The sequence below is a fragment of the Labeo rohita genome, chromosome 24 (assembly GCF_022985175.1).
Source record: "Labeo rohita strain BAU-BD-2019 chromosome 24, IGBB_LRoh.1.0, whole genome shotgun sequence".
In the NCBI taxonomy this organism is placed as follows: domain Eukaryota; kingdom Metazoa; phylum Chordata; class Actinopteri; order Cypriniformes; family Cyprinidae; genus Labeo; species Labeo rohita.
In genome coordinates this window covers 3552010-3602475 of record NC_066892.1, presented here as the reverse complement: position 1 = coordinate 3602475, position 50466 = coordinate 3552010, and the positions used below count along the sequence as shown (strand labels likewise).

General features: G+C 32.3%; 6 protein-coding genes across 12 annotated transcripts in view; all 6 read right to left on the bottom strand.

Annotated features, from left to right (window-relative positions):
* Positions 1 to 16666: 16666 nt before the first annotated feature.
* LOC127155551 (pentraxin fusion protein-like) lies at positions 16667 to 20305 on the bottom strand. Its single transcript, XM_051097840.1, has 3 exons — positions 19852 to 20305; positions 17621 to 17693; positions 16667 to 17548 (listed from the first exon to the last, which is right to left on the bottom strand). Exons 2-3 carry the CDS (start codon positions 17679 to 17681, stop codon positions 16932 to 16934), a joined length of 678 nt encoding a protein of 225 aa, XP_050953797.1. The 5' UTR covers positions 17682 to 17693; positions 19852 to 20305; the 3' UTR covers positions 16667 to 16931.
* A 1092-nt stretch (positions 20306 to 21397) lies between these two features.
* LOC127155549 (pentraxin fusion protein-like) lies at positions 21398 to 31652 on the bottom strand. 2 transcript variants are annotated; one of them, XM_051097836.1, is made up of 3 exons: positions 31510 to 31652; positions 22167 to 22239; positions 21398 to 22086 (listed from the first exon to the last, which is right to left on the bottom strand). In XM_051097836.1, exons 1-3 carry the CDS (start codon positions 31516 to 31518, stop codon positions 21488 to 21490), a joined length of 681 nt encoding a protein of 226 aa, XP_050953793.1. In that variant the 5' UTR covers positions 31519 to 31652; the 3' UTR covers positions 21398 to 21487. The 2 variants fall into 2 exon arrangements, with proteins under 2 accessions (XP_050953793.1, XP_050953794.1); XM_051097837.1 differs by lacking the exon at positions 31510 to 31652 and adding an exon at positions 27355 to 27631.
* A 190-nt stretch (positions 31653 to 31842) lies between these two features.
* On the bottom strand, positions 31843 to 35151 carry LOC127155550 (pentraxin fusion protein-like). Its single transcript, XM_051097839.1, has 3 exons — positions 35072 to 35151; positions 33540 to 33612; positions 31843 to 33445 (listed from the first exon to the last, which is right to left on the bottom strand). The coding sequence occupies exons 2-3, from the start codon at positions 33598 to 33600 to the stop codon at positions 32826 to 32828; spliced, it is 681 nt and encodes a 226-aa protein (XP_050953796.1). The 5' UTR covers positions 33601 to 33612; positions 35072 to 35151; the 3' UTR covers positions 31843 to 32825.
* A 1464-nt stretch (positions 35152 to 36615) lies between these two features.
* LOC127155553 (pentraxin fusion protein-like) lies at positions 36616 to 37913 on the bottom strand. Of its 2 annotated transcripts, XM_051097842.1 has the most exons (3): positions 37701 to 37913; positions 37461 to 37524; positions 36638 to 37382 (listed from the first exon to the last, which is right to left on the bottom strand). In XM_051097842.1, the coding sequence occupies exons 2-3, from the start codon at positions 37510 to 37512 to the stop codon at positions 36772 to 36774; spliced, it is 663 nt and encodes a 220-aa protein (XP_050953799.1). In that variant the 5' UTR covers positions 37513 to 37524; positions 37701 to 37913; the 3' UTR covers positions 36638 to 36771. The 2 variants fall into 2 exon arrangements, with proteins under 2 accessions (XP_050953800.1, XP_050953799.1); XM_051097843.1 differs by lacking the exon at positions 37701 to 37913 and having other exon boundaries at positions 36616 to 37382.
* Positions 37914 to 39674: 1761 nt separating this feature from the next.
* Positions 39675 to 42835, bottom strand: LOC127155552 (pentraxin fusion protein-like). Its single transcript, XM_051097841.1, is given in 5 exon segments — positions 39675 to 40280; positions 40282 to 40505; positions 40622 to 40688; positions 42129 to 42176; positions 42755 to 42835. Coding segments are annotated over 3 exon segments (672 nt in total). The 5' UTR covers positions 40677 to 40688; positions 42129 to 42176; positions 42755 to 42835; the 3' UTR covers positions 39675 to 39887.
* Positions 42836 to 44365: 1530 nt separating this feature from the next.
* The window catches only part of LOC127155547 (pentraxin fusion protein-like), a 21186-nt gene continuing 15085 nt past the window's right edge, over positions 44366 to 50466 (bottom strand). The window contains exons 1-3 of one of the 5 annotated variants that reach the window (XM_051097833.1): positions 50041 to 50225; positions 48569 to 48632; positions 44366 to 45079 (exon numbers count right to left, since the gene is read on the bottom strand). In XM_051097833.1, the coding sequence (XP_050953790.1) occupies positions 44427 to 45079; positions 48569 to 48620 (705 nt within the window). In that variant the 5' untranslated portion in view covers positions 48621 to 48632; positions 50041 to 50225 and the 3' untranslated portion in view covers positions 44366 to 44426. Of the gene's footprint in view, positions 45100 to 45169; positions 45240 to 45349; positions 46156 to 46738; positions 48092 to 48568; positions 48633 to 50040; positions 50226 to 50466 lie in introns of those variants that run through there. The other 4 variants (XM_051097832.1, XM_051097831.1, XM_051097830.1 and 1 more) reach the window with 4 other exon arrangements.

Sequence of the window (50466 nt, the reverse complement as noted above, 5' to 3'; positions counted from 1 at the left end):
ATTGTTCATTTGTTAGTTTGTTCCATCCATCCATCCGTTCGTTCGTTTGTTCCATCCATCCATCCATCCATCCATCCATCCATCCATCTATCCATCATTTGTTCATTCCATCTATCATCCATCCATCCATTGTTTGTTTATTCGTTCATTCCATCCGTCCATTGCTCGTTCATTCGTTCATTCTATCCATCCATCCTTTGTTCATTCCATCCATCATCCATCGTTCGTTAGTTTGTTTGTTCCATCCATCCATTGTTCATTCGTTCATTCATTCCATCCATCCATTGTTCATTTGTTTGTTCGTTTCATCCCTCCATCATCCATCCATCCATCCATCCATCCATCCATCCATCATCCATGCATCCATCTATCCATCCATCATTCATTCATTCCATCCATCCATCGTTTGTTTGTTTGTTCGTTCATTCCATCCATTGTTCATTTGTTCGTTCGTTCATTCCATCATCCATTGTTCGTACGTTTGTACGTTCATTCCATCCGTCCATTCATCCATCCAACGATCGTTCATGTGTTCCTATCCATCCATCATTCATTCGTTTGTTTCATCCATCCATCCATCCATCCAACATTCGTTCGTTTGTTCCATCCATCCATCCATCCATCCATCCATCCATCCATCCATCCATCCAGCGTTTGTTCGTTCCATCCATCGTTCGTTCCATCTATCTGTCTATCTGTCTATCTATCTATCTATCTATCTAGCTATCTAGCCATCTATCCATCTATCTATCTATCGTTCTATCATTTGTTCTATCATTCTATCTATCGTTCTATCGTTTGTTCTATCATTCTATTGTTTGTCCTGTCGTTCGTTCTGTCCGTACACCCATCCGTCGTTCTATCATTCTATCATTCTATCATTCTATCGTTCTATCATTTGTTCTGTCATTCGTTCTGTCCGTTCGTCCATCCATCCATCCATCCTTCTATCTATCTGTCTATCTATTTACCTGCCTACCTATTTATCTTTTTTATGGTCTTTATTTCTTGTCTTTGTCTCATCATAAGCCCGTGCATATGTGCTCTCAGAAAGCGTCACTTGCAGCTCCACACATGCTGGCGCGTGCGGCCCGTGACCGTCTGTGTGTGTGACTGGTCTGCTGGCGTGTCACAGGGTTTGACTGCTATAGGATGTGCCAGGCCAATTGACCAAATCACTGATCTTTAAGACTAGCTCTGGGGGTTGTGTTTGGGGGGGTGAGGGTGAGTTTCGGGTGGGGGTAGAAGAGCACCATCACTAACACCCCCCTTCACACACACACACACACACACACTCACACACACACACTAGCTCTAATCAAGGAACATGGTCACCGCAAAGATGTTAACAAGAAACGACAGCTTCTCGTCGCTCGCGGCAACGACCAGCTCGGCTGTGGAGATAGACCGGCAGGCGCGAAGCCAAGCGAGAGAAATAGAGAGAGAGAGAGAGAGATACAGCTAAAAGACCAGAAAGAAAAGCAGAGAGAAACTCAGAAACTCTAGAAGAATCTGTACCTCCACACACACGCTACAACTTCATCCACCAGGTGGACACCAGCATGACCTTTGCCGTTTGTGTTTGAGAGCACGTGAGGGATGGAATAGATGTGACCGGTTGTTAATGGATGGGGCAAAGAGACATTTTAGGACATATTAGTAATCCTTAATAATTCACCAGCCCAAGAGCACATCTCTCTGCCTCTCTCTCTCCATACAGCAGCCCCAGAAGTATTTGGATGCTTAAGACATGCTTAAAAATGTATGAATGTCATTGCATTAGATATCAAACACAGAAAAAGCTGTTCAGGTGAAATGTTTGACAAGTTTGTAGAATGCTAAATCAAAATATGTAGTGTTAAAAATGAAGCCAGTATTGTGTGAATGTGTTTGTTTGAGGACAGTGAATCATGCTGATAGTTAATGTGATTTTGTACGCATGTTGGTTTTTCTGCTGAACACCTGTGTGAACTTGAGGCAAAGTAACTTTTTATATACACTAAAAATCACCGAAATAGCAGCTCAAACTCACTGAGGCTTCATAAGAAATGAGGAAAAGTGACTTATGTAGCTTTTGATCAAACAGAAAAGTAATACTTTCTGTATATATTCTGTATATTCCGCTTGGTAAGGTTTTTGTAATGTTTTTCGAAAGAAAAATTAAATGGTCACCAAGGCTGCCATCGTTACTCCAGTCATGCGTGGCACATGATCCTTCAGAAATCATCCTAATATGCTGATTTGCTTATTATCTAATATGCTTATGATTATCAGTGTTGAAAACAGTTGTGCTGCTTAGTATCTTGATGGAAATTGTGATTACATTTAATTTTTCAGGATTTTTTAATAAATAGAAGGTTCAAAAGCATTCATTTGAAATAGAAATCTTTTGACATTAAATGTCTTTACTGTCACTTTTAATAAATTGAATGCATCCTTGCTAAATAAAAGTATTAATTTATTTAAATAATACTATATACACTACCAGTCAAACGTTTTTGAACAGTAAGATTTTTAATGTTTTTCAAAGAAGTCTCTTCTGCTTACCAAGCCTGCATTTATTTGATCCAATGTTACATTTTAAAATATTTTTACTTTTTAAAATAACTGTTTTCTATTTGAATATATTTTAAAATGTAATTTATTTCTAGGATTTCCAAGCTGAATTGTTAGCATCATTACTCCAGTCACATGATCCTTCAGAAATCATTCCAATATTTTGATTTGCTGCTCAAAAAACATTTATTATTATTATTTTGTTGAAAACGGCTAAGTATAATTTTTTCAGGTTTCTTTGATGAATAGAAAGTTCAGCAGAACAGCATTTATCAGAAACAGAAATATTTTGTATCATTATAAATGTCTTTATTTTCTAAAAAACAAAATAAAATAAAAAAGGAAAAAATTATACTGACTCTAAGCTTTTGAATGGTATAATATATAATGTTACAAAAGCTTTTTATTTCACATAAATGCAAATCTTTGGATATTTCTATTAATCAAAGAATCCTGAAAAAATTTACTCAACTGTTTTAAATATTGATAATAATAATAATAATAATAATACATGTTTCTTGAACAGCAAATCAGTATATTAAAATGATTTCTGAAGGATCATGTGACACTGAAGACTGGAGTAATGATGCTGAAAAACTAGCTTTGATCACAGGAATAAATAACATTTAAACATACATTCAAATAGAAAAAGTTATTTTAAATAGTAAAAATATTTCAACATTTTACCGTTTTTGTTGTACTTTGGATCAGAAGAGACTACTTTAAAAAACATTAAAAATCTTACTGTTCAAAAACTTTTGACTGGTAGTGTTTATCATATCTTAACCTTTAAAAAGTAGCGTATACGTGTGTTTGCATGTGTGTGTATTAATTTTCCACAAATTCATATTACTATAGCATGCCTACATGTTTTAGGTATTGCATAAATTTAAATCATGTATGATGCAATATATTTGGGGAGGATGTGTACTTACTGAAATATTAATTTTATTTAAGTTCTTTTGATTTTGGCGTAAAAGAGCATGTCGCTAGCAACCCCAATGGGATGGAATGCATTGGATGCATGGGATGCATGAAGTGATTATAATGCATATTTTGAATGCACTGTTAAATGCATACATTTAAATATAAATCAAATTCAAATTGGACATGGATTCACTTGTTTATGGAGCATAAAAAGCTTTCACATGGCATCAAGTTGCAAAAATGTTCCGTTTTTGTTTTTTGAAAGAGTCAGATCTTGTCCTTTGTGTTGATCCAAATGGACTGTCATTATCTAAAGCACCCAAAGACTGCGTGTGTGTCCTATCTGACCCCTGGATGCCAGTGTAGATGTAGACAGTGATGTGGCGTGGCACTGTGGGACCCTTCCTGACTGGCACTGCGCTGTAATGTATACGTGTCTGTGTTTCCGTGAGTCGTGATGGTTTATGACACTCGTATGTGCCGGTGTGTGTGTGTGTGTGTGTGGACCTAGTACAGGGGCTCGTGTTCCTGTCTCGGGCCCGGTGGCTGCAGGATACGGGGACAGCGATGTGGCTCGGCACCGCAGGGTCCTCTGTGTGTGTGTGTTTAGTACAGTGATGGGTTCTGGCACCCGAGGGCTGGGTCGACTGGTCCTGGGCTGGTGGCACGGACAGCGATTAGGACTCTGATATCAACCTGTCACTCTGAACAACTCTGACTGTCACAAAGAGGGAAGGAGAGAGAGAGACAGCGAGGAATCAGCAGAGATAATGTAGACGCTGAGTTAGTGTGACAGCTGTGAGGACAGAAGAAAAGAACAAGGAGAGCAAGATGAAGAAACCATTAGAATTAGAATTAAAACTAGAGTTAGATTTAGAATCAGAAGCAGAATCCAGATTAGAATATGAATAAAAAGGCACATGACTGTTGCCCTGTGTACGTTAGGGCTGTATGGTTCCAGTTTGGTTCCATGTTCAATCATCTCAAGCTTTTTATTTTATTTTATTTTATTTTATTTTATTTTATTTTATTTTTTTTATTTTTTTTAAATGTATTTTTAAATTGTATTTAAATAATTTGTCATTATTATTATTATTATTATATTGTAATTTGTTACATTTTATTATTTGTATTTTATTATTTTGTTTTAATTAATATTTTTGTATCTATTGTATTTGTATTTGTATTTATTTTATTGTGTTTTATTTCACTGTTTTTTTATTTGTTTATTTTTTATCTAATTTAATAATTTAATTCCATTTTTTTTATTTATTATCATTATTTTATTTCATTTTTGTATTGCATAATTAACTTCATTTTATTTCATTTTATTTTTAATTTTCATTTTTTACATTATTTTCTATTTTATTGTTTTATTTTATTTTAGATATTTTTAGTTATTTAGTTATTTTTTTTAGTATTTCATTAATTGTATTATTTTTTAAATTGTATTTTATTATTATTATTATATTGTAGTTTGTTACATTTTATTATTTGTATTGTATTATTTTGTTTGTTTTTAATTTATATTTTTGTACTTTTTGTATTTGTATTTTATTTTCTATTTTATTGTATTTTATTTTACTGTTTTTATTATTTTTTAAAACTAATTTAATAAATTTATTCTATTTTTTATTTAATTTTTATCACTATTTTATTTTATTTTTTTATTATTTCATTAATCATTTCATTATTGTATTGTATTTTATTATTTTATTTTATTTTTATTATTTGGTAGTATTATTATTATTATTATTATTATTATTATTATTGGTATTATTATATTCTTGTTGCATTTATTATTTGTATAGTTTTATTTTATTTTAATTAATATTTTTACATTTTTTACTTTTGTTGTATTTTATTTCACTACTTTTATTTTATTTTTTTATTTAATGTAATAATTTTATTACATTTTTTATTTTGTTTACTCATCAGTATATTGTATTGTGTTGTATTTTGTTTTATTTTATTTATTTAATTTTACATTTTACTTTCACATTTTTTAGTAGAAGAACATTACATTATCAGTATCTAAATTAGAATCGTATAATTAAAATTCCACTGTAAAACTGTAAATTAGCCGTAGTTGTACTTCTGTTGAGGCGTTACTAGAAGTAGTAAACTTATTTCATCCAAATAGCAAATGGGCAAACAGGAGTTAGAAGTACAGTTAGTGGGAACTTGAGTTTGTAGATAAATCAGTTAAATTTAATTACATTTGTTTGCTTAGAATTGGTCATTAGATTCAGAATAACATGAAGCATGAAGCTTTGTATTGTAAATGTAAGTGTCATAAATAGGGTTAAATGTCAAAATAACGGTGAAGACATAATAAACAAGAAAACAGTACAGAAATGAGTAGCTAAGCTCATGTTAAGTTCCAGTGAGACAGGATTTAATCTGAATAACCAGTAATTCAGATTAAAGCAGTTGGTAAATAATTCAGTCCTGGATCTATTAATGACTCCATTTTTCAGATAGACAGTAACTCAGATGTAAATATAAATGTAGTTTGTGTCTCAAACAGCCTGCTGCTGTGCTGCATCTGTCTAGTGTTGGTGGCCATCTAGTGTTAAGATAGAAATCTCCTCCTCCACATCTCTCTCTCTCTCTCTCTCTCTCTCTCCACAGCTATTGTCTCTCTCTCTCGCTCTCTCTGAGAGTCTGATGGAGTTTGGCAGCTCTTGCTTGCAGCCACAGGCCAGCCTAAAGCCATTGCAGATGATAGTTTTAATTGCTTTCAATCTTTCAGGCAAGTCCCTGCCTACTGGCACCAAGTACTGCTCTGTGTGTGTGTGTGTGTGTGTGTGTGTGTGTGTCGCTGTGACTTTAGCTGAGGACCTCTTAGTGATGATGGCTTCTGGTAAAAAGACTATAGAAGTAAAAATGAAAGATTTTTAGTTTGTTTGTGTAGATTGTATTCCCACACTGTTCGAAAAATCATGAAACTGATGAATTAGCATATTAGAAATATTATTACATATGCTGTCGGCAGATGTGATGCATACACAGACTTTGGTCAGTAAGAGTTATTATAATTATATCATCTGTATGTTTTAATGTGTGTAATGTATTTATTAATCTCCAGAAGTGGTTTTGTATGTTAGTTTCAAACGTAGTTCACAACTCAGAATTAATATTAATAATTTAATGTTATTGTTAATCTAATCTAATCTAATCTAATCTAATCTAATAGAATAGAATATATTTTTTGTTTATTCATTCCTAATAAGTAAACATCCAATAAAAGTCTGAAAATTCTTTATTTCTTTACATTTCTTTAATATATTATTCAAAGTAAATATGTATGATATGTAAATATGTATATGCTTACAATATAATTTAATATTTAAAGTAATGTAATATAAAGTAAACTTCTAATAAAAATTTGAAAATTCTTAATAAACATTAATAATTATTAAAATTAATTTTAATAAAAAAATCAATTCCTAATTAGTATTTGTAATATTTTAATATTATTATTTATAATATAATATAATATAATATAATATAATATAATATAATATAATATAATAATATAATATACATTTTATAATACATTTTTATTCAGTCTCCAAAGTAAACATCTAATAAAAGAAAATTCTTAATGGACATTCATAATTATTAAAATTAATTTTAATATTCCTAATTAATATTTGTAATATTTAAATATTATTGTTTACAATATAATATAATATAATATAATATAAATATAATATAATATAATATAATATAATATAATATAATATAATATAATATAATATAATATAATATAATATAATTTAACTGATTATTGTTAATAATTAATAATGAATTTGTATTTAGTCCTCCAAAGTAAACATCTAATAAAAAGTCTTAAAACCCTAATTAACCTTAATAGTTTTATTAATATTACTAATAAATAAATTCTTAATATTTGTAATATTATTTATATTTATATAAATTAATTTAATTTAATTTAATTTAATTTAATTTAATTTAATTTAATTTAATTTAATTTAATTTAATTTAATACATTTTTTATTCAGTCCTCCTAGGTAAACATCTGGGCAACTTGTCATGTTTATATTTGTGTTGTGTTTTCAAGTTTTTAAAAATCCCAAAAACTATAATATAGTTTAAATATGTTGTGAAATATGGATTTTTCCAATATAAATTGGTTCATGCTATAATATGTAAACTGATTTATTGACAACATAGATATATGAAAGTTGTATTGACCATTGTATTGGCTTATTGTATTAATTATCCATTCCCAATACTCTGATTATGAGCATTAATATGAGGGTCTGTTGTTTGTTTTGATGTTGTGACTGACAGATTAACCTTTGACCTCATCTTCAAAGGTCTGTCTTTGTGCAGCTTTTGCTGTGTTCATTACTTATGCATTTCCTTTAGCACTTAAGTGTGTTTTTGTGTGGCTGTATTCATATGAGTCGTACCCATATTTGCATATGCGTGCGTGTTTGTGTGCGCGTCTCTTAGCCATGAGGCATATTAAGCCATAACATTCCCACTGTGAATAATCTCTCTACATGTGATTTTTAATCATCTCATTCTTGCTCTGCCCGTCTCTCTCTCTCTCTCTCTCTCTCTCTCTCTCTCTCTCTCTCTCTCTCTCTCTCTCTCTCTCTCTCTCTCTCTCTCTGCATGGCCCCCAGTCTGAGCCTCTCTCTTTCGTTCACTGGCAGCTTGCATATGTTCATTTGGGTGAGTGACGACACCTCTGAAATCATCTAGGGGCGACGGCAGGGGAATTCTGCGCTCAAAGGCACGCGGCTGTTGCCCTCTGTCTTCTGTGTTTGGCTGGATGCTTTCAGTTCGGTTTAGTGTTCAATGCTGCATCTTGTTTTATTTCATATTGTTTTGTTTTTTATTATATTTTGTTTACTTATTATTTAATTGTATTAGATTGTGTATATTTTCTATTTTATTTGATTGTTTTATTGTCATTTTAGCATATATATATATATATATATATTATATATATATACATATATATATATATATATATATATATATGTATGTATGTATGTATATATATATATATAAAATTTTAGTGTTTTGTTGTAATTTTAGTATATTTCATTTATTTGTATAATATATTTTTCTATTTTGTTTTATTATTGTTAATTTAGTTATTTTTGTTTTTTTTGTAGTATATTTACTTATTGCTATTTAATTATATATATATATATATATATTTTTTTTTTTTTTTATTTTGTTGTAATTTTATAATTTTTTTTTTATTTTATTGTTTTGTTGTATTTTTAGTATATTCAATTCATTTATTTATTTTTTATTATTTTATTTATTTATTATATATTGGTATATATTATTATATACTGGTTTACTTTTTTTTTGTATATTTTATTCATTTATTATTTTTATTTAATTGTGTATATTTTTATTTTATTTTGTTCCTTGTTTTATTTTTAATATATTTCATTCATTTATTTCTTAATTGTACATATTTTTAATTCAGTTTTTTTTGGTATTTTTAAAATTATTTTATTTTTTGTTCTTTGTTTTATTTTTATTGTATTTTATTCATTTATTATTTTTATTTAAGAATATATTTTTATTTTTTAAACAGAATTCATTCATTATTTTTAGTTATATATTTTTGTATTTGTATTAATTATAGATTTTTATTTTATTTAGTATAGTATATTTCATTTATTTTTTATTTATACATATTTTTATATAAATGTTTTTAATTATTTCATTTTTTTAATATATTTTATTCATTTATTATTTTTATTTAATAATATATTTTGTATTATATTTTGTTTGCTTTATTTTATTTTTAATATATTTCATTCATTATTTTCAATTATATATTCTTTATTTTATTTTTAATAGATCTCTTTCATTTATTATTTTTAATTATATTAATCTATTTTTATTTAATACTTTATATTTTTTATTATTTTTAATTATATTCATATATATTTTTTATATATATATATATATATATATATATATTATTAGCTTTGCTTTATTTTAAATGTTTCATTCATTTATTATTATAATTATATATTTTTTGTTCTATATTTAGTTTTTATATTGTATTTTTATTCTATAATTTACATTTTTTTCATATTGTATTTTATTATTAGAAGGCATATTATAAAATGTACAGTTCTTTGAACATTAAAATATTGACAAGACAGTTTTTTATTATTATCAGTAAAAAAAAATTGACCACCTAACCAAATCTTTTTTGCTTTTGTTTAATTTTCAGGGGTCGCACAGTCATGATGAACCTGTTAAATATGAGTCAATTTTCAAACTCTGAAACTTCCCGTAAATCTTAGAAATGTTTACGCTTTCAGTATAAATGATTTCAGTAGATAATGATTTTTGATTTTATAATTATAATTTTGATTATTCAAATTCCAGTGTTTTCTAGCACTTTCACTCTAATTGTAATTCTCCTTGTTTATGTGTTGCTCTGATTGCAAAATAGCTTCCAGATGCTGGTCATGATTGTTGTGTCCAGCAGGTCATATGTCTCTGAAAGGTCACGTATGACACTGTAGGTGTGAGGAGAGATGGGAAGAGAGTTCTAGTGCACGAGGAGTGTGACACGCGGCGCTCAGACAGAGTTCGTACAGTTTTAAATGCTACATTTGCGTTGCTAAGTGTGTGTGTTTTCTCTCTGTATGTGTGTGTGTGTTAGTGCTGCTCCTTTTGTCCTGATCCGGTTTGACTCTAATGGGGCCCAGTGGTGAATTTTTCATTTTGCCCAGAGGGAAGCAACATTGTACTGCACAGAGAGAGACAGACAGAGAGACAGAGAAATGTCTTTTTTTAAACATACTTGGTCCCTTCATTGCAATTAATGCATGTACAGTGAAGTACAACATCAGACACCGCAAACTGCTCTGATATGTCGAGTCATGGTGATCATGCAAGTGATGCAAGTTTGAATCTGGATTGCGTCCTTTCCAAAAACAAAATTCTGGACTTTATAGATATAAGACACTGTTGGTTCTTGTTTGTTTTTCATTGCAAATCAATAGGTCTGAATATGAACAAGCGCAGATGAGATGTGAGAGTTAAGGGAGCAAGGAGTTCCTTACAAAAGTGGACAAGTCAAATTAACTACTTTTATTATGCTTTTTTTTTGTCCACTTTATACTCCTTGATGACTCCTTTTTATGTAATTTTTAATTATTTTTTATTTATTTACTCGTTTTATTTTAAATATATAATATAAATTTATTTCCTATATTTTTGTTTTATTTTTAGTATGTTTAATTTATTTTTTATATTTAGATTTTTAAACTTTATATATATAATTAATATATAATTTATATTTATATATATATAAAACTTTATATATATATATATATATATTTAGTTTGTTTGTTTGTTTGTTTGTTTAGATATTTTGATTTATGTATTTTTAGGTTGCTTTTATTATTTTATTTCATTATTAGCTGATACATTATAAAATGTACACTTCTGTGAATATTAATATATTGAAAGGATGTTTTTATGTCAACATTATTACATAAATCATAACTGGAGTCCTAGCCAAACTATTATGATTTGTGTAATGATGTGTACATATTATAATATGTCCACTTTATACTCCTTGATGACTAATTTCTATGTAATTTTTAATTATTTTTATTTATTTACTTATAATTTTATTTTAAATATATAATATAAATATATTTTCTATATTTTTGTTTTCTCTTTAGTATATTTCATTTATTTTTTATATTTAGATTTATAAACTTTATATTTATTTTTAATTAATATTTTTAGGTTATTTTTATTATTTTATTTCATTATTAGCTGACATATTATAATATGTGCACTTCTCTGAATATTAACATATTGAAACAATATTTTTATGTCAACATCTTAACATAAATCATAACTGGTGTCCCAGCCAAACTATTATGATTTATGTATTGATGTTGACAAAAATGTTAGATTCACAGAAGTGTACATTTTATGTCAGCTAATAATGAAATAAAATTATAAAAACAACCTAAAAATAAATAATAAAACATAAATCTAAAAATAAATATAAAGTTTATAAATCTAAATATAAACAAATAAAATAAATAAATAAATAAATAAATAAAACAAAAAATATAGAACAAAGAAAAAAAAATCAATATATGTAATTTTCCTAAAGTAATGGAAAACCTGAAAATATCAATAAATTTCAAAACTGTGACATTCAGACCCGGAAATTTTATAAAATCATGTAAATATTATGTTCTATATACATAATTATTAAGAAGCACATCTGTCTTAAGTGTTGATAATAATAAAGATCAGATCTCTGAGTGAGACTGAAGACTGAAGTAATGATGCTGAAAATTCAGCTTTGCATCACAGAAATAAATTACACTTAAAAACATATTCAAATAGAAATAAGTTATTTTAAATTGTAATAATATTTCACAATATTACTGTTTTTACTGGATTTTTTATAAGATAAATGCCGCCTTGGTGAGCAAAAAAGCCATCTTTCAGTAAAAAAAAAAAAACTTACTAACGTCAAACTTTTGAACAGTAGTGTATGTCATACAGTCATGCATTTATATTTGCTACTAAAACAAATCGACGGTTTTACAGTATTTATTAATACTTTTGTAAAATCAAAAATATTTGATGTAAACATTAGTTAATGCACTATGAACTAACATTCACAATGAATGATTGTATGTTTATTAATTAACATTAACACAGACTAATAAATGCGCATTGTTAGTTCATGTTAGCTAATGTTAACTTATTGTCAAACTCCACCGCGGCTCTTGTGTGGTCGGGTTTTTCAGGACACACACACACACACAGACACACACACTGATGTTCTAATAAGTTGTAATTTCTGCAGGAGAGCCCAGAGAGATCTCCATCTGTTCAGTGAACACGAGCCGCGCTCCACCATGGCTTTTAGCCCTGTCTTACTTATGCAAATATCTTTTGCCTTGAAATCTATTTGGAGTTGCTTGAAGGGGTCCAGAATGTTGTCCTGCTGTCTCACACACATACACACTCACACACACACACACGCTCCTGCTGTCTGCCCCAGCGGCCTGCCCTGCGCCGCCTCTCGTCCGTCATGTGGAAAACTTTCTACCAGCACATACACGCAGACACATGCCCAGAATAACCCCCTCTCCCACTGTCTGTCTCTCATCCTCAGAAGACACATATGTTTACTTCATAAAGCATATTAAATAGTATATATACTGTATATTTCATGGTAACAATTGTGAATTTTGCATGCTTTTTAAATTTAAATAATGAAAAACTTTTGACATCTATCCTGAGATTTTAAGTTAATATTTAAAAACTTTAACTCATTCTGAAGTTCATATTCAGTAATGTTGGTTAACATCCAGATAAACAAATAAAATATTAATAGATGTCACATTTTGCATGTTTTTATGCATTTTTACATGTTGGGTAATATGAATTTTAGGTCAAAGCAAATGAAGACTTTGGAATAGGACTGTGCATTAATATATGGTGTTTTTTCTCCACATTCACATTATTATTTTCATTTAAAATCTCTAACATTTACATATTTACCGGTGGTTCAACTTGTGTCATGATATCCACCTTATTTTGCAATGCAGGAGTGAGCGTTTTTTCTGTGAAAATGGGAGACATCTGATTCAGATGGCAAAAAACCCTATATTTTCAAATATATTTGTATATATATTTCAAAATACAAAAAAAGGGCTAAAAAATATGTTTGCTAAAATATGTTTCAAAATATATTTATATAAATATATTTCCACCAATATGTTTTTGACCTTGTTTGAATATATATATATATATATCCAAATATTTCAGTCCGAGAAAATGTTCACATATATACAAAAAATATGTTTGCTAAAATGTTTCAAAATATATTTATATAAATGTTTCCACCAAAAAAAAAAAAAAAAAAAAAATATATATATATATATATATATATTTTTTTTTTACTCCAAATATTTTAGTCCAAAAAAATTTTCCACATATGTCCCATTTTAAGAACAATGTATTATTTGAACAATTAAAAAAAAATGATAATGAATAGAGCCTAAATGTGGCTATGTAAGGTTGAAAATGTATTTTCTTGTCCATAAAAAAAATACATATTTTTATATTGTCCCTGAAAAAACATTTTGGTATATGAAGTTTGAAATCACTTCAAGTTTGCTTCACTGTTTACAGCATATATTTAGCATATATTTACAACATATATTTGGCAGAAAAAGCAAAGCGTATGACAACGGAAGTCTCACATATATTCAATTTATGTTAAAAATAAAGCGAGTAGCAGATATTACCATTAACATGGCACAGATTGTCTCTTTTTATTTATTTATTTTTTATTTTTTGTGGCCCTCTTATAAACGCATTATTTTAATTTTAATTGAAATAAGTGCTCACTATTAATTATATTAGCGTTTACATTTTGAACAGTAAGATTTTTTATTTTTTTTTTTTTTTTTTAAGAAGTCCCTTCTGCTCACCATGCTAAAAATTAACTTTGAAATCACAGGGATAAATATTTAAAAATATCTTAAAATAGAAAACAGTTCTTTTAAATAGTAAAAATATTTCAGAATTGTACTGTTTTTGCTGTACTTAGGATAAAATAAATGCAGGCTTGGTGAGCTTGTTTTTTCTTAAAAAAAAAAAGAAATCTTACATTTAAAAACTTTTGACTGGCAGTGTATGAGAAGGCCAGACGTAAACTTTTTCTTAAAGTGCATCTCTATGACGCCACCTAGTGTGCAGCAAAAAGCTCCTCACATTTACAGGCCTGTTTAACTCCACTGAACAAAACTATGGACAAAACCCTAAGAAAAGGCTGACGTGTTAAAAATGGTTAACAAACTGGATTCCAGTCATTGGAATAACTGTCAAACAGTGGCTCTGTTAATCTAAATTCATCCAATTCTGCAGCTTATGTGTCATGAATGGAAATAACATCTCGGTATATAATCAATCATGTTTCAACACATCATTATTTAAACCCTGGCGACAGACATACAAAATAATGCACATCTTATCGATGCCTCAGAGTCACGCAGCTGTTTTTAAAGTTCATGATATGATTCTCAATGAGCAAATGCTGTTATTTAGTTTTAGTGCCCTAAAGTTTTGCCCCTTTGTGTCCTGCATATTAAATACCGACATTATTAATTACAAATTACTAAACAAGTCATGGTATTTTAATTAAGGATTAATAATAGAAACCTAAAGCAATATGTTATTGCATTTTGAGTGTTTGTTTACATACTTTCTACACAGTGTAAAGATTTGGTTGTATATCATACTTTATACTTATATATATATACGTATAAGTTTTATGTTGTTTTTAGCTATAGGCTAAGTCTGAAATCAGAAAAACCCAAATATATGTTACTTTGAAGTACTTTGAATGTGCGAGGCTTCCGGTGTCACTGCTTTACCTTATTTTACATGTGCAAAAATATCCCGTTATGCTGCATGATAATGTTAACAACATATTTATCTTTTGTGATATATTTGTTACTATATCATTTTAATTTAGTAACAATCATAAACCCACTTGTTGCGCAAATAGTAAGTAAGCCTATGGGCGAGACTTCCGGTTCATTAGCCGCTATAGCGTGCAGTAAACGGTAAAACTGTTTGCGCTACAAACCAGTGTGCTCATAATTATGATAATAAGTTAAAATAATATGGTAAGACACGTCAATTTGGTATATTAGGCAGCAAAACAAGCTGTTTTGTTCAGCTAAATCGCTGTACACGGATGAAACCGGAAGTCAGACCAGTAAAATTTACAGCAGCTAATAAATCATAAGTCTGGCACATTAAAAGAAAATAGCTTACTTCCACTTTTTAAAATAATGTGGATGCAGTCCTATTGAGTTGCATGTAATTCAGAACTGTTGTGGTGCTTCTCTCTTGTGGCCACATGGAGGAAGTGCAGCAGAAACTCACATCAAACTACTTTATTACATCTTTTTTAAATACAGACAGATTGATCCATATACATTTGATCAAAGCTCTTAGCAGGTGCTTTAGTCAGTTTTCCGAACAGGTAAAGAATAAAGCTGTTACTGACATAAATAACCTGTTACAAGTACAGCGTGCCTAAAATGTAATGTTTTGGCTTAATATTTGAGTTATGATTGATCAATCTATTATTTTATGTTTAAATAACATTTATCAGCCATTGATTTATCTCTTATCCAAAGTTTATGGTGAAATAAATAAATAAATGTAACCCTGGACCACAAAACCAGTCATAAGTAGCATATTTGTAGCAATAGCCAGCAATACATGGGTCAAAATTTTCAATTTTTTTGTAATGCCAAAAATCATTAGGATATTAAGGGGAGACACTGCAGGCAGATTTTGGGATTTTTGAGATTTTGGGTTTTTTTGTTTTTAATAGTGTCTTTTCAGAATAGGGGAAAAAAACCATCCAAAAGACACTGTTGAGTGTTTCTTTTATAGCACTTTATCTATTTGTGTCAGTAGATTTCAATTACAGTACATATTTTTAAAGGCTATTTTCTCAAAATGAGTTTTTTCTCCTACACTGAGCCATAAATCACCACTTCAGTGGCACTTATACATTTTTTTATTCCAGTTTTTCCTAAAATATGTTTTAAAACATATTTATATAAATATATTTCCACCAATATGTTTTTGGCCTATTTTGAAAAAAAAAAAAAATATCTTTTGTCTTTTCTGTATTTTCTAAATTATGAAGTGACAAAAACAAGATTCCCAAAATTCCCTCTGTAAACACATTTGACTCTAATATGTAATAATAATAAATAAAATAAATAAATAAGAATTTCACCATGTTTAGATTTTTGTATAAGAAATGTAGGCAAATTAGCATATTTCATTAAATAATGCCTTATTTGCATATTTAACCTAACATTTTAGAAAACATCAAATACAAAAAAGGTTTGCAATTATCAATGTAATCAATCAAATGGTTAAGTAAGACAATAACTATATTGTTTTTTTTTTTTTTTTTACCCTATTCATCTGCTGTGTCTGGCCTTAAGTAAAAATCATGTTCCATGAAGATATTTAGTAAATGTCCTACCATAAATATATGAAAACTTAATTTTTGATTAGTAATATGCATTGCTAAGAACTTAATTTGAACAATTTTAAAGGCGATTTTCTCAATATTTTCAAAATATTTCCAAATATTGTCCTATCCTAACAAACCATTTGTCAATGGAAAGCTTATTTATTTAGCTTTCAGCTTTTGTGTAAACCTCAAATAATAATAAAAAAACACTCTCATGACTGGTTTTGTGGTGCAGGGTCACAAATATGTTTAAACTACTTTGTAATGCTGAAATGTTAGCATGTTTACTTGCATTGTAGGCGTATTTCTAATTAAACACAATATTCTGTAAAGACGATACGGTTGTATGTGCTTGAATATTTCAATCATCTTGCACGACTAGCACATTTCCTTTAATCTCATATTCGATGGAGTTCCAGTCAAACACGTTTCCTCTCGGCACGCGTTGCGCGTGGTTCAAATACAGCGCTTTAATCTGATTTCCGGTGAGGATGTAGTCCCACATGTTCAGGTCCGTGAGCTCGCCAGCGAAACTCTGCACCGCCTCAAAGTCCCCCAGGTGTTTATCGGGATCCTGTCCGAGAAGAGCGGTTCCCTGCGGACGGATGCTGTGACCGGGTTTATACAGCTGAAACGCGCTGCGGCGCCCGTCCACCCAGAATGCCGTGAGTCCGGTGCGCGATGCCCAGGTGAGGCACAGGTGAGCCCGGAAGGTGGAGAGAGGAGGCAGGTGGAAGAAAGCTCCGTCGCCGCTGAGGTAGAAGGACACTCGGCCGTCTTTCTCTCTCCACACGTTGAGCTCGTCAAAGTCGGGCGTCCGGTAGGCGAAGAGAATGATCTGCCGCTCGCCCTGGAGCTCCGTCGCGACGCGCATGCAGAGAGTGAACGCTGTGAGGCCCAGAGGCTTTTTAGGTGTGAGTTTAACGTAGCTGAAATCAGTCTCGTACGGGAACAGAAGCACTTTACCAATAAGACCCACTGCAAGACAAAATAAAGGACTGTAACAAACACAAAACAAGCACAAACTCCTACTGTATTAATTTAATGTACCTTCTGTAGCTGCTGGTTTTAGAGAGAGCAGACAGAAAAATAAAACCACCGGCACCAACATCTTGCTGCAGGTCTGAAGGAAGTGGAATAATAAAGTAGTTATTGACATGTTAATGATTTAATTTGATAATCCTGTAAATGATCCAATTTTACATTTTTCATGCTTCAGTGTGTGAAATGCAAAATGTCTAATTTCATCCAAAAAATAATTTCCCAAAAATAAATTAAACATATTAGGACCAATTTTATTCATTAATTTATTTATTTGTTTGTTTGCATTAAAGTAAATATAAAAAATGTGGTAAAAATGGATGAAAAAATATTAACATAAAAATGAATAAATAAATAAATAAATAGTATTTTTAGAACCACTATGCAAAATAAATAAAATAAAATAAAATACTGTGAAAGATGTCATTTTTTCCCCCATCCCTAATCTTTGTCAATCAGGATATCTGTGCCACAGAATTATTAGTTACTAAAATTGAAACCATAAAAAATGAAATTAACTTAAGCTGTATAAAATAAAAAAATATCCAAAAGAAAAAGAAAAAAAACTTAAAATGATTTTATGAAAAATTGATTAAACATATTAGGATTAAATGTATTAGGACAATTTTATTCTTTAATTAATTTATTTGTTTGTTTTGCAGCATTTTCATTTCACAAATTTGCATTATTTTAAGGTGAAAGTTATTCCCTTTTTGTACATGATTTATACTGGTTTTAAAATGGGAAAGTAAATGTAAAATCTGTCCTGAAAATCTCATGATGAGCAAATGAAATATTAAAATAACGTAAGTATTTTAGAACCACATATAATGCCAAAATAAATACAAATAAAAAAAATACTGGTGAAAGATTACTTTTTTCATCCCTAACCTTTGTCAATCAGGATATTTGTGCTATGCAATTACTGAAATTTAAACCATGAGCTGAAATAAAATAAAATGTCAAAAAAAAAAAAAAAAACTTAAGCTGATATTATGATAAACTGATTAAATGTATGAGGACTGATTTTATTCATTAATTTATTTGTTTTGCAATATTTTCATGACATTTATTTTAAGGTGAAAGTTATTCCCCTTTTTATACATGATTTATACCTGTATTTTATTTTTCATCAAAGTAAATGTAAAAATTGTCCTGAAAATGTCATGATGACAAAAAAATTTAATAATCAAAGTGTTTTTAGAGCCACTCAGCTGTCAAGCGATTAAAGTTTGAGTTTGCCTAATAAATGTGTACTGTGTGTAATTATTATGTATATATAAATACAAACACATTCATTTAGGTATCTCAGAAATAACTCAAACGTTTTTGTAAGCGATTAATCGTTTCACAGCCCTAATAAATAAATAAATACTGGTGAAAGACGACTTTTTTTATGAACTAAATTCCTAACCTTTGTCAATCAAGATATCTGTGCCACATAATTATTATAGTTTACTAACATTAAAACCATTAAAAAATAAATAAAATAACACTTGGTAACACTTGGTAACACTTTTGTCTTGCAGTGGGCCTTATTGGTAAAAAAGAAATAACACTTGGTAACACTTTACAATAAGGTTCCTTTAGTTAATTTTAGTTAATGTACAGTATTAACTAATATGTACAATGAATAATACATTTATTGCAGTATTTATCGATCTTTATTAATGTTAGTTAATAAAAAATACAGTCATTCATCATTAGTTCATGTTAATTCTTAACTAATGTTAACAAGCATGACATTTGATTTTAATAGTACATTAATAAATGTAGAAATTAACATGAACTAAGAAAGATAAATGCTGTAGAAGTATTGTTCATTTTTAGTTCATGTTAACTAAAGTATGTTAACCGTAAAGTGTTGCCAAATGAACTGAAATAAAATAAAATATATAAAAAATCATAAATCATTATTTCAGTAGCCAAGTCAACATTTGTAATTTTCATTTAGTTTAATGAGATATTAAAATGGTACTAAAAAACAAAACAAAAACTGAAATAGATGTTAATAGAAACAAATGTTATAGTCAACAAAATCATTAAAACTAACAACAAAAATCTTAAAAAGAAAAGCTAATTAAAATGAATAAAAACTAGTACAGCAATGAAACTAAATAAGTAGTATATAATATATACATTATATAATGCATAGCATAATGCATGGTATAATAACCACTATGCATTGTTGAAATTATAATAATATATATAAATAAAATTGTGACAAATGTAATACTTACTGCGTAGCAGAAGGGTGTTTATTTCTGCCTCCGAGTAAAGAAACGCTGCTGAGCCGCTTCCCTCCTTGCACCGTGATGACATCAGACAAACCAACAAAAGATGCTGTGTGAGGATTCACAAGATCATGAGACCAAAAACTCATTAAAGAGACACAAAGACGTTTTCAAATGTCTCTTCCTCTGTATTTCTCTGTCAACCAAATGAACAGATGCAAACAAATGACAAATGTCAGACAAGTAGACAGAGCAAGCTAAATTTATGACACCATTGTTTTTTGTTTTGTTTTGTTTGGTTTTAAAAGATGACTTTGGTCTGTTTTCCCATGCAAGATCACAGGAGCAGTCAATGTGTGTCATATGACTTCATGAAATTATTATTTATTTACAGTTGAGGTCAAACGTTTACATATACCTTGCAGAATCTGCCAAATGTTATGTTGAGTTTATAAAAATGAACCCGTTCAGGTCACATACAATTGATTCTTAATACTGTTGTTACCTGAATGATCCACAGCTGTGTTTTTTTGTTTAGTGATAGTTGTTCATCAGTCCCTTGTTTGTCCTGATCAGTTAAACTGTCTGTTAATCTTCAGAAAAATCCTTCAGGTACCCAAAAATTCTTTGTTTTTGTTTTTTTGTTTTTAGCCTTTTTGTGTATTTGAACTCTTTCCAAGAGTGACTGTATGATTTTGAGATCCATCTTTTCACACTGCGGACAACTGAGGGACTCATATGCAACTATTACAGAAGGTTCAAACGCTCACTGATGCTTCAGAAAGAACCACAATGCATTAAGAGCCGGGGGTGAAAACTTTTGAACAGAATGAAGATGTGTACATTTTTCTTATTTTGCCTAAATATATTTTTTTTCATTTAGTGCTGCCCTTCAGAAGCTACAGAAGATACTTACATGTTTCCCAGAAGACAAAAAAAAAGTCAAATTTACCCCGATCTTCAAATTCCAAAAGTTTTCACCCCCCTTAATGCATCGTTTTTCCTTCTGGAGCATCAGTGAGTGTTTGAACCTTCTGTAATAGTTGCATATGAGTCCCTCAGTTGTCCTCAGTGTGAAAAGATGAATCTCAAAATCATACAGTCATTGTTGGAAAGGGTTCAAATACACATGCTGGAAAACCAAAAAATTTGTGAGACCTGAAAGATTTTTCTGAAGAACAGCGGGCAGTTTAACTGTTCAAGACAAAATACAAAATACAGCTGTGGATCATTCAGGTAACAACACAGTATTAAGAATCAAGTGTATGTAAACTTTTGAACATGTCATTTTTATAAATTCAACTACTGTTTTCTTTTGTGGACTATATGTAAACCACGTTTATGTGAAATATCTTATTCAGAATAAATAAAAAAATACATAACATTCATTTTGTATGATCCCTCTTATATTCTGCAAGGTTTATGTAAACTTTTGACCTCAACTGTATTTATTTTCAAATAGTTTTGTTTGCAAAATACTCATCAAATAGTCATACACAGATGCTTCAGTAAAAACTTTCAATAGTCGCTCTTCCAAATAATGAACACACACTTCAGTCGTAATACTCAAATTTATTGTTTAGCCTTAAATGCTTTGTGCACTGTATATGTGATATTATAACTGATCACAATCAGTTCTTTTTCACAGCTCTCCATTAATCTCATATTTAACGGTGTTCCAGTTAATCACGTTTCCCTTGGGCACATAAGGTTCCTGGTTTGAATAAACCCCCTTGATCTCGGTGGCAGAGAGAACATGATCCCACATGTGCACATCTGTAATTTCTCCCACAAAGCTCTGACTTGCTTCAAAACCACCCACATAATTATCAGGATCCTGGCCAAGCAGGACGGTGCCGCCAGGACGGATTGTGTGTCCTTTTCTATAAAGCTGGGACACACTACGACGTCCGTCCACCCAGAAGGCAGCAAGACCAGTCGCAGAATCCCAGGTGATGCACAGGTGGGTCTGGAAGGTAGAGAGAGGAGGCAGATGGAAAAGTGCTCCTCCACCACTGAGGTAAAAGGACAAATGGCCATCTTTCTCTCTCCACACGTTTAGCTCGTCATAGGCATGTGTGCGGTAGGCGAAAAGAATGATCTCCCTCTCACCCTGGAGCTCTGTCGCGACACGCATGCACAGTGTAAATGCTGAAAGACTCAGTGGCTTTTCAGGAATGAGTTTAACATAACTCGAGTCAGTCTCGGTTGGAAACAGAAGAACTCCACCACTAAGTCCCACTGCAAGACATAAAAAAAGACATGAGGAAAAATACCACCCCATAATAATCCATGTGATGTGTTAATGAAAAATGTGGTACCTGTGGTAACCGCTGGTGTCAGATACAGCAGACAGAAAAATAAAAGCACTTGTGCCAACATCTTGATGCAGGTCTGAATGAAAAAAAAAAGAGCAAGAAGAATACAGTGAGAAAATGATTGCATTGTTTAACAGTTGTTTAAAGTAGAAGTTCACTTCCAGAACAAAAATTTACAGATAATTTACTCACCCTCTTGTCATACAAGATGTTCATGTCTTAATTTCTTTACGACTGAAGAAAGAATGTTTCTTGAAGAAAACATTTCAGGATTTCTCTCCATATAGTGGACTTCTATGGTGCCCCCAAGTTTGAACTTCCAAAATGCAGCTTTAAAGGGCTCTAAACGATCCCAGCTGAGGAAGAAGGGTTTTATCTAGCAAACTCCGGGTCAGTACAATTAGGGTAGGTTAAAAATCTTATGTTCTCCTCCAGCTTACAAAGTGAAAGTCCAAAGAAGGTCACATGTCCTTTACAAAAAAAGGTAAAATGGTGATGATTAATTTTAAAGTTGGAGGAGGAAATGAGATGGGAGTTTTTCGACATAGGGGAACCCAGTGTGCCTGTAGCTTTCTCTATCTCTGTGTTATCACGTGATAGAAAGTCTAAGGCCTTCTCAAGCCGTTCAGCTGACCCATCTAATCTGCGCCCATTAGGTATCAAACTAAGACTGCTCTAGAGACAAAAAGTAATGGCATCAAGTTAGCATTTTTAACCATTTGCTCACTAAAAAATAAATCATTTCTGATCAATGACTTAATAACCACATACAACCTGGATTTTATGTTTCTAACTGAAACATGGCTTAAAGACAGCTGCAGTGCAACAGTCCTCAATGAAACAGCCCCTCCTAATTTTACTTTCATGAGTGTCTGCAGAGCTGTTAGGAGAGGTGGAGGTGTAGCTGCTCTATTTAAAGATGTCTATCAATGTAAGCAAGTGTCATTTGGTCAGTACTTGTCTTTTGAATATCTTGGGATTGTGCTGAAAGGTGCTCCACGAGTTCTATTTATCAATATTTACAGGCCTCCAAAATACTCTCCAGCCTTTGTTGAAGAGTTCACAGAACTGTTATCAATGATTTCCTCAGAGTTTGACTGTTTTGCTATTGCAGGGGATTTTAATTTTCACATAGAAAATGCAGAAATCAAAACTACAAAAGAAATTATAACCATTTTAAACACTTTTGACCTGATTCAGCATGTGCATGGACCCACACACAGTCGTGGACACACTCTTGATTTACTCATTAGCAAGGGTCTAAACATTTCATCCATTGTCATTAAGGACGTAGCACTATCTGATCACTTCTGTATTTTCTTTGATATACTGATCTCTGCTACCACTGAATCTAGATCCGTCAAAAGTTAAGAATGTCATTGATGACATTGCACCAGTGAAAGTCAGTAAGATGACTGGCAGACAAAAATCATGTTGGAGAAAATCAACAGCAGTACAGAGTATGAAAAGACAATGCAGAAAAGCTGAGCGGATGTGGCGGAAGACAAAACTTGAAATTCACAATAGCATCTATAAAGACAGCCTTCATGCTTTCAATGTAGAACTAGCCACAGCAAGACAGAAGTCCTTCTCAAACCTTATAAACAGTAACCTAAACAACACTCGTACTCTTTTTGCTACTGTTGAGAGACTAACAAACCCCCCAAGTCAGATTCCCAGTGAAATGTTGCTCTGACAGCAAATGCAATGAGTTTGCTTCCTTCTTTTCAGAGAAGATCATTAATATCAGAAAGGTGATTAGCACATTCTCAAGTTATGCAGAGGTTAGACAGATACGACCGCAATTTCAAAAAGCAGTCACTTTGTCTGTTTTTGAAGCAATTGATAGCAAAACTTTGGAAGAAATAGTACAGCACCTTAAATCCTCAACCTGCAACCTTGACACACTTCCAACATCTTTTTTCAAAAGTGTGTTTAACTGTTTAGAAGCAGATCTCTTAGAAGTGGTAAACACCTCACTTCTTTCTGGGACTTTTCCAAACTCCCTGAAAACTGCAGTTGTTAAGCCCCTTCTGAAAAAGAGCAATCTTGATAACACCATATTGAGCAACTATAGACCAATATCTAATCTTCCTTTTATAGGCAAGATTATTGAAAAGGTAGTTTTCAATCAGTTGAACAACTACTTAAACTCAAACGGATACCTGGACAATTTTCAATCTGGCTTCCGACCACATCACAGCACAGAGACGGCGCTCATTAAGATTATAAATGATATTCACTTAAATTCTGACTCTTGCAAAATATCAGTGCTGGTACTACTAGATCTTAGTGCTGCATTTGATACTGTCGATCATAACATTCTTCTAGAGAGACTGGAAAACTGGGTCGGGCTTTCTGGGATGGCTCTCAATTGGTTCAGGTCATACTTAGAAGGGAGAGGTTATTATGTGAGTATAGGAGAGCATAAGTCTAAGTGGACGTCTATGACATGCGGAGTCCCTCAAGGCTCAATTCTTGCGCCACTCTTGTTTAGCCTGTATATGCTCCCACTAAGTCAAATAATGAGAAAGAACCAAATTGCCTATCACAGCTATGCTGATGATACCCAGATTTACCTAGCCTTATCGCCAAATGACTACAGCCCCATTGATTCCCTCTGCCAATGCATTGATGAAATTAACAGTTGGATGTGCCAGAACTTCCTTCAGTTAAACAAGGAGAAAACTGAAGTCATTGCATTCGGAAGCAAAGAGGAAGTTCTTAAGGTGAATGCATATCTTGATGCTAGGGGTCAAACAACTAAAAACCAGGTCAGGAATCTTGTTGTGATTCTGGAGTCAGACCTTAGTTTCAGTAGTCATGTCAAAGCAGTAACTAAATCAGCATACTATCATCTCAAAAACATTGCAAGAATTAGATGTTTTGTTTCCAGTCAAGACTTGGAGAAACTTGTTCATGCCTTTATCACAAGCAGGGTGGATTATTGTAATGGTCTCCTCACTGGCCTTCCCAAGAAAACCATTAGACAGCTGCAGCTCATCCAGAACGCTGCTGCCAGGATTCTGACTAGAACCAGAAAATCGGAGCATATCACACCGGTCCTCAGGTCCCTACACTGGCTTCCAGTTCTATTTAGAATTGATTTTAAAGTACTTTTACTCATTTATAAATCACTCAATGGCCTAGGACCTAAATACATTGCTGATATGCTCACTGAATATAAGCCTAACAGACCACTCAGATCATTAGGATCAAGTCAGTTAGAAATACCAAGAGTTCACACAAAACAAGGGGAATCCGCTTTTAGCCATTACGCTGCACGCAGTTGGAACCAGCTTCCAGAAGAGATCAAATGTGCTAAAACATTAGTTACATTTAAATCTAGACTCAAAACTCATCTGTTTAGCTGTGCATTTACTGAATGAGCACTGTGCTTCGTCCGAACAGATTGCACTATGTATAATCATTTTCTGTTTTTAACTGTCTTAAATTTATTTTTAATCAGTTTTTACATTTTACATTTTTTGTTTTGTTGTTGTGATCATTGCTTTTATGATTGTTCTACTTCCTTTTCTTCGTGATTATTGTTTTTATTATTGTTTTAATATAATATTGTTTTTTATGATTATTCTACTTCCTTTTATGTAAAGCACTTTGAATTACCTTTGTGTATGAAATGTGCTATATAAATACACTTGCCTTGCCTTGCCTTGCCTTACCCTAACTGTATTTACCCGGATTACACACAGTACACATGCGCATCGCAGAGCTAAATGACCAAATGTTTTGCTAGATAAGACCCTTCTTCCTTGGCTGGGATCATTTAGAGCTCTTTGAAGCTGCATTTAAACTACATTTTGGAAGTTCCAACTCGGGGGCACCATAGAAGTCCACTATATGGAGAAAAATCCTGAAACATAATTTCTTTATGTCTGAATAAAGAATGCCAAGACAAGAGGGTGAGTAAATTACCTGTAAATTTTTGTTCTGAAAGTGAACTTTATGTTTAATTAATGCAACGAGAGACCACATTAGTTCATTAGATCACCTTTTCATTACTTAGTTTTTTTTATTAAATCATATTTAATTAAGCTTGAATGTACAACATCACTTTTTAAAAGATGTATTAAAGTATTCCCGGTTTTCCCGTGGAATTGGGCTACTTGTAAAGTGTAGTTTGTTATGTCTGCGGGTTGAAGCGACCCCAGTAATGAAAAAATATGAAATGCGAAGTTAGCAGGGGAACCCTGACAAAAAAAAAAAAAAAAGTGTATTTTATCCCCCAAAATGCGATTTTTAACAGGAGACCCCCTTCAAAATGTGATTTGACTAGTTTTAAGTAGCAATTGGGTGGGTTTTGTTTTGAAAACCTGGCAACCCTGGAAAGAAGATCAGTCAAGCTCAGCTGTTCACATCCTAGATGGTCAAAATCAGGAAATGCTATATTATTTAAATGCATTGGGGGTTGAGCTCAGAACTTCATAAACTACATGGAACATGTATAGAATTCATACTAAAATAAAATAACACTAGGTCTGCCCCTAAAACGCAGTATTTGAGTAAGTATGTACATAACATGTACATTAAGTGGTGCGGCAATGTTTTAAACAGACTCTGGAGCTGTAGCTTAACAACAGCTCTACTGGATAAATACAGTAACTGCGTTTGTGTGGGAAATTTCACAACTGCATCAGAATCCAGTTACGTGACATATGAACATTTAGTCAAACATACACAGTTTGATTGTGAAATGCGTCCTGCTAGAGTTCAGATATGAGTGTGTTAACAGAGCAGGATTATTTATATTTATGAACCAAGAATTTAATGCATCTGATGAATAAGGCAAATGAAAAGCTACAATGGAGTTCCTACTTCAATGTTTGACTGTGTTTCATGCTTCAGTTTTTGATGCCTTGGGCGTGAGAATAGGTTGAAGTAACAAATTTCATGGTTTTCCAGTCAAACGTTTTTACGGTAAGAAAAAATGTTTGTTTAAATGTTTGCCAGAAAAGCTTAAATAATACAATTCATATATAGTCAAATATATAAGAAAGCAATTTCTTTCTCTAGCTGGTAACTATTGAAAGATACAAAAACATTTCTCCTAGTTTAGTAGATCAGTTCTTCACCACTTAATTGTTATTAATATTAAATCACATGTAATTACTACTAAGTATTAAAGTAATACATCACTTGCTAACCAAAGGTTCAAGATAAAGATACCTACCATGTTCATCAGTTGTTATCTGAGAGAAGATCTGTTCAGCTCAGCTGTTTTTGTTGACCAGACTTTATTGGCAAAGTGTATTGACCTCCAGTTATAGTTCAAGCCCTCCCAATGTCTTTTTCTGTTCAACCTGTAAAAGAGAAGTTGATGTGTCCTGCACTGACATTCAGTGCATTTATTAAAAGACTATATGGAGCATGTGTTCTTGTATTAGATTTAAATAATAATCAGCAGAACTGCATGAAAGCTAGTTAAACATTTATATGAGGAAACACTTTCATAACTGGTGATCAGATGCAGGATTTCATATTTTTCATTATACGTTCACATTAATTTCATGTTAATGTTCCACAAATCACATTTAAATTTTAGTGGTTTGATTGTCAAAACTTTGCACACATTGTAGAATCTGCAAAATCTGCAAAATATTAATTATATTATCAAAATAAGAGGGATCATACAAAATGCATGTTATTTTTTATTTAGTACTGACCTGAATAAGATATTTCACATAAAAGACATTTACATATAGTCCACAAGAGAAAATAATAATTGAATTTATAAAAATGACCCTATTCAAAAGTTTACACACTTAATTCTTAATACTCTTGTTACCTGAATGATCCACAGTTGTTGTTTTTTTTAGTGATAGTTGGTCATGAGTCCTTTGTTTGTCCTGAACAGTTAAACTGTCCGTTAATCTTCAGAAAAATCCTTCAGGTCCCACAAATATTTTGGTTTTTCAGCATTTTTGTGTATTTAAACCCTTTCCAACTATGATTGTATGATTTTGACATCCATCTTTTCACACGGAGGACAACTGAGGGACTCATATGCAACTACTCCAGAAGGTTCAAATTCCCACTGGTGCTCCAGTAGGAAAAACGATGCATTAAGAGCTGGGGGTGAAAACTTGAACAGAATGAAGATGTGTACATTTTTCTTATTTTGCCTAAATATCATATTGTTTTCATTTAGTGCTGCCCTCCAGAAGCTACAGAAAATACTTACATGTTTCCCAGAAGAAAAAAAAAGTCAAATTTACGCTGATCTTCAAATTCCAAAAGTTTTCACCCCCCTTAATGCATCGTTTTTCCTTCTGGAGCATCAGTGAGTGTTTGAACCTTCTGTAATAGTTGCATATGAGTCCCTCAGTTGTCCTCAGTGTGAAAAGATGGATCTTAAAATCATACAGTCATAGTTGGAAAGGGTTCAAATACACAAAAATGCTGGAAAACCAAAGAATTTGTGAGACCTGAAAGATTTTTCTGAAGAACAGCAGGCAGTTTAACTGGTCAGGACAAACAAGGGACTCATGAACATCACTAAACAAAAAATACAGCTGTGGAAACAACTCAGTATTAAGAATGAAGCATATGTAAACTTTTGAACACGTCATTTTTATAAATACAACTACTATTTTCTCTTGTGGACTATGTGTAAACATGTTTTATGTGAAATATATTATTCAGAATAAATAAATAAAAAATAACATGCATTTTGTATGATGCCTCTTATATTGGTAAAATAACTAACATTTTGCAGATTCTGCAAGGTTTATGTAAACGTTTGACCTCAACTGTATTTATTTTCAAATAGTTTTGTTTGCAAAATACTTATCAAATAATCTGCACATTAACCACATCCACCAAAAGTCATACACAGGTGCTTCAGTAAAAACTTTCAATAGTCACTCTTCCAAATGATGAACACACACCTCAGTTGTAATACTCAAATTTATTGTTTGGCCTTAAACACTTTGTGCACTGTGTATGTGATGTTACAACTGATCACAATCAATTCTTTTTCACAGCTAGAACATCTCCAATAATCTCATGTTTAACAGTGTTCCAGTTAATCACGTTTCCCTTGGGCACATAAGGTTCCTGGTTTGAATAAACCGCCTTAATCTCAGTGGCAGATAGAACATGATCCCACATGTGCACATCTGTAATTTCTCCCACAAAGCTCTGACTTGCTTGAAAGCTACCCAAATAATTATCAGGATCCTGGCCAAGCAGGATGGTGCCGCCAGGATTGATTGAGTGATCTTTTCTATAAAGTTGGGACACACTGCGACGTCCATCCACCCAGAAGGCAGTAAGACCAGTCGCAGAGTCCCAGGTGATGCACAGGTGGGTCTGGAAGGTGGAGAGAGGAGGCAGGTAGAAAAGGGCTCCATTGCTGCTGGACTGTAAATACAAAGACAAACGGCCGTCATTTTCTCTCCACACATTGAGCTCGTCATGGTTCTGTGTGCGGTAGGCGAACAGAATGATCTCCTCTCGCGCCCTGGAGCTCTGTTGCGACACGCATGCAGAGAGTAAATTCTGAGAGACTCAGTGACTTTTCAGGAATGAGTTTAACATAAGTGGAGTTGGTCTCAGTTGGAAACAGAAGAATTTTACCACCAAGTCCCACTGCAAGACCTAAAAAAAAAAAAAAAAAAAAAAAAAATGCTTAGAAAAAAATACCACCCACAATAATCTATGTGAGCTGTTAATGAAAAATGTGGTACCTGCGGTAACCGCTGGTGTCAGAGACAGCAGACAGAAAAATAAAAGCACTTGTGCCAACATCTTGATGCAGGTCTGAATGAAAAAAAAAAGAGCAAGAAGAATACAGTGGGAAAATGATTGCATTGTTTAACAGTTGTTTAAACAAGTTTGTTTAAAGGAGAAGTTCACATCCAGAACAAATGTACAGAAATTTGTCATCCAAGATGTTCAGGTCTTTCTTCAAAAGTAAAGAAATTTAGGGCTTTCTTAAGGAAAACATTTCAAGGAGAAGACCAAATTAGTGGATTCTATGGTGCCCCCAAGTTTGAACTTCCAAAATGCAGCTTTAAAGGGCTCTAAACAATTCCAGCCAAGGAAGAAGGGTCTTATCTAGCAAAACTATTAAAGATTATTATGTTTATTTTTTTTTTTTCAAGTAACAACAATATACTGTTTTTTTGTAAAATGCTTGTCTTGCAAAAAGGATGTGCTGGCAAACTCCGGGTCAATACAATTTGAGCATGTCACAAAAAAACTCCCATCTCATGTTCTCCTACAACAAAGTGAAAGTCCAAAGAAGGTCAAATGTCCATTACAAAAAAGGTTAAAACAGTGATTTTAAACCTCGAGGAGAAAATGAGATAGGAGACAAGATGAGCATTTGAGGTTAAAACTATAAATATAAGTTTTACTTAAACTTTTGTTTTTTTTTTTTTTTTTTAAAGAAAATAACCAATTGTTTTTATTTATTATGATTTATATGATTTATTAATTGCAATTAATAGTTGACTAATGCTTAAAAGCCCTAAACTACATTTCAGAAAAAGTTTTAACTCAGGGGCACCTAAATAACATATGTAGAAAAGTCATTAAATGTTTTAAACAAAAACAATTTTTATAATTTCTGAATAAAGAACTATTCCGTTGTCCTTATTACTTTTCATCCAGTCAAACAACAGAATAACTTTACTGAAAAAACATGTCTCAGTCTACCAGTCGTATACAACAGAATAACATGTACATGTACAAAAACAGTGTTTCAGTCAGACTCTGGAGCAGTAGTTAACAACAGCTCTACTGGATAAATACAGTAACTGCATTTGTGTGGGTTATTTCACAACTGCATCAGAATCCAGTTACGTAACATATGAACATTTAGTCAAACATACACAGTTTGATTGTGAAATGCGTCCTGCTAGAGTTCAGATATGAGTGTGTTAACAGCAGGATTATTTTTAGTAATGAACAAAGAATTTAATGCATCTGATGTATAAGGCAAATAAAAAGCTACAATGGAGTTCCTACTTCAATGTTTGACTGTGTTTCATGCTTCAGTTTTTGATGCCTTGTGCATGAGAATAGGTTGAAGTAACAAATTTCATGGTGTTCCAGTTAAATGTTTTTACAGTGAGAAAAAATGTTTGTTTAAATGTTTGCCAGAAAGTCGTAAATAACACAATTCATTTATAGTCAAATATATAAGAAAGCAATTTATTTCTCTGGTAACTATTGAAAGATACAAAAGCCATTTCTCCTAGTTTAGTAGATCAGTTCTTTACCACTTAATTGTTATTAATATTAAATCACATGCAATTACTACTAAGTATTAAAGTAATACATCACTTGCTAACAAAAGGTTCAAGATAAAGATACTTACCATGTTCATCAGTTGTTATCTGAGAGAAGATCTGTTCAGCTCAGCTGTTTTTGTTGACCAGACTTTATTGGCAAAGTGTATTGACCTCCAGTTATAGTTCAAGCCCTCCCAATGTCTTTTTCTGTTCAACCTGTAAAAGAGAAGTTGATGTGTCCTGGACTGACATTCAGTGTATTTATTAAAAAACTATATGGAGCATGTGTTCTTGTATTAGATTTAAATAATAATCAGCAGAACTACATAAAAGCTAAATAAACATTTATATGAGGAAACACTTTCATAAATGGAGACCAGATGCAGGGTTTCATATTTTTCATTGTACATACACATTAATTTCATGTTAATGTTCCACAAATTAAAAATAAGAGGGATCATACAAAATGCATGTTATTGTTTAATTAGTGCTGACCTGAACAAGAGATTTCACATAAAAAATGTTTACATATAGTCCACAAGAAAAAATAATAGTTGAGTTCATAAAAATTAACCCATTCAAAAGTTTACATACAACAGATTCTTAATACTGTGTTGTTACCTGAATGATCCAGAGCTGTTTTTTTTTAGTGATTAGCTGTTTATGAGTCCGTTGTTTGTCCTTTTTTGAGATCCATCTTTTCACACTGTGTACAACTGAGGGACTCATATGCAACTAAAACTTTTGAACAGAATAAATGTATTTTGCCTAAATATCATATTTTTTTTCATTTAGTACTACCCTTCAGAAGCTACAGAAGATACTTACATGTTTCCCAGAAGACAAAAAAAAAAAAAAAGTAAAATTTACGCTGATCTTCAAATTCCAAAAGTTTTCACCCCCCGGCTCTTAATGCATTGTTTTTCCTTCTGGAGCATCAGTGAGTGTTTGAACCTTCTGTAATAGTTGCATATGAGTCCCTCAGTTGTCCTTAGTGTGAAAAGATGGATCTCAAAATCATAGTGTCATTGCTGGAAAGGGTTCAAATACACAAAAATGCTTGAAAACCAAAGAATTTGTGAGACCTGAAAACTTGAAGATAAGTTAAATTTACCCTGATATTAAAATTCCAAAAGTTTTCACCCCCCCGGTTCTTAATGCAGTGTGTTTCCTTCAGGAGCATCAGTGAGCATCTGAACCTGCTTGCAGAAATAGGATTACCAAAACAGTTGTCCTTTTACATGTTTTCTGAGTTGGCAGATGCACCAGGGACTCTTATAGCACTTAAACATGGAAAAAGTAAGATTTTCAGAAGTCACATGCATGTATAAATGTTTAACTTTCAATTTTGTAATCCCAAATTACAAACATGCATTGCATGTGATATTGCAGTTGATCACAATCAGTCATCTTGAGCCTCTAGCACACTGCCAATGATCTCATACATGATGGTGTTCCAACTGAACACGTTTCCTTTCACATGTGTATCCTGGTTTGAGTAAACCGCCTTAATCTGACTGCCAGAGAGAACATAGTCCCACATGTGCAGCTCTGTGATTTCTCCTACAAAGCTTTGCTTTGCCTCAAAGCCTCCCACATAGGTGTCAGGATCCTGGCCGAGCAGGACGGTGCCGCCAGGTTCAACAGAGTGACCTTTTCTATAGATCTGGAGCACACTACGACGTCCATTCACCCAAAAGGCAGTGAAACCAGTCGCAGAGTCCCAGGTGATGCACAGGTGTGTTTGAAAGGTGGAGAGAGGAGGCAGATGGAAAAATACTGCATCGCTATCAGACAGAATGTACAAAGAAAAACGCCCGTCTTTCTCTCTCCACATGTTGAGCTGATCAGCGTCAGCTGTGCGGTAGGCGAAAAGAATGATGTCCCTGTTGCTCTGGAGCTCCGTCGCAACACGCATGCAGAGAGTAAATGCTGAAAGACTCAGTGGCTTTTCGGGAATGAGTTTAACGTAGCTGGAGTCAGTCTGGGTTGGAAACAGAAGCACTTTACCACTGAGACCCACTGCAAGACAAAAACCAAAGTAATCCATTAAAATATGCTGAGGAAAAATACTACTCATAATAATCAATGTGATCTATTAATGAGAATTTGGTACCTTCAGTGGCCACTGGTGTTAGAGAAAGCAGACAGGAAAATAAAAACACCGGCACCAACATTATGGTTCAGGTCTGAATGAAAAAGAGCAAGAAGACCTTAAGACACACTGTGGCAACAGACAAACTTTAGTGGATGTTTGAGTAAATGCATCTGTGTGGGAAATTTTGAACAGTAAGATTTGTAATGTTTTTTTTTTTTTTTTTTTTTAAAGACGTCCCTTCTGCTCACCAAGCCTGCATTTATTTGATTCAAAACACAGCAAAAGCAGTAATACTGTGAAATATTTTTACTATTTAAAATAACTGCTTTCTATTTAAATATGTAATTTATTCCTGTGATGCAATGCTGAATTGTTAGCATCATTACTCCGGTGTTCAATGTCACATGCTCCTGCAGAAATCATTCTTATATGCTGATTTGCTGTTCAAGAAACATTTTTTAGATTAGTATGAATATTTATATTTAAAACAGTTTAGTAATTTTTTCAGGATTCTTTTTTTGTGTGTGTGTGTGTTGGGGGAAGAAATGATAGAAATTAATAAATTTATTTAGCAAGCATGCTTTAAATTGATCAAAATTGATGATAAAGACATTTATAATGTTACAAAGGATTTCTATTTCAGATAAATGCTGTTCTTCTAAACTTTCTATTTATCAAACAATCCTTAAGAAATATACTCAGCTGTTTTCAACATACTAATAATAATAATAAATGTTTTTGGAGCAGCAAATCTGAATATTAGAGTGATTTCCGAAGAATCACTGGAGTAATGATGCAAAAAATTTAGCTTTAAAATCACAGAAATAAATTCCATTTTTAAATATATTCACATAGAACTTAGATAGTAAAAATATTTCAAAAATATTTTCAAATAAATGCTGGCTTGGTGAGCAGAAGAGACGTCTTTAAAAAAACGGAAAAACGTACTGTTCAAAAAGTTTATATAATCAATGCAGTCATGGCCAAAAATATTCACACCCCTGCATTTCTGTAAAATGATACACCGCTTCTCGCAGAAAATTAATGCAATTACAACTCTTTGGCCTTTTCAAGTTTCTTTGTTTTTTTGTTTGCAATAGAACAAAACTACAAAAAGCCAAATCTGAGACATTCCACATACAATTTCAAAAATGGACCGGACAAAATTATTGACACCCTTCATATTTGGTAGCACACCCTTTGGAAAAAAACAATCATCAAATCAGTTGCTACTTGCAACTTTCTTACATTCTTAACGCATACAAAGACTCAAATGCATTTAGATCTGACGCATAAGGCAGGCAGTTGAAAGCAATGAAGCTCCTAGTGGACTATGCTTCAGTTTTTAATGTCTCACATATGGTGAAAAACACTGTTTGTGTGAAAGTACGGAATAGAGAAATTTCATCCTCTAGTGGGTAATGATACAATAACATCCCTCCTATCCGAGTAGATCGTTTCTTTGTTGCTTCATTGTTGCTAATATTAAATTACATTACTACCACACATGAAAGTGATACAAACAAAAGGTTCAAGATAAGAATACTTACGATGTTCATCAGGTTTTATCAGAGAGACGTCCAGTTCAGTTCAGCTTAGTTGTTTATTGTCTGATTCTGCTGACCAGAACAGGGCGGTTCTAGGAATTCATCCTCAAGAGACCATTGCATGGAAGTGCTGCCTCTGTAAATCAGCACTATACTATATAGTACATCAGAATTTGCAGACCACTTAAATTGGTACCAAGTCAATTCAACCTTTTTTTTTTTTTTTTTTTTTTTTAAATGATACAATCTTTGTTTTATGAAGGCTTCTGCTGCTGTCCTGAACTAGCTCAACGTTAGGTTATTTTGAATGATTCACACACACTGCATTTGTAAAGTTTAGAAAAAGTTTTATTGGTCTTTAAAGTTGGACACTGCATATGTGACTGAACACAATTAGTTATCATGCACGATTAGCACATTGGTTCCTGGTTTGAATGAACGGCCTTAATCTGACTGCTGGAGAGAACATGATCTCATATGAGCACATCTGTAATTTCTCCTACAAAACATAAGAAATTATATGGTACGACAGTGTTTTTTAAGAATAAAGTTGAAATGTTTCGAGAATTAAGAGAGTAAAGCCTAAATATTTTGAGAACAAAGTAGAAATTTCAAGAATAAAGTTGAAATTACAAGAATGAAGTCTAAATGTTTTGAGAATAACTTATTCTTAAAGTCGAAATGACAAATAAAGTTGAAATGTTTTAAGATTAAAGTAAAAAATTATGACAAAGTCGAAATTTTGAAAATAAAAGTCGAAATATTTCAAGAAAAGTTGAAATTACAAGAATAAAGTTGAAATTACAAGTATAAAGTTGAGATGTTTGGAGAATTAAGTCAAAATTTTGAGAATAATGTTGAAAAGAATAAAGTGGAAACTGCAAAAGTAAAGTCGAAATATTTCAGTTGAAATGTTTTAAGAATAAAGTCGAAATTACAAGAATAAACTCAAAACATTTTGGGAATAAAGTCAAAATGTTTCAATAATTAAGTTGAAATTACGAGAGTAAAGTTGAAGTATTTCAAGAATAAAGTTGAAATATTTTCAGAATAAAGTCGAAATATTTAAAGAAAAGTTGAAATTACAAGAATAAAGAACCTCGAAATGTTTACATTGAAGTCGAAATAATGAATAAAGTCGAAATGTTTTGAGAACAAAGTTGAAACTTCAAGTATAAAGTCAAAATATTTGAAGAATAAATTTGAAATTACAAGAATAAAGTCGAAATGTTTTGAGAATAATTTTGAAATGTTTACATTAATGTTGAAATAATGAATAATGTCAAAATGTTTTAAGAATAAAGTCGAAATTTTAAGAATAAAGTTGAAATATTTCAAGAATAAAGTTGAAATTACAAGAATAAAGTCTAAATGTTTTGAGAATAACTTTGAAATGTTTTGATTAAAGTCGAAATGATGAATAAAGTTGAAATATTTCAAGAATAAAGTTTAAATGTTTTGAGAATAAAGTGGAAATGTTTCAAGAATAAAGTCGAAATTACAACAATAAAACTCGTTTCGGGAATATAGCCAAACTGTTTTGAGAATAAAGACGAAATTTTGAGAATAAAGTCAAAATATTTCAAGAATAAAGTCAAAATGTTTTGAGAATAAAGTTGAAATGTTTCAAGAATTAAGATGAAATTACAAGAGTAAAGTCTAAATGTTAAAGCTTTGGACACTGCATATGTGACTGAACACAATTAGTCATCGCGCACGACTAGCACATCGCCTTTAATGTCATAAACTACAGTGTTCCAGTTGATCACGTTTCCATTGAGTTCCTGGTTTGAATAAACCGCCTTAATCTGACTGCTGGAGAGAACATAATCCCACATGTGCACATCCGTAACTTCTCCTACAAAACACTGATCCCGGGCAAATGTGCCCACATATGTGTCAGGATCCTGGCCGAGCAGGACGGTGCCACCAGGACGGATTGAGTGACCTTTTCTATAGATCTTGAACAAACTGCGACGTCCGTCCACCCAGAAGGCGGTGAGACCAGTCGCAGAGTCCCAGGTGACGCACAGGTGGGTCTGAAAGGTGGAGAGAGAAGGCAGGCTGAAAAGTGCTCCATCTTCACTAGACTGAAGATACAAGGACAAACGACCGTCTTTCTCTTTCCACAAGTTGAGTTCGTCGACCTCGGGCGTGCGGTAGGCGAACAGAGCAATTTCCCTCCAGCCTGGCTCCATTGCAGCACGCATGCAGAGAGTGAACGCTGAAAGACTCAGTGGCTTTTCAGAAGTGAGCTGAACAAAGCTGGTGTTGGTCATGTATGGAAACAGAAGCACTTTACCTCTGAGACTCTCTGCAAGACAAAACCACAATAAACATGCATCCATGATTAAGAAAATCCCGCTCACAATCTATTCATAAAACACAGTACCTTCAGTAGCTGCTGGTGTCAGAGAGAGCACACAGAGAAATAAAACCAACATCTTGCTGCAGGTCTGAAAGAAAAGAAAATGAGTGCACTGTTTGTCAGCAAGCAAGACTAGATAAAAGTCCTTCTTGAATAGATCAATTCTCAATCAATGCCTCATTGTCCTAATAAATCACACTTAATTTATAAGCATTACTGTAGTTACTTTTGTCAAAATCAAAGACACAGAGGGTTTATACTTACAGTGTTTAGCAGGTCTTCTCTGAGAGACAATGATCATCAACTAGAATGTCTTGAGTATTGAAACCCTTCGGGACTGAGCTCAGACTGAGAAATGATCCTCCCAACCATACTTTCTAACATGCAGTGACAAGTTGAATACCATGAATAACATTTTTTAAATTCACTGTTGTTTTTAGACTCATTTTACATTAGAAATTATATGGTATGACAGCGTTTTAGTGCCACTTTAATAAATAACAAACATAAAATTACAAGATTAAGTTGTAATTTGAGAATAAATTTGAAATATTTTGAGAATGAAGTTGAAATATTTCAAGAATAAAGTCGATATTATAATAACTTTATTTCAAGAAAAAGGTTAAAATTATGAGAGTAAAGTCTAAATATTTCAAGAATGAAGTCAAAATGATGACAATAAAGCTGAAATTTAGAAAATAAAGTCGAAATATTTCAATAATAAAGTCAAAATGTTTTGTGAATAAAGTCGAAATTTCAAGAATAAAGTATAAATGTTTTGAGAATAACTTTGAAATGTTTTGATTAAAGTTGAAATGATGAATAAAGTTAAAATATTTCAAGAATAAAGTCAAAATGTTTCTAGAATAGTCCAAATATTACAAGAATAAAGTCGATATGACAATAACTTTATTTCAAGAATAAAGTTGAAATCACAAGAGTAAAGTCTAAATATTTCAACAATGAAGTTGAAATTATTAGAATAAGGATGAAATTTTGAAAATAAAGTTGACATTTTTCAAGAATAAAGTCGAAATGTTTTGAGAATAGCTTTGAAATATTTCAATGATAGTCAAAATGATGAATAAAATTTAAATATTTTGAGAATAAAGTCACAATTTCAAGAATAAAGTCGAAATATTGTAAGAATGAAGTCAAAATTATGACAATAAAGCCAAAATTTTGAAAATGAAGTCGAAATATTTCAATAATAAAGTCGAAATGTTTTGAGAATAGTACAAATATTGCAAGAATAAAGTCAATATTACAATAACTTTATTTTGAGAATAAAGTGGAAATGTTTCAAGGATAAAGTTGAAATTACAAGAATAAAGTCAAAATATTTCAAGAATTAAGTTGAAATTACAAGAGTAAAGTCTAAATATTTCAAGAATAAAGTTGAAATTATGAGAATTTTGAAATTTTGAAAATAAAGTTGACATTTTTCAAGAATAAAGTCGAAATGTTTTGAGAATAGCTTTGAAATATTTCAATTAGGAGTCAATTAAACTTGAAATTACATAACTTCAGAACATTTTGATTAAAGTCAAAATGACAAAAAAGTTAAAATATTTCAAGAATAAAGTCAAAATTTCAAGAATAAAGTTGAAATGACAAGAATAGTCAAAATGTTTCAAGACTAGTCGAAATGACAAGAGTAAAGTCAAAATATTTCAGTTGAAATGTTTTGACTTTATTCTCATTATTTTGACTTTTTTGTCAAAATATTTTGACTTTATTCTTGTCATTTTGACTTTAATCTCCAAATATTACAACTTTAATCTCATAATCTTAGATTTTAATAGATTTTAAAAAGGTTAAGATGGCACTAAAGCGCAACTTTAATCGTAATATGGAAAAGATTTTAAATAGCTAAACATGGCACTGGGGGCCTATTCGTAAGGGGAGCCTATTTACTTGTATAAATAGCTAATAAAAAACATCATTAAAATGGTGTAATACCTAGAAGAAAAGTTCAAAAAGTTCAAAGTTGAGAAATGTTAACAGTCACATCTTGATGTTTATTTTATTATAATAATATTTTCTTATGATATTTATGTTTTTATATAATATTTTGGTAAGTGTTTTTTTACATTATAATTTTTGAATTATAATTTTACATTTTCCAGTATTTGGGTTCAACATCAGACCACTAAAATGAAGCATCATGAGCATTTTATGAAAAGGATGAAATATTTAAATACTCAAAGGTCACTTTTTCATAGCCTTTAATGAAGAAATGAACTACAATATAGCATTGTTAATAGTATAATTTTTAAAGATATATATAAAAATGAACTATTAATTTAAAGTTGTTGATTAAATTAAAGCTACAACATAGTTTGAGTTTATTGCAAAATAACAGATGAATACAAATATATAAATTGACTAAACTGCTTCATGAGAGTGGGCGGTCCCTGCAGGACTGGTGGATATTTCTCTAAACCAGAATCAGTTGTTTTGAGCCACCACCACATTTCCAGTAATCTCATATTTGATGGTGTTCCAGTCAAACATGTTTCCCTTCGGCACATACGGTTCCTGGTTGGAACAAACCGCCTTAATCTCAGTACCAGAGAAAACATGATCCCACATTTGCACATCTGTAATTTCTCCTACAAAGCTTTGACTTGCATCAAAGCCACCCACATAGCTATCAGGGTCCTGGCCGAGCAGGATGGCACCACCAGGACGAATTGAGTGACCTTTTTTATACAACTGGAACACACTGCGATGTCCATCCACCCAAAAGGCAGTAAGACCAGTCGCAGAGTCCCAGGTGATGCACAGGTGGGTCTGGAAGGTGGAGAGAGGAGGCAGGTAGAAAAGTGCACCATTGCCACTGTAAATAGAAAGACAAACGGCCGTCTTGCTCTCTCCACACATTGAGCTCGTCATAGTCCTGTGTGCGGTAGGCAAACAAAATGATCTCTCTCGCACCCTGGAGCTCCGTCGTGACACGCATGCAGAGAGTAAATGCTGAAAGATTCAGTGGCTTTTCAGGAGTGAGTTTAACAAAGCTGGTAGCAGTCTCATTTGGAAACAGAAGAACTTTACCAGCAAGACCCACTGCAAGACAAAACCAAAATAAACTATAAAAAGTACATACGCATATATTTTTTTTAAGTAGACAAGCAGAATCCCACTCACAACAATCCATGTGATCTATAAATTAAAAATGTTACCTTCAGAAGCCGCTGGTGTCAGAAAGAGATAAAGACAGAAAAATAAAGCCAACATCTTGATGCAGGTCTGAGTGGGAAAAAAGCACAAGAAAATCCATGATGTATTTTAGCAGACAAAGTGTCCAATCACTTTTTAGAAACAAAAGACCTGTTTATATTATTCAGAAAAGTTTTAAGAATACTTATGATGTTCAACAATTGTTATCAGGTCACTTCAGATCAGCAGTTTGTTTTCTAGATGGTTCTGAGTAACTGATTGGCCACAATGTTCATGAAATCAACACATATGTCTGTGATTGGCTACAATACACAACGCTGCAAAAACACACTGTAAATAAAAAGCTGTAACCAGTGGATGAAGTTACATGATCAGATTACTTTTTTCAAGTAACTAGTACAGTAACTCATTACCTTTTAATTTAAAGAAAATATTTAATTTTTCAAACAAGTAACGCCAGTCACTTTTTTTCCCCATTTATTGATTGAAAGTTCTCCCGTCTCCATGTCATTTTAGTTCTAGAATAACTGTGAACATGCATTAATTTGAATTCATCAGATTCACAAAAAAATGAATTTAAACACTTAAATGAAACTCAAAATATGATGCAAACCTGAAGTATGTTAAATATTACAAATGTCCTTTGATTTTAATCCTATTTTAATAACCAGTGTCTTTGTTGCTCACCTTCAATAACTCAATTTAACTGTACTAAGCAAAAATTACTCAAGATAAACGAACATTTCTTCTTTTTTTTTATTGCTGAAGTGTTCAACTTTCTTTTTCTGGGTTCTACTCTACAGATGTAAATTTACTTTTCTTTCAGGTTTTTGATGTGAAAGTCTTTTACATTTGCCAAAATAGTACTTTTTATATTAAAAACAAACAAGCAAGCCCTGCCCAGATTTAAAAAGTAATGCAAAAGTAATGTAACCCATTACTTTCCAAAATAAGAAACTAAGCAATGTAGTTAGTTACTTTTTTAGGGAGTAACACAATATTGTAATGCAATACTTTTAAAAGTAACTTTTCTCAAAACTGTGTGTCATACCATGTCATGCAAATACATTTGCAAATCATGCTTCTGAATTTGACAGAAAATAGCACCTCTCAAGCTATTAGACCATGTATGTTCAAGTGTTTAATTTATTTTTATGTAACAACTCACAAACCCACTGCAGTTCTTACATTAAGCCCAGTTTGGGAATCCCTGGTGTAATGTGAAGTTTAACACATTTTATGATGTTGATATAAAAAAGGAATATGTTTTTTAATATAAATATGGGACATGTAAAACAAGTTTAATTTAAAAAAGCACTCAGAATACATTACCTAAAATGTAGAACCTAGATTGCATTACCATCTACAATTTTCATCATGTAATCTGTAATCAGTAAAGGACTACAATATGTAAGTAATCTACCAGCACCATGCAAAAGAAATAGTATTAATGTCCCCTAAAATTGTTTTAAAACATTATATAAAACCATTCTGAAATAGGTTACTTACAGTTTGCAATACAGCTGTTGTCAAATCCAATACAGTTGGCTGCTTTATCTGTCAACGTAAGTTGCATTATGAACTCTCTATTACACTGTGCCTCTTTTACAAAACAATCAAATAATCAAAGGCTACGAACAAACATTTAACCCTCAGGTGTGATCTGAGAAATGTTAAAAAATAAACCATCCACCTTCTGCTGTGGATGTCCTTCTTACATCTTTACAGAGACACAAACAAGCTATTTAAACTAGACGTGTCAAAGAGAACGTGCTTTTAAACTGAACTCACAATACAGGAGGTTTAGGCCAATTTATCCTCTGTTTATTGATTATGAAATCTGGTTGCATCATGTATATGAAAAGAAACTGTACAGACTGTCTTCACTCAGAACTCAAAGCACACATTATAAGATATTATTAAAATCATCATTAATCTTAAAAATCTTAATATCATAAGGATCACAGAAATAGTCATGTCAAAATTTTAATCAGAAATACACGCTATTCTGTTAAAAGTATAAAAAATACATATAATAACCTGAATAGAAATAAAACAGCAAATATGTCATGTAAAAATGCTACTGTAAATGTAGTAAACGTAGTAATCAACAGACATTTTGGTTTGATACTTACCAAAAAATGATGCAAATATAGCCACTGTTGCTGTCTGTGCCAATTAAACCCAATCAAACAGGTGGACAGCGCTGGTTTGTTTTTAATTATTGGAGTGCCTTTAACTACATGACTGCATGGTAACAAGATTTTCCAACAGCTCTGCTATGGAAGCAGTCATATGCAAATACATTTGCATTTGTAACATCACAAATCCCACAATATCCAAATAAGCTTTATTTAGGGTCTGATTAAATAAATATTTGTTTATAACAGGAAGGAAGTGCAGGATGTTTTCATGGTACAAAGACCTCTTGTGCGTCATGTCCCATTTAAATGTTTTTGAGCATGTATTTTATAATTCAAATGACAACTGACCCTTCGCAAACAGCTTGACTGACAGGTGATCTGACCAATCATAATGTAGAATCCACCATTTGTCCAACAAATAAATCGGACAGGAAAGTAGATTATCTTCGGTGCACTTAAACTTGAAAAATGAAACTTGGAAAAGTCTTTCTGCAGTTGAAATCTAAATATTAATACAGTCTGATGTTCATTCATGTTTATTTCATGCTTTAAGTAAATATGAAAATACAATAGGTTCACTTGCTGATTGATTTAATAAGGCAATACAGTGTTCTGTCATGGTATTTACTGTTTGATTTTCTTAAAAAATGATAACAATTGAAAGCTGAGACCTTGTTTTATACCAGTCTGCTGGCGTGTTGTCAGTTTCCTCTTTGTTCTGCAGTGTATTTTTCACTGCGTGAGAACATGATGTGTAGTGCGAAAGCAGCATTGTTTGTCAGACATAGCAACAGTAACTAAGGAGGGTGGATATTTGCGAAGGGTCTATGATTCTATGATTGATAGAATCATAGAATTGATTCTATCAGTCATCGGAGTAGGTGATCCCTGCAGAACTCCAGTTCTCTGATCTGTGGATATTTCTCTGCAGCATTATGTTTTTTTTTTTCTCAGTTTTTAAAGGAGAAGTCCATTTCCAAAACAAAGATTCACATATAATGTACTTACCCCCTTGTCATCCAAGATGTTCATGTCTTTCTTTCTTCACTCGTAAAGAAATTATGTTTTTTGAGAAAAAAAATTCAGGATTTTTCTCCATATAATGGACTGATATGAACACGGCTTCAAACAATCCCAAACACGGTTGTAAACAATCCCAGCCAAGAAAGAAGGGTCTTATCTAGTGTAATGTTTGGTTATTTTCAGAAAAATAATACAATGTATATACTCTTTAATGTCAAACACTCGTCTGTTATTTAGGAGCTATTTATTCAGCTTTCAGATGACCCTTATGACTGGTTTTGTGGTTTTGTGGTCCAGGGTCAAATATATCATTGATAACTTCAGAGCTCATACATCTCTCTTTACCGGTTTCTTTTAGACTTCAGTTATCAGTTCCCATATGGAGAAAATTAATGGGATTTTCAGATCGCATTGTTTTTTTGTAAAGTAAACTAAGGGAAAATATTATCCTTTTTTTTCGTAAGACACCAATTACCTATTACTAGACTTAAGTTAAGTAATTTACATTTCTACTTTTTTGAAGCTCTTTCCAAATTATGCACAGACACTGCAGTTAAATGCTAAGAAAAGGTTTATTTTTTAGCGTTTACAGCTTTGTAAGTCATTAAAACAGATGAACAGATTCCAAAGATGCATGAGACTATAGAGGCTGACAGAAATGTATTATGAGTGTATAATCATTTGCCACTACCACATTTCCATGAGCATAATATTTGGTGGTGTTCCAGTTTAACACATTTCCTTTCGGCATAGATGATTCCTGGTTTGAATAAACCGCCTTAATCTGATTGTCAGAGAGAACATAATCCCACATGTACACATCTTTCATTTCTCCAACAAAGCTCTGCTCAGGGTCAAAGTCACCAAGATAATCATCAGGGTCTTGGCCAAGCAGGACAACTCCACCTGCACGAACTCTATGACCTGTTTTATAGACCTGTAATGAACTGCGACGTCCATCCACCCAAAAGGCAGTAAGACCATTAGCAGAGTTCCAGGTGACGCACAGGTGAGTATGATAGGGGGAGGGAAGAGTCAGATTGAAAAGCACTCCATCGTGGCTAGACTGAAAATACAAGGAAAAACGTCCGTCTTTCTCTTTCCACACGTTCAGCTCATCCGTGTCAGGTGTGCGGTAGGCGAACAGAATGATCTCCCTCACATCCCAGAGCTCCGTCGTGACACGCATGCAGAGTGTAAATGCTGAAAGACTCATTGGCTTTTCAGGAGTGAGTTCAACATAACTGCTTGAAGACTTACTTGGAAACACAAGCATTTTTCCACCAAGACCCTCTGCAAGACAAAAACACAATCTTTGAAAAAGAGACAAGTGAAATCCTGCTTGCAATAATCTATTTGATTTATTACTGGAAAATGCATTACCATTGGTAGCTACTGGTTTCAGAAACAAAAGGGAGAAAAATAAAACCACTGGTAACATCTTTCTGCAGGTCTGAAGGAAAAAGTGCAAAGAAAATCAGTTAGTCCTTATTTAGTCAATTAGTCCTAACAACAGTTAATTTCTAATAAGTTCAGCTACACATAATCTTCAAGAATACTTACAATGTTCAACAAGTGTTATCAGAAGGAAGGTCACTTCAGACAAGCTGTTTGTCTCTTAGATGACCAGAAGTGTCTCGAGTATTTATTAGCAGAATGGGTAAAGCCCAAATTCAGTTAAGAGCCACCCAGTCATCTTTTTTTTCAATTTTTTTTTGTAGTTGAACCTTTAAGCGGCCTCATATATTCAAATTGAAAAGAGTTTATTATACTGATGTAAAATCGAATCCAAGTCAGACGGGTGGGTTGGAGAAGTTACAAATTCATTCAAAAGGTTTCAGAAATGTAAATGAGTAACAAAATTAATCATAACTTATGTTATGAAATTAAGTTTTCAATAAGTTAAATCCAATCATTTCACAAATAAATTGCATAACACAAACTCGATCAAAGTCATTCTTAATCAGTCCAAATCAAATTAAGTTAGTCTAAGGAATCTATAAATTCTATTAATCATATATAATCATATATTACAAATCTGATAGAAGAAGGTCTAGGCTTGCCTAGGAGCTTCAGAGCAGAACGGAGAAGAAGTTAAAGCTCTCTGATCACAGGTGCCATTTAAACCCTCTATACTCTAGTCTAGAGGATTTGAAATCATCAAAAAGGGGAAGTTTCCTTCTGTGTGACCAACAAAGTATATATGAAAAGATCAGTAATGACAAAAATGTCTTGTGATGCCTAAAGAATAAGACAATTATATGCTGTGGTTTTGTCACCTCCATTGCACAGGCCGAACAGAAATCTAGCATGTGCAGCTTCTCATTCTAAAATAATTATCCTATGCATGATCCTATGCTGATTAGATGGAAATTAAAGCTAAACATATTGGAACACAGACACAGTATAGAATGTTTTTGTCAAAAAAAAAAAAAAGAAAAGTTAGGTACAGAATTCTTAAAAGTTGATAATGCATAATAATTATAATATTGTGAAGAATATTTTGAAACATTTTCATAAATTCATCATGCATAATTCTTTATATGAATATGTAAACTTTAAAATCCCAACACATCCTCACTGCAATAATATTTTGCAGTATTACTGTATTTGTTGTATTTTTGATTAAAAAAAGCAGCCCTGGTGAGCAGAAGTGACGTTTTTAAAAGTAAAGTACAGTCATTGCAAGTCATTGCTATTATTGACAGTAATAACTGACCAATACATCTGACAAGCCGATGTAAAAAAAAATAGAGCTGTGCATTAAATGATTCAGACTAAATTCAAAACTACAGCAGTAACAAGTTTGTGATGGTTAAATATCGGCTATACAATACAGTTCAAGATAAAACTTAAAAGATGTAGTTTGATGTATTAATTGTATTATTAATCTAAACCACATTTCAACTATCCCAATAAGCCAAACTCCATGATTAATGAAATAGCTCTCACCTGATGGACAGGGTACGTGGGTCAGCTGTTCAATCATCTTTGGTGATGTCCTAACCAGATCAACTTAGAGCTTAACTGGACATTGCTGAACCCTTTCAGGTTCAGATAATAGCTTATAATAATGAACCGCTCTGAGTCTTATTTTAAGAGAGGTTTAAACAAATCACCATTTGAAATGGTTTTGGTTTATTAAAACAATAACTCTTAAGAAATAAATTCAAAATAATAGTGAGAATGTCTTCACCCGAGTTGTGGCAAGGAGAATGACCCAAAACTACCATTATAGAGTCAGCATAAACATTCAAAATTCTCCTCCTTTCACTCCCATATAAGTCAAGCATTTTGTAAAGACACACACATATAACTCTTTGTGAGAAGGGTTCCCAGTTGCCATGGTAATCTTAAGCACACCATATGTGTGACCTTCACTGTAGTTTATTGGCTCAGAGTATCAAAAGTTCAAAATGTAAAATTACAGTAGCGCCTACATGAACAAGCAAGCCTATTTCCATTTTAGTTACACCTTCAGTAACTTGAGGAAAACACATACCCTTATATGGCTTTATATCACACTTTCTGAGCCACAAAACAACACTTCTATATAGCAATTGACATTTTAGAAGATTAAACTGCAAACATGTTGCAAATGCATCCCCCAAACAATATATGTTCTCTAAATTAGCAACACATGGTTTCAGCTGTTCTCACCTCTGACTAGATGCACATACAAACAGCATTTTACTTTAAAAAACATTAGAGGTGAGAGCAGTAGTTTGAAGTCTTAATATTTCCAAATCATTCACTACAGAATTTAATCAGCAATCAATTCTCTCAGCAGTTTCATTATTCTCTCATTTAGATCTTCTTGCTTTCTAATGGAGCCATTTAGAGCATCTCTGCAACAGAACAGCAACACACTCACCACTCAGAACACTCTAGCAACCACACAGCAACATACTGACAACCACTCAAAACACCCCAGCCACTGCAACGCAACACTCACAGCCACTAGGAACACCCAGAACCCCTGGTAAAAAAAAAAAAAGCATATGCTGGTTGGTATGTTTTGATCCTTGACCAGCAACATGACCAGCATAAAGTCATGTCATGTTTTTATTTAAAATCCAGTCTTTGTTAGGCTACTGTTGTTGTTTTAGTGATTATGCAAACAAAAAAGTCCTTTTATTTGTTGTTTGTTGATGTAAAATATAAAACTTGGTTTCCAGTACAATTTTCATACTGTTACATCCCTATTAAACTTCAGTTATCAGTTCCCCTATGGAGAAAATCAATTGGGATTTTCAGATCATACCTCTTTTTTGTGAAGTAAACTTTGGGGAAAAATATGATGTCCTTTTTTCGTAAAACACCAGATTATCAATTACAAGATTAAAGTAAAGAAATTGACATTTCTACATTTTTAAAACTCTTTTTCCAAATTATGCACAGACACTGCAGTTGAATGCTGAGAAAAAGTTTATTTTTTAACCTTTACAGCTTTGTAAGTCATTAAAATCGATAAACAGATTTTAGAGATGCGTGAGATCATAGAGGCTGACACAAATATAACATTTTTGATATATCCTTTCGGCATAGGTGCTTTCTGGTTTAATAAACCGCCTTAATTTGATTGTCATACAGAGTGTAAATGCTGAAAGACTCATTGGCTTATCAGGAATGAGTTCAACATAACTGCTAGAAGACTTGGTTGGAAACACGAGCATTTTACCACCAAGACCCTCTGCAAGACAAAAACACAATCTTTGAAAAGAGACAAGTGAAATCCTGCTTGCAATAATCTATTTGATCTATTCCTGTAAAATGCATTACCATTGGTAGCTACTGGTTTCAGAAACAAGAAAAATAAAACAATTGGTAACATCTTTGTGCAGGTCTGAAAGAAAAAGTGCAAAAGAAAATCAATTAGTCTTTATTTAGTCTATTTAGTTCTGATACACAAAATCTTCAAGAATACTTATGATGTTCAACAAGCGTTATCAGAAGGAAGATGACTTCAGACAAGCTCTTTGTCTCTTAGATGACCAGAAGTGTCTCAAGTATTTATTAGCAGAATAAGCAAAGCCCAAATTTAGTTAAGAGCCACCCAGTCATCTTTTTTTTATTATTTCAAAAAAAAATTTTTTTTGCAGTTTAACCTGTAAAGAAAGATGACGTGTCCTTTCATGCTTATAGACTAAGCTTATAGACTCTATTCTATAAAATAAAATAAATTAAATCATTCTAGAAAATGATATAGAATAAATAAGAGTGATAAGGTGATTTAAATAATGAAAAACAGACAAATAAAGTGTTTTATAAATACATTTCTTCATGCCTAAATTTTAATTTACAGTCTTTGCTTTGGTGTTTGTAGTAAAGATAAGATTTTACTATAATTACTCATACTCATTAGATCAATACAATCATGTTTTATGTGTTTTATGAAAAATACCCAGAGGAAAACTGAAATGCTTAGCAGCCACTCTTTTGTAGTCTGCATATAGAATTTACTGTATATACTGAATTTGAAGATGTTTTCAAAAACACAGAACAGTTTGGATTTTAAAAAATTATTTCGGTAGCCACATAGAAATTGCTTCATCTGTTCATGAGTGATCTTATGCACTTATCAACTGGTATCTTTTTTGTCTAAAAGTCCTGTAACTGTATATTAAGCATCAAATACACATTTGTTGACTTTGGTTTTGTGCCATTGCACAACATTTGCTCTTGATCTGGTATCACTTTCACAATTCTGAAGAAAGAAGTTAAGAATTTTGTAAGAATAAAAATATTTTTGAGAACACCCCAGCAACAGTATAGGAACACACTCACAGACACTCAAAACACCCCAGCAGTGTGTCTTTAGAACAATTTTAAGGAAGAAACTATAAGAACATTTTTAGGAAACATTTTTGAGAATACAGAATATTCTTAATATTATACTTAAATATTAAAGAAGAAATTTATTCCTAAAAATGTTTGGTGATCTGGCCCCTGGTTATGACATAATGTAATCTGCAATAATAATCATTACCACAACCTTTCTGAAGAATTCTATCTTCACACAAGTGAAAATGCTGTGGTCATATCTGTACAGATCATCAGTAAGCATTGCCTCTAACAATTCATGCTTTGTTTCACACAGGCTCTATTTGAACGTCCTCTGCACAAAACACATTATGCAGTCATTTCTGAGAAACTCACAAACACACTCTTACACTACAAAACTCAATGTCTACAACTATTTATGCATTTTTTTTTTATCGGTTATGTACGTTTGACATGTACATTTAACTTACCAAAAAGCCTCCTGTAATGTCTGAAACATTGTTGCCATATTTTCAAGTGAATTTCCAGCAAGTGAATTTCCAGAGAGTCCAGCAACAACACTGCATCACAACCACAACCATTCAAAACACCCAGCAACTGCATAGCAACACACTAACAACCACTCAGAAGCAGCTGTACTGACCAGTAGCAACTGTGATCATTCATTCTTCTAACTGACCATATGTACAGATTACTTCCTTGTCTTACACAAACCAGCTCAGTCATTTCCGGTCAACTATACTTTGCAGTAATAGGAGTGTCCTTTGCTAATTTTCTCTACATAATCCATTCACAATTCGAAGAAAAGTGTTGCTTGTCTAAGAGGATCAAATGTCTATGTATACCGTTTCAAGAATGACAAACTCGAGTGTAAAAAATTATGTTAAATATGAGTG

Bases quoted from the DNA above. Each gene is read 5' to 3' on its own strand.
- LOC127155551 (XM_051097840.1), bottom strand. From the start codon at position 17,681: ATGTTGGTGCCGGTGGTTTTATTTTTCTGTCTGCTCTCTCTAAAACCA. The intron at 17,549-17,620 runs GTACATTAAATT...TTTGTCTTGCAG, and splicing joins AAAACCAGCAGCTACAGAAG to TGGGTCTTATTGGTAAAGTG.
- LOC127155549 (XM_051097836.1), bottom strand. The intron at 22,087-22,166 runs GTACCACATTTT...TATGTCTTGCAG, and splicing joins GACACCAGCGGTTACCACAG to TGGGACTTAGTGGTGGAGTT.
- LOC127155550 (XM_051097839.1), bottom strand. From the start codon at position 33,600: ATGTTGGTGCCGGTGTTTTTATTTTCCTGTCTGCTTTCTCTAACACCA. The intron at 33,446-33,539 runs GTACCAAATTCT...TTTGTCTTGCAG, and splicing joins AACACCAGTGGCCACTGAAG to TGGGTCTCAGTGGTAAAGTG.
- LOC127155553 (XM_051097842.1), bottom strand. From the start codon at position 37,512: ATGTTGGTTTTATTTCTCTGTGTGCTCTCTCTGACACCAGCAGCTACT. The intron at 37,383-37,460 runs GTACTGTGTTTT...TTTGTCTTGCAG, and splicing joins GACACCAGCAGCTACTGAAG to AGAGTCTCAGAGGTAAAGTG.